This window comes from Heloderma suspectum, chromosome Z (genome assembly GCF_057233095.1).
Source record: "Heloderma suspectum isolate Gila_16-S chromosome Z, 16-S_ref, whole genome shotgun sequence".
Lineage (NCBI taxonomy): Eukaryota > Metazoa > Chordata > Lepidosauria > Squamata > Helodermatidae > Heloderma > Heloderma suspectum.
In genome coordinates, this window is record NC_139476.1 from 19277440 (window position 1) to 19348737 (window position 71298).

The following is a 71298-nucleotide window of genomic DNA, read 5'->3' on the forward strand; positions in this document are numbered from 1 at the left end:
TGAATGCAGAGTTCCAGGGAATAGCAAGGAGAGACAAGAAGGCCTTCTTAAATGAACAATGCAAAGAAATCGAGGAAAACAACAGAATGGGAAAGACTAGAGATCTCTTCAAGAAAATTGGAGATCTCAAAGGAATGTTTTGTGCAAAAACGGGCATGATAAAGGACAAAGAAGGCAGGGACCTAACAGAAGCAGATGAGATTAAGAAGAGGTGGCAAGAATACACAGAAGAACTATACAGGAAAGATCTGAATGTCCCTGATAGCCATGATAGTGCGGTCACTGAACTTGAGCCGGACATCCTCGAGAGTGAAGTCAAGTGGGCCTTAGGAAGCATTAGTAACAACAAAGCTAGCGGAGATGACAGTATTCCAGCCGAGCTATTTAAAATCCTAAAAGATGATGCTGTTAAAGTGCTGCATTCAATATGCCAACAAATCTGGAACACTCAACAGTGGCCACAAGACTGGAAAAGGTCAGTTTACCTTCCAATTCCAAAGAAGGGCAACGCCAAAGAGTGTTCAAACTACCGCACCATTGCGCTCATTTCACATGCCAGCAAGGTGATGCTCAAAATCCCACAAGCTAGGCTTCAGCAGTATGCGAACCGAGAACTACCGGAAGTACAAGCTGGGTTTCGAAGAGGCAGAGGAACTAGAGATCAAATCGCCAACATTCGCTGCATCATGGAGAAAGCAAGAGAATTCCAGAAAAACGTCTATTTTTGCTTCATTGACTATGCTAAAGCCTTTGATTGTGTGGATCACAACAAACTGTGGCAAATTCTTAAAGTGATGGGAGTACCAGACCACCTTACCTGTCTCCTGAGAAACCTGTACCAGGGTCAAGAAGCAACAGTAAGAACCAGACATGGAACAACCGAGTGGTTCAAAATTGGGAAAGGAGTACGACAAGGCTGCATATTGTCAACCTGCTTATTTAACTTATATGCAGAGTACATCATGAGAAATGCCGGGTTGGATGAATCAGAGGTCGGAATTAAGACTGCTGGGAGAATTATCAACAACCTCCGATATGCAGATGATACCATCCTAATGGCAGAAAGCGAAGAGGATCTAAAGAGCCTCTTGTTGAGGGTGAAAGAGGAGAGTGCAAAAGCTGGTTTGAAACTCAACATTAAAAAAACTAAGATCATGGCATCTGGCCCCATCACTTCCTGGCTTATAGAAGGGGAAGAAATGGAAGCAGTGACAGATTTCACTTTCTTGGGCTCCAAGATCACCGCAGACGGTGACTGTAGCCATGAAATTAAAAGACGCTTGCTCCTCGGGAGGAAAGCTATGGCCAACCTAGACAGCATAGTAAGAAGCAGAGACATCACCTTGCCGACAAAGGTCCGTCTAATCAAAGCGATGGTTTTCCCAGTAGTAATGTATGGCTGTGAGAGCTGGACTATAAGGAAGGCTGAGCGCCGAAGAATTGATGCTTTCGAACTGTGGTGCTGGAGAAGACTCTTACGAGTCCCCTGGACTGCAAGGAGGTCAAATCAGTCCATCCTAAAGGAAATCAACCCTGACTGCTCATTGGAAGGACAGATACTGAAGCTGAAGCTCCAATATTTTGGCCACCTAATGCGAAGAGAAAACTCCCTGGAAAAGACCCTGATGCTGGGAAAGACTGAAGGCAAAAGGAGAAGGGGACGGCAGAGGATGAGATGGCTAGATAGCATCACGGATGCAATGAATATGAACTTGAGCACGCTCCGGGAGAGAGCGCAGGACAGGAAGGCCTGGCGTGCTATGGTCCATGGGGTCACGAAGAGTCGGACACGACTGAACGACTGAACAGCAACAACAACAAACCGGGGAGAAGGGTTGTTGCACTTCAAAGAAGCCCACAGCAGAGATTAGGGATAGTGACCTCCTAATCACCACTTAGCATCACTGACGCAATGAATATGGACTTGAGCATGCTCCGGGAGAGAGCACAGGGCAGGAAGGCCTGGCGTGCTGTGGTCCAGGGGGTCACGAAGAGTCGGACATGACTGAACGACTGAACAACAACAGATCACCACTTAAGCCCCTCGCTTCTCTGATTACCCCCTTATGACCTTTGGTTTGAGTTCTGAGATATGTGGCTCAACAACACTACAAGCGCGAAGGATGTTGGAATGATTGTCGATCACAAGCTGAAGATGAGCCAGCAATGGGATGTGGCTGCAAAAAAGGCCCATGCTCTTTTGGGCTGCATTCATAGAAGCATCACTTCCAAATCCCGGGAAGTCCTAGTTCCCCTCTACTCAGCACTGGTTCAGCCTCATCTGGAGTCCTGTGTCCAGTTCTGGGCACCACACTTGAAGAAGGATGCAGACAAGCTGGAGAGGGTTCAGAGGAGGGCAACAAGGATGATCAGGCGACTGGAAACAAAGCCCTATGAGGAGAGGCTGAAAGGATTGGGCATGTTGAGCCTTGAGAAGAGAAGGCTGAGGGGAGATAGGAGAGCGCTCTTCAAGTCTTTGAAGGGTTGTCCCAGAGAGGAAGGCCAGGATCTCTTCTGGATCCTCCCAGAGTGCAGGACACGGAATCATGGGCTCAAGTGACAGGAAGCCCGATTTCGGCTGAACATCAGGAAAAACTTCCTGACTGTCAGAGCAATACGACCATGGAACCTGTTCCCTAGGGAGTCGGTGGGCTCTCCCACCCTGCAGGCCTTCAAGACAATGCTGGACAGCCACCCGTCAGGGATGCTCTGACTTGGGTTCCTGCACTGAGCAGGGGGTTGGACTGGATGGTCTTACAGGCCCCTCCCAACCCTACTATGCTAGGATTCTATGATTTGAGCACAAGAACTACTGGGACAACCCCCCCGAAGATTCGCAGGTTCTGCGGCTGGCATTGGGGCTGCCAGGGGCCCAGATTTTATGCCCTTCTGTGGAGGCAGTACAACGTGGCAGCTCTCTGCTTCGAGAGTTTCGGCTGAAAAAGTCAAATTCACCTGCACCTCGCACAGAAATGGCCGGGCCAAACTGTCTGAAATTTGGCGGGTGGAATCGCCTCCATGGAGGCTGCCAGGCCCCCGTATTTATTGTAGGAACTGAACACGTCATGGCTGTTTCTGTTTTCCTATTCAAGCCCCTGGGAGCGTGTAAAATCCGCATCATTCAGATGTCCCAAGCGGACTGGATCCAAATCGGTCCAAGGTGAAACGTTCATCTAACCCAACAGCTGCATCCATTCCCCATCAAGCCCCTGCAGCTGATCAATTATTCTAAAATGGTGCCCAGGCAGTGTCAGGAATGAGGGTGGCCCCTCCAGCGGACTGTCGCTGAATGCCCGCAGTCCCTAAGGGTTCGGGGCTCTTCCGCAGAATCCTAGAATTCCCAAATTGTCATGCTCTCTCCTGGGATACTCTACATTCTACGGATCGTGAGGCCGCTGCAAGGAGAGCCTCTGACTTTGCTCACGACGGAGCAGTGTTCTGTTCTTCTCTTCTACCTGGCGTGACGTTCTGTGGCTGTTGAGCGTCCACGGTCCTCCTCACCGGGTTGTTTGGTTCGGGAGTCTGGTCTGGTTTCATGCGAACCTTAGTGGGTCTGGTTTCATGCAAGCCTTAGTGGGCCCTTCAGCGATCCTCAGCATGCTGATACCTCCCTCACATTTCTCACTGTGGCTCCGTTTGCGTCGGCGCTCACCGCCTGAGGTCACTGTTCGACTGAGCGATGCGAACAACTGGGATGTGTGACTCTAGGATATGGATGACCGCCGTTACCCCGTTTGCAAGGTGGGGATGTAAAGTGTATGAGTATGTTACCTAGGGGTGCATGAACCCCACACCTTCCAGTCCCGGGGGGACAGGGTCCGCAGCAAGGCTATCTGGGTTGCTTGGGGCCCCGCGGATTGCCCTGGGACCTTCCCGCGTCCATCAGCTTTTGCGGGGGGGGTCTCCTCGATGGGGGCTGGCCACACCGGGACCCTTCTCCCCCACACCGGCTGTCGAGGAAGCCCTTGAGAGCTGGCACACAGAGGCCGGCCTCTGAGGCACCCAGCACTCTCACCTGGCCTCCTCGAGAGGAGGGCAGGGCAAGAGCCCTGGGACCTTTCTTCCCTGCCCCAGCACTGTTTCGAACGGAGGAGAGGTGCACCACGGGAAATCCGACGGACCTCGGGGTGAGTGAGCTCGGTCCGCTGAGGACTTTGGATTCTCCAGAACCTGGCCTGAGGTGAGCCTGCCCTGAGTTTCTTGGCCTTCCTTAATGCCACCATGGTAAAGCTGCGCAATCGGGCTGAGTATAGCGGAGCCTTTCAAAACTGGGGAGCTTTTCTTAAATACGAGGGGAAAAAACGATGCAATCCCATACATGCCTGCGCAGAGGTACGTCCAGTGGCATTCCAGGTGGTTTACTCCAAGGGAAGTGAGGACCGGATTGCAGCAGAAGTCATAGAATAGTAGGGTTGGAAGGGGCCTCCAAGGCCATCCAATCCAGCCCCATGCGAAGTCTCATTCTTCAAACTTATCGTTAATATGGCCCAGTTATTATGACTCGGGTAAGAGAAATATAACAGCTGGATCATTCTGATACTCCTTTGGCGTTATATGTTCTCTTTCTAGCGGCTGCCAGAAACATCATTCTTGTTTTTGCTGGGTTCAGCCCCCCGCTCAGGCCCTGGTTCTTCAGCTGGGGCGTTGGCCCGTGCGCATGAAAAACGGTCTCTGGGTGGCATTAATGGCATGTAGCGGGATGTGCTCCCAAGCAACGGATACCTAGAGCAGCCCTTCTTCTTCCAAGGATTGCCCTTCTTCTTCATGGCCCAGTGACCTGAGGCCCCCAAACACTTCCCCTGCGCGCAGCGTGAGGGGCGGGCAGTCACACCCATGGCTGACCCCCTCTCAGCAGTTCAGCTGCTTACGGCTTCGCCGGCCGAGACTAGGCCCCCCGGCCCCCGGCCAGCCCCCTGAGCCTTTCGCCAAAGTTGGGAAGGAGCTCCGGGAGACGCTTCCCTGCCCCTCACGGCGCCTGGATTTCTCCCCTACTCCTTCCGCGCGCCCTTGCGCAGCTGAGGCGAGAGCCCTCTGACCAGGACGCGGATGGACACGGGACGGTCCCAAGGAGAAGGCTCGGAGACGTCCAGCTCATGAACGCCTTCCTCGCCCACACTCGAATACAGAGCACAAGTGAATATGGTTCTCATAGAATCATAGAATAGTAAGGTTGGAAGGGGCCTACAAGGCCATCCAGTCCAGCCCCTTCTCAGTGCTCAGATTCTCCTGATTTACTATGCATATGAACAGCATCCAAGCGCCGCGCAACGAACCATGGGCAGAGACGGGCTGCGGCTCAGTGGCAGAGGTCCTGGGGCGCGTGCAGAGGGCCACACGGTTCAGTCCCCAGCGTCTCCAGGCAGGACTGGGGAAGAGCCCCCACCTGAAACCCTGGGTCGCCGCTGCCAGCCCGTGCCGAAAAGTATCAGGAGAAGGAGATGGCCCGGCCGGGAAGACGGGGGCCTCTGAGTTGGTCCACTGCCTCCTGTCCCACTCCCTTCACACAGCACCCGCAGGGGGGCTGTCATGCATCTGAGCCAACAGCACAGATGTGCAATTGTGCAGACAGACCATGCTGGCCATGCTGGGGCTGACGGGAGCCGTGGCCCAACGCATGCAGGGGCCGCCCGGCTGGGCAAGGCCTGTCCGCAGCCTTGCTTCATGCTGCTGCTGGGGCCAGGCGTCTGTGTGTGCGGAGAGGGAATGTTCTCATGCGCTCATGTCCCATCACAGAGGGGCTTCGTCTGCGCGTGTCGTTCCGCCCTAACTGCACCACGAAGACCCCCCCCCATGTATTCCCCAAGGTAAAATCTCCCTCTTTGGGACGGACGGACACGAGGTGGGCCAATCCCCTTTGGAGACCCCAACCGAAAAGAGGGGGGGCTCCCAGAGGAGGCCTTTCCTGCGCCGCCGGCCTGCCTCAGCCCCGTCAGTTTTACAGGGGTCCAGACGTCGTCGCCTGCATCCTCTAACCCTCCCGTGTCCTCCCACCGCCTCTTCTGAGGGAGATCCGTTACGGAACGCTGGAAGAGCAATGCAGGGCCTTCTGGGCCTCTTCTGCACGGGAATCAGCCTGCTTCGATGGCCTCCCACAATGCCCCTCGGGGTCTCCCTCAGACTTGCTCCTCCGGCGCGAGACCGGCTCTCTCCCCCCAGCTCTCCTCCGCCCTGGCTCTGGGGTGCCCGTCTCCAATGCGCTCCACGTGTGCACCCTGGATGGTTATTTCCCGGCTATTTCCCCTCCAGCCGAAGGGGACTAAAAGGAGGACGGAGCTGCGAGTTGGCGACATGCTCCTTTGTGTGGGCCAGTAACCGGATGGGCAGCCAAATTAGGCGCACAGCGACTCCACTAAAGAGCCTGGCCATCTTTGAACGGGGAGGGACAAGGTCAGCCCAACCAAGCAAGATGTCAGCTGGACGGCCAGATATAACCTGTGAAAAGGAACTAGCGGATGGTAAATCGTCACGTAGCCTATCACGGGTGACTTTAAAAAAAAAAAAAGCCCGTACGGATAATGGCGGCCCCCATAGGGAGCCGCCATTCCCATTCCTTATTTGGTCGCTGTAGTCTACGTAAAGATTTACGTAGACTACGGCGACCAAATAAGGAACGCGAATGGCGGCTCCCTATGGGGGCCGCCATTAGCGTACGCATTTTTTGTTTTTTTTTAAAGTCACCCGTGATAGGCTACGTGATAGGCTATCATGGGGGAGAGGTTACCAGCCAGACAGCACAGATCACACCTTGCACAAGGGGGCAGAATAGGACAATGGAGTTGGTCCATTGTCTCCCCAAGTGTTTCCTTGCCACGTTTCCTGGCTTGGTGGCCATGAAGGCCAGAACCACGGTGACAGTTTTGGCCAACATGGAAGAAATGGCAAAAGAGAAAATTATTCCAAAAGCTGCTTGTCGGAGAAGACAAGTGACGTTTGTGGGTTGGCCGATGAACAAGAAGGAGCAGAGGAAGCAGAGCAGGAAGGAGATGAGGAGGACATAGGTGAGGTCTCGGTTGTTTGCTTTGACGATCGGTGTGTCGTGATGTTTCATGAACGTTGCCAGCACTAGGACAGTGATCAGAGCGAGGAAAGCAGCAAGAGTTGCTAAAATGAATCCGAGTGTCTCTTGATACGAAAGGAAGTGCATAGTTCTGGGGATACACTGGTCTTGGTTCTCATTAGGGTGTTGATCTTCTGGGCACTGAGTACAGTGAACTGCATCTGCAATGACTAACAACAAGTGAAGTACCGGGAACATGACACAGATGCTGGTGCCAGATCAGCCCACAAGGGAGTCGATGGAATTCTCCTTTCGGAAGTTTATTGTACACCAAAGTGCAGAAACTCCCTTTCCTGGCCCTCTCTGTAAGCTTTGGCAACATATTTTATACGAACCAAGTCAGAAAAGGTGCAAAATGCCTTCTTTTCACATGACACTTCCTGATATCAGACGCATGCTCAATAGCGTGCAATGAAGGAAAACCCAAATTCTGTAAGAAGAAATGAAAATCTGGGAACTACAACTGAGCCACAATCTGTCACCTACAGCGCCTTCTGAATGCACCGATAAACCAACCAACCAAGCAACCAACCAACCAACATCTGTCATTTTCTTTATATTGAGGACTGAGGACATGAGTTGGGGTAGAAGATGGGAAGCAGGTTCTGGAAAACACTACAGAAAAAGGGGCTATCTGTCTGACACTGGGGTTACGAGCTCCAGTTGTTAAAAGGATGGCCAGCCCTCTGCCCGGATCAGTGTTCTGCCCAAACAACTTCAGGCCTGATGCCAAAACAACTGAGGATGGAAACAGGGTCTTTAACAACGTACCCCTGGAAAGGTGAGCCAATGGGAATAAGGAAGTGCCAGATACTGTTTTTGTGAGCATTTGTAGAAATAGAAACAGAAGATTTCTTCAGGAAATTGTGAATACTTTGCAAATGAGGAAACCACAGAAATATACGATCTGGGATGGAATTAACCGAAACAAATCCATTCCTGGGGAAAAGGCAGACTCCTTGTCTATGGTACGCTCTTCTCCCAGCTCCACTCTTGCCCCAGTACATCCGGCACATCTATATGGCTCCCAGACTTTGAGCTACCTGTCCAGTTAGAAATCCAACCTTCTGGGCAACGATCACATCTGTAGCAGCAAACCGGCTTCTCCTCTGGATCTTTTTGCCAGTGTCCTGGACGGCACCTCTGCACACACCTCGCAAAGGGGGGGCTCCTAAAAGGCAGAAGACAAATCATTCAGGATATCCAGATGACAGAAATTGCACCAAGCTAGACTCAGAATGACTCAAGTTCCCATTACATGACGGATATTTCACCAATTGAGGAGAGTCGAAGTGGCCTAGAACTATAGTAGTAATGGCGGCAGCGGCAGTTGATCGGAAGACTGGCCACCGCATCCGCCACCGCCAAGCCGCCACCGGAGCCGCTGCCAGAGCCGCCGCCGCCAGGAAGATCCGCGCAAGGTAAGTCGTGTCCTGGGGGGGGCGCGGGGGGGCAGTTCGCCACCAATTTCGCTGGGCCGAATGCCAGCAAGATTCGAGATTCATGACGAAACATTCGTACATCCCTATGCTTTAGATGCTTCTTCACTGGGCACTAGCCGTGAGAAGCTGGTTTCCCAGTGTTTGGGGGGCTTGCTTGGTTCCTTCTTGCTCCAACGCACCCTTTCTAGGCCACTATCTGTAAAAATATACATGTCCAGTGTAGGGATGGGGGAACACGTGATGTGGGAATTCACCAGCATAAGCCCGATATTTGCCTCTCCTTGATTTGTGCTCGCCTTTGATTTTGAATGAACGGGAAAGTTGTGCAAAAAAAAAAAGAGTAAATCTTGCATTTGCATACATCTCTAAAGTTGCACAAATTTCCTCCGTAGACTAAAGGGTGAAATGGTGCATTTTCAAAATTGTGCAATTGCAAACTTTTCTATTCCAAAAGCATGTGTTTTCGAAAGTGAGCACCAGTTCGAGAAGTTGCGAATGTTTTGGGAGAGCACGTTCTCCTGCTCACACTCCCATTTGGGGTGTTGAGCAGGGCACTTTTTCATGTTTTGTAAGTAGAAATTAAATTCTCCTATATCCCTTGGCGCTTTTTGGCTTGTGTCTGCTTGCTTCAACACATCCTACTATATCTGTGTGGGCACGAGAAGGAGCAGGGCTCTTATCAGCAAAGACAACAACGTCTGAGTTTCAGCTGCTGTCTGGCAAAAAGGAGCATGGGGGGGGGGGAATCCTGCTGTCTGATACCGCAAAGTTTGGGAGCGGGATCAGTTCTGCTTTAGAGACCAGCGCTGTGTGTTGTGGGGGTTTGCTTGTATCCTCCCTCCTCGTTCCCAAACACATTCTTAGTTGTTGTTGTTGTTCAGTCGTTCAGTCGTGTCCGACTCTTCGTGACCCCATGGACCATAGCACGCCAGGCCTTCCTGTCCTGCGCTCTCTCCTGGAGCGTGCTCAAGTTCATATTCATTGCATCAGTGATGCTATCTAGCCATCTCATCCTCTGCCGTCCCCTTCTCCTTTTGCACAGTCTTTCCCAGCATCAGGGTCTTTTCCAGGGAGTTTTCTCTTCGCATTAGCTGGCCAAAATATTGGAGCTTCAGCTTCATTATCTGTCCTTCCAATGAGCAGTCAGGGTTGATTTCCTTTAGGATGGACTGATTTGACCTCCTTGCAGTCCAGGGGACTCGTAAGAGTCTTCTCCAGCACCACAGTTCGAAAGCATCAATTCTTCGGCGCTCAGCCTTCCTTATAGTCCAGCTCTCACAGCCATACATTACTACTGGGAAAACCATCGCTTTGATTAGACGGACCTTTGTCGGCAAGGTGATGTCTCTGCTTCTTACTATGCTGTCTAGGTTGGCCATAGCTTTCCTCCCAAGGAGCAAGCGTCTTTTAATTTCATGGCTACAGTCACCGTCTGCGGTGATCTTGGAGCCCAAGAAAGTAAAATCTGTCACTGCTTCCATTGCTTCCCCTTCTATATGCCAGGAAGTGATGGGGCCAGATGCCATGATCTTAGTTTTTTTAATGTTGAGTTTCAAACCAGCTTTTGCACTCTCCTCTTTCACCCTCAACAAGGGGCTCTTGAGATCCTCTTCGCTTTCTGCCATTAGGGTGGTATCGTCTGCATATCGGAGGTTGTTGATAATTCTCCCAGCAATCATAATTCCGACCTCTGATTCATCCCACCCGCCGTTTCTCATGATGTACTCTGCATATAAGTTAAATAAGCAGGGCGACAATATGCAGACTTGTCGTACTCCTTTCCCAATTTTGAACCAATCGGTTGTTCCATGTCTGGTTCTTACTGTTGCTTCCTGACCCTCGTACAGGTTTCTCAGGAGACAGGTAAGGTGGTCTGGTACTCCCATCACTTTAAGAATTTGCCACAGTTTGTTGTGATCTACACAATCAAAGGCTTTAGCGTAGTCAATGAAGCAGAAATAGACGTTTTTCTGGAATTCTCTTGCTTTCTCCATGATGCAGTGAATGTTGGCGATTTGATCTCTAGTTCCTCTGCCTCTTCGAAACCCAGCTTGTACTTCCGGTAGTTCTCGGTTCGCATACTGCTGAAGCCTAGCTTGTAGGATTTTGAGCATCACCTTGCTGGCATGTGAAATGAGCGCAATGGTGCGGTAGTTTGAACACTCTTTGGCGTTGCCCTTCTTTGGAATTGGAACGTAAACTGACCTTTTCCAGTCTTGTGGCCACTGCTGAGTGTTCCAGATTTGTTGGCATATTGAATGCAGCACTTTAACAGCATCATCTTTTAGGATTTTAAATAGCTCGGCTGGAATACTGTCGTCTCCGCTAGCTTTGTTGTTACTAATGCTTCCTAAGGCCCACTTGACTTCACTCTCGAGGATGTCCGGCTCAAGTTCAGTGACCGCACTATCATGGCTATCAGGGACATTCAGATCTTTCCTGTATAGTTCTTCTGTGTATTCTTGCCACCTCTTCTTAATCTCATCTGCTTCTGTTAGGTCCCTGCCTTCTTTGTCCTTCATCATGCCCGTCTTTGCACAAAACGTTCCCTTGAGATCTCCAATTTTCTTGAAGAGATCTCTAGTCTTTCCCATTCTGTTGTTTTCCTCGATTTCTTTGCATTGTTCATTTAAGAAGGCCTTCTTGTCTCTCCTTGCTATTCTCTGGAACTCTGCATTCAGTTGGGTATATCGTCCCCTTTCTCCCTTGCTTTTCGCTTCCCTTCTTTCGTGAGCTACTTGTAAAGCCTCATCAGACAGCCACTTGGCTTTCTTGCATTTCTTTTTCTTTGGGATGGATTTCATTGCTGCCTCCTGAACAATGTTACGGACCTCCGTCCATAGTTCCTCAGGCACTCTGTCTATCAGGTCTAATCCCTGAAATCTATTCCTCACCTCCACTGTGTATTCATAAGGGATATGATTTAGGTCATACCTGAACGGTTTAGTGGTTTTCCCGACGTTCTTCAAATTAAGCCAAAATTTTGCAGAAAGCACCTCATGATCTGAGCCACAGTCAGCTCCAGGTCTTGTTTTTAGTGACTGTATGGAGCTTCTCCATCTTTGGCTGCAAAGGACATAATCAATCTGATTTCGATATTGACCATCTGGTGATGTCCATGTGTAGAGTCGCCTCTTGTGCTGTTGGAAAAGAGTGTTTGCTATGATCAGCATGTTCTCTTGGCAAAACTCTATTAGCTTTTGTCCTGCTTCATTTTGTACACCAAGGCCATGCCTGCATGTTATCCCGGTGATTTCTTGACTTCCTGCTTTAGCATTCCAATCCCCTATGATGAAGAGGACATCTTTTTTGGTGTTAGTTCTAGAAGGTGTTGTAGGTCTTCATAGAACCGATCAACCTCAGCTTCTTCAGCCTCAGTGGTGGGGGCATAGACTTGAATTACTGTGATGTTGAATGGTTTGCCTTGGATTCGTACTGAGATCATTCTATCATTTTTAAGATTGTACCCCAGTACTGCTTTTCCCACCCTTTTGTTGACTATGAGTGCTACTCCATTTCTTCTAAGGGATTCTTGCCCACAATTGTAGATACAATGGTCACCTGAATTACATTCGCCCATGCCTGTCCATTTCAGTTCGCTGATTCCCAAGATGTCGATGTTCAATCTTGCCATCTCCTGTTTGACCACCTCCAGCTTACCTTGATTCATTGATCTGACATTCCAGGTTCCTAAACAATATTGTTCTTTACGGCATCGGATTTTCTTTTCACCACCAGACACATCCACAGCTGAGTGTCCTTTCGGCTTTGGCCCAGCCGCTTCACTCTTTCTGGCGCTACTTGGAAATACCCTCTGCTCTTCCCCAGTAGCATGTTGGACACCTTCCAACCTGAGGGGCTCATCTTCCGGCGTCATCTCTTTTAGCCTTGTGATACGTTCCATGGGGTTTTCTTGGCAAGAATACTGGAGTGGGTTGCCATTTCCTTCTCCAGTGGACCACATTTTGTCAGAACTCTCTGCCATGACCTGTCCGTCTTGGGTGGCCCTGCACGGCATAGCTTATGGCTTCACTGAGTTACGCAAGCCCCTTCGCCACAACAAGGCAGTGATAAGTACAAAAAGTCTCTGCTACTGTCTACTCTCTTCCTAAACTCGCTCCAGGGAAATGGTGGCCAAGATGGGGAATCTTTTCCTTAGGAACTTCAGAATGAACTAATACAGCTTCTCCCAGACTCGCCATTTGCTTCCGGTACCTGATGGTAAAACCACTTCCAGTCCTGGTTGGTAAAAAATCAACCAGCTACTTCATGGAAGGGAACCAGTTCTGAAGGTGGATGTTACCTGCCACAGCTGGACATTCAGAATCCTCTTGCCTCCCGCACCACTCATGTTCCGATTCAGATAAAGACACGGCACGTAACGCGTGTGCCACAGAATAGACGGCATTGTAGATACTGTAGCTGCAACTGGTCATGCTCATATCAAACATGGGGCCTGGCAGGTCCTCCCGTTTCTCTTCCCCTGTACACCTCTTGTGTCCCCAATAGAAGGGTCTGTGGCCTACAGAAATTCACCTCCCGCCTCAGTCAGAAAAGGTACGAAATGCCTTTTTCATATAACACTCCCTTATATCAGACTCATGCTCAATAGTGTGCACTGAAGGAAAACCCAAATTGTGCAAGCAGAAATGGAAATCTGGGAACTGTACCACATATCTACATGCCTACATATCTACATACATTGTTAGTACAGAAGTACAATAGGTCTCTGCTACTGTCTACCCTCTTCCTAAACTCTCTTCCTGGTGCTCTCTCAGGGAAATGGAGGCCCTGAAAGAATATGTATGGGGAATCGTTTCCTTAGGAACTTTAGGATCAACTAATACAACTTCTCCCAGACTCGCCATTTGCTTCCAGTCCCTGATGGTAAAAAATCAACCAGGCACTTTATATGAGAGAACCAGTTCTGAAGGAGGATGTTACCTGCCATGGTTGGACGTTCAGAAGCCTCCTGCCATCCCCCATCCATGCATGTTGAGAATGAGATGAAGACACGGCATGTAACGCGTTTGCCACGGAATAGACCGCATTGTAGATACTGTAGCTGCGACCGGTCATGCTCGGGTCAAACATGGGGTCTGGCAGGTCCTCCCATTTCTCTTCCCCTGTACACCTCTTGTCTCCCCAATTGAAGGGTTGGCCTGGTTTCAGGAACCGACAGTCAAATAAATACTCCCACCATTTTTGGAGAAAGACGTCTCCTTGTGGTCGGAGTGGATCTAAAGCCGAGAATAAATGTTTGAACACTGGCACATTCCTTCTGTGGACCATGAAGTGCAAAGCACCATGGAAAGGTGTCAGAACAAGACGGCCGAAGCTGGATTCTCTTCCAGCAATTTCCAAATGTGGTGTGAAGATCCAAACCTTCCTAAATGAGGTCTTGGTGAAATATTCATCATCTGCAATTGCCACTGCAACATTTTCAAAGATCTTGGAGTCCCCGAAGACAATAAACACTTGCAACTCAGCCCAAATATCGAAATCCATCAGTTCTGATAGAGGAACAAAATATGCCACATGGATTGTACGGGTGAAGGCCACACCGATGTCATTCTGCTTGAGCAGTGGTGTCAGTGTCTGGATGAAATGTTCTCCATGGTCATACTCGGGGGCAAACAGCCCAATCCAGTTCCAATGGAAATGCAGGAGCAGCCTGACGATGCCCTCAACTTGAGGCATTTCATTGGGATCAATGCGGAAGAAGGAAGGAAAGACCGTTTTCTCCCTCTGGATAGGTTCAAAGATGCCAAACGTGAGCTGTAGGAAGGAATGTCCAGGAGGGTGGCCGAGTTAGTCCATAGCAGCAAAAACAACGAAGAGGTTTGTGGCATTTCGAGGACTAGGCCTTTCTAACTGTTTAAGATTGCATGGACTATTGCCTACGTCAGAGGCCTGAAGTGTTACCTTGGAGGAAGACGGTCATTTCAAAAATGGACTTCTCAAGGTAAGCTGGAGCTCTGCGATCCCTCTAAGACTCCCCCGGGTGTGGTTTTCATCCAAATGTCAGGGCTGCCAACACACTTCTTACCATTGCAATGAATGAGCCTTGGTGAATATAGCAAAAATAAAGATCCTTCACAAGCAACTTGGGGGTCTTTTGAGCACCTCCCAAATCCCTCAGAATTATCTCAGGAGGCACAACTCAAGTATATCAACACATGGCAGCTGTGTGGGTCAGTTGCACCCAGAGCAACAAAGCGACCTGGAAACCTTGTTCATGAAATGGTTCTGGACACACAAAATAAAACACGTGGAACAATGTTTGTGGGGCTGAATCAGACACCTTCAAAGTGCCCCCACTCCAAAACCCTTCTGCTAACAGCCTAAGGCACATGGCTGAAAATAGTTGAATTGTGTATGGAAATGTGTCCCCATACCTAAAACACTGACTGGTTTGAGATGGTGTGTGTGTGGGCGGTCTGTGTGTGCCGAGTTGGTCTTGGCAGCCAGAGCAACACAGAGGTTTGGAAACCTTGTTCATTTCCGAGTCTTTAAGGGGTCACCACACCCTTTGTGTCTCCCAATCCAAATCGTATTGTTCTAAAGAAATCCCAGTGCTGGCTGGGATTAGCCATGTCACAGTGACCTAAGATGAATGGCTTCCGCCAAGGGTACTATATGGCAGGTTGACCGAAGTTGGAAGGTCACCTCCTCCTGCCAGGAAACACAGCGGCGCCACACACCCACTGCATGGGCAAGAGACTGTTGTCAGAGACCGGGTTTTGCATCTCTGTGTTCCTGAGTTCTGCAGAACCCGCTTACCGGAGGGATCTTGAAGATGCCCATTAGAGACGCCATCTGCCGTGAGGATGTGGGTTCGAGACCCCCAATAACAGAGAGCAGTTTATCCCCTCTGTTGCATTTATAATTCGGGACAGCTTGGCCCCGTGTGGAGAGCAGGGACAGGATGTTCATGTAGATCCATCTCCCATTGTCGCTGTGGTCATAGATGCGGAAGCTGAGGGTCACATTGGGTAGGAGAGCTGGGTTCTCGTTGAGCTCCTGGATGGCAAATGCCAAGGCAAGGTACTGCAGGTTGTTAGTGCTTACTGGCCTGCAGTGAGAGGGACAATGAGTGTCGGTGGGCTCCCAATGGCACTTGTGAGAGCAGAAGGAGATAAAGTCGTCCTGGTTCCACCATCTCTGAATAAAGACCAAGGCTTCAGGCCAAAATCCAACAATTCACAATCTCTCTCTCTCTCTCTCTCTCTCTCTGTCTCTCTCTCTCTCTCACGCACACACACACACACACACACACGTCTTTGTCGCTGCCAGATCCTTCACACGGAACCAGACTATTGCCTAGCTCTGCCTGCCCCCTTACACCAAACGCCCTCGAGAGGCAAGTCAGTTGTTCTCCAGGTTGGCGAAGATGTGGATCTGGACTGGCAAAGTCTCCCCAGGTCCCCAGCCCAGCCTGACTCCGAAGAGGACTCTGCAAAGCAGGTTTGTGGCCCCTGAAAGAGAAGCAGGCAGACATCTGCCCCAGATTCATCTTGTTGAAACTCACAGTGGATGATTGACCACCTGCGATGGCCCTAGAATCAATACTTCCCCTGTGACGATAGGATAAACCACGCCAAGCGGTGGATTCCCACCAACAATGAAGTCTCCTGGCTGGTAATAGTCTTCTTGCACTTCATAAGGCCTGGCCAAGAGGCAGGCGGTCCTCAGCATCGCCTGCGTGGCCTGAGTCCGGTTCCAAAACAGCAGCAGCAGCAGCAGCTGAACCATCCTCGGTAGGAAGAGGCTTTTCCTCCCAGGCCAGCGTCCAAGCAGAACCTGAAGGAGAGCCGGCTAGACAGGCTCCAGCAGGGGAATGAGGTCTTGGCAAGCAATGAGAGGATGCTGAGTGGTCCGACTTCAACCCAGGCCCCCATGGAAGGGCTCAGGGCGTATTCATGTGAAGCAAGTGTTGGCCTGGAGTTCTCTGTTGTTGACGTGCTGGATGGAAATCCATGGGGGCTTCCTGCAGAATTACTGTCATTACCCTGGTAACACCAGGGGAGAGGAAGAAGCAGGGCCCCGCAGCGCTGGGCTCCCTTTGCACCTCGAACGGTGAAAAACATGTTTGCATCCCTCTTTGGCTCTCTGTGTGGCAGGTGGAGTTCACGTTAGTCATCAGGTTCTGCCCTTCTGTCTGGGTAAAGTTGAGCACCGGAATCCAAGATGGAGCCCAGGCACGTGCGAAGTTCTTTCCCCAGACAGATGGCTGGGGAATTGCGGTGGCAGAGTTGTATCCCGTGCATAAGTCTGCATGATTGCGTTGCCCACACTGCCACCATGCTGCTCCGCTCCTTGTTCTGCCCTGAGAGTTGTGTTTTCCTCGGTCGTGGGGGGTTCAGGGACGCAGTCTCCATAAAAACTATGATGGAGACCCTCTCTGGGCTCTTCCTCAGCCAGGCCATGGGCTCACAGTGTGTCTCGGGAGAATCATGGCCTCGTCCAGCTGATCTGGAAGAGTACAGGCAGGTAGCACAGAATTGCAGGGGTGGCGTCAGGAAGGCTGAAGCTGAGAATGAGCTGAGGTTAGCACGGGATGCTAAAAGCAACAACAAGGCTTTCTTCAGCTACGTGCATCGTAAAAGGCAGAGGAAAGAAATGGTGGTTCACCTATTAAATAAGGAAGGCAACACGATAACACATGACAAAGAAAAGGCAGAGGTGCTCAGTTCCGACTGTGGCTCAGTCTTCTCCCAAAAGAGGGTCTATGACCCCGCTGGCAAAGGCGAAGTAGGGGCTGAAGGGGCAGGATTGCAGCTTGAGATCGACAGGCATATGGTCAAGGAACACCGAATGACTTGGAATGAGTTCAAACCTCCAGGGCCAGATGAACTGCATCCTAGAGTCATAAAGGAACTGGCAGAAGAACTCTCAGAACCACTGTCTATTCTCTTTGAGAAACCATGGAGGACGGGGGAAGTGCCAGATGACTGGAGGAGGGCTAACGTTGTCCCCATCTTCAAAAAGGGTAAAAAGGAGGAACCTGGGAACTACAGAGCAGTCAGTCTGACATCAATCCCGGGGAAAATTCTGGAGCAGATGATGAAGGAATCCATCTGGAAGCACCTTGACAACAATGCCGTGATGACTCGAAGCAAGAATAGCTTCTGCTTAATTATGGGAAATGGGGGTGGTGGTGGTTGTTCAGTCGCTCAGTCGTGCCCGACTCTTCGTGACCCCGTGGACCACGGCACGCCAGGCCTTCCAGTCCTGCGCTCTCTCCCGGAGTGTGCTCAAGTCCCTATTCATTGCATCAGTGATGCTATCCAGCCATCTCATCCTCTGCCGTCCCCTTCTCTGTTCGCCGTCAGTCTTTCCCAGCATCGGGGTCTTTCCCAGAGAGTTTTCTCTTCTCAAAATATGGGTTAGCTCCATATTTACGGGGTGGCAGTGCCAAATGGATAAGTACGCTATCGTGACAAAACGGGATAATTAGGTGGAGGGGAGAGGCAAGAGTATAACAGATCCCCCCTCCCCCAAAAAAGCTTGGGTACTTTTATTATTATTATTTTGGCGGGGGAACAAATTAATCGTATCCATGTCTACTCAGAAGTGAATCCCATTGAGTTTCCTGTGACGTACTGCCAAGAAAGTGGGCATACGATTGTAGCTTAAGTCTCATTCTTCAACTAAACATATAATACATGTAATGTTGCTGTTGTTCAGTGGTTCAGCCATGTCCGACTCTTCGTGACCCCGTGGCCCACGGCACGCCAGGCCTTCCTGTCCTGCGCTGTCTCCCGGAGCGTGCTCAAGTCCCTACTCATTGCATCGGTGATGCTATCTAGCCATCTCATCCTCCGCCAATGCATGTAATACGCTGGGATTATTCTGACTTGTGTCTGATAAATAAAATAGCTCAATACTTCTCATATTCCCTTTGCATTAGATGCACTCTTCGTCTCAATGGCCAGAAACAAACTTCGTGCCTTTGCTTTTTTCGAGTCCTTCCCTCCTGCCCCAGCTTTTCCGTGTTGGCTTTGCCGTGCCGTTTGGCCGCTAAACGGCAATGGGAAAGCAGAAGCTGAAACGTGGCAGCAGTTGCATCTTCTCTCTCGTAAGACTCGCGCCTTTAAATGTTGTTTGCGTAAAGAGGCTGTGGCGACAGAAACCGGCCAGCGAGACACAGCATGGCAACGGAGTTCCGAGTCACCGTCAACTGTTTGGAAACGGGTGGCCGGAAATAACGGGCAGTTCGCAGTCCTCGTGCGGTGGGTTGCAGGGAGTAGTGGACACTTTTTCCAGGAGCGTCATGCCATGCAAAAGGGTTGGTCCTTTGGGCTCAGAGAAGCGCTTGGGGGCCACATTCCTGTAGCGGATGGGACCAAAGGAGAAACGTGTGTAGAAGCATAGAATCATAGAAGAGTAGGGTTGGAAGGGGCCTGCAAGGCCATCAAGTCCAACCCCCTGCTCAGTGCAGGAATCCAAGTCAGAGCATCCCTGTATGTATGTATGTGTATGTGTGTGTTGGGCGGGAGGGGGGACGGGAGACCCCACCCTCGCCCCCCAAACAGCCACCCAGCCTTTGTAGCTTCGTGTTCTTCCTGCAGTGAACTCAGGGGCATTTCAGCTTTTTAGAATGGGGAGAAAGGTGCCCATCCGGCCAGCCCCCAAACCATCCGTGGGCCAGGGGAAGGGGGCAGAGGCGATCGGGGGGACCCCGGATCGGGACCCCAGGTGGGCCGGATTGGGACCCAGGCCTGAGGCTCCCCACCCCTGTGCAGGGGCAGAGGGAGCGAGGGGAAATGGGGTGCCCACTCTGAAAGAAGAGACGTCCCCTGAGCGCGTGCAGCATTGCATTTGACGAGTCATTAAAGCACGGCGCCATTGCCGTGAGGGAAGCGAGCTGGAGCCTGCGCCTCCTGCCGTGACGGGAAGAGCGCTTTCCTTGGGAAGGAGCGCCGTGTGGTTGCAAGACAGTAGCAACGATGCCGTGGGCGCCTGCACCCACGTGGCGCCCGCCCTCCGCCTCCCGGCTTTGGAATCCCTTCACAACTCGGAAGAAAACGGGACTATGGTGAGCCCAAGCCAGGCTCACGCTGGCCCAGGCATTGGGGCTCTTTGTGCTGCCCTGGTCACCGGTCGCGCTCTGGATGGCCACTTTGGGACCCCAGAGCCGCTGGGCCCTGGGCCTTGGCCCTGCAGCCCCCCATGTACGTGCCTTCGAGGTGCGGACAGGAAACAGTGGGGTTCGGACTCAGTCTGAACATGGTTTGGCCGGAGGCAGATGGGAAGAGTGTAAATCGGAACGTGCTTCCCCCTCGTACTTCCCCATTCAGGATCACGGCCACGACCGCCGGCGCTCAGCTCTCTTGCCCGACAAAGGCAGCTCGACACAGCAAGCGGGGGGGGGGCGTCAGGTCCAGCTGCGGAAACCTCCACCCAGTGGACCCACGCTTCCCCCGCCCCACCTCCTCCACGGTGGCCTGCCGAAGCCGCTTGGGGGCGAGAGGTGGAGAGCTCGCTGGAGTTCCGGCGGCACTCCCGGCCTTCCGCTCGCCCCTGCTGCCGGCCCGCCTGCGGGGACGTGGGGGCCTCTTCCGGAGCCGGACCGATGGGGGCGGCCTCCTTCCGGAGATGGGGTTGGCTGCGTCTTTCCAGGGAGGGAGAGGAATCTCATTGAAAGCCAACTGCCTTTCAGGGGTCTTTCTGGTTTGGATGCCATGGGGACCCCCTTTCCTGCACAAGCAGAAGTGCCGTATCTAAAGCGACCCTCCAAAGCTCTTTAAAAGCACCGTGGCAGGCTCTGCAGGATGCATTCGTTCTGGGAGGGGGGAGAGGCACTCTGAACAGCCCCCCGTCCATCAACCTGGAGAGCAAAAGGGAGAAGAGGATGACAGCCTGCCTAGGGGTGCACGAAAGCCACTTATCTGGTCTCGCAGCTTGCTTCGCGGTGGGGGGGAGGTGCTTCGCTGCTCCCCCCAAAGTTCAGGCCGGGAGGGGGAGGCTTCCCTCCTCGCCCGGCCGAAATTCAGGCCGGGGAGGAGGCGCCTCGCCTCGCCCAGCCGCAAAATAAATGTTAAAAAAAAAACAACGCCCCCGTGATAGGCTACATGACGATTAACGTAGCCTATCACGGCTATATCTGCAAAGTCAGCCGTGATAGGCTACGTTAATCGTCACATAGCCTATCACGGGTGACTTTAAAAAAAAATTTTAAAAGCGCGTACGCAAATGGCGGCCCCCATAGGGAGCCGCCATTCGCGTTCCTTATTTGGTCGCTGTAGTCTACGTAAATCTTTACATAGACTACGGTGAAAATAAGGGCAACGCAAATAGCGTTGCCCTTATTTTCACCGTAGTCTACGTAATCTTTACGTAGACTACAGCGACCAAATAAGGAACGGGAATGGCGGCTCCCTATGGGGGCTGCCATTAGCCGTACGCGTTTTGTTTTGTTTTTAAAGTCGTCCGTGATAGGCTACGTGACGATTTATGTAGCCTATCGCGGCTGACTTTGCAAATCTAGTCGTGATAGGCTACGTTAATCGTCACGTAGCCTATCACGGGGGCGTTTTTGTTTTTTTTTTACTTTTATTGAAATGGCGGTGGCGGCAGCCGGTCAAAAGACTGGCTGCTGCCTTTGCCCCTGTCGAAGACCTGCCGAACCGCCTCCGGGAACAGCCGCCGGGAGGGACATTTGGGAAAGGTAAGTCCCATCTCGAGGGAGGAGGGGGGGCAGAGAATTTCTCCCCGAAACTACTTCGGGGGGCCGAACACGTTGGAACCCGGCCCCCCGAAGTTTCGGGGAGAAATTCTCCCCCATCCCTAAGCCTGCCTCTCTGAGATAAAAGCTCCACTGAAGTCAATGGAGGGGGAGGTTCCGGGGAAATGCATTGAAGGGGATGCAGGACCTTCGGGCTGCTACTCCAAGTACTCCTAGGCAAGCCTACTCAGACGCAAGCCCCACTGAATTCAACGGCCCTTCCTCCCAGGAAAGGAACGGGTCAGGCATGTTTATGGAGCCGCGCATCCAATGCAATCTGCAAGCCAGCCTGGCCCAACTCCCTTGTTTCAATGTGGATCGCGATTGGAACTGACGCTGGGTTTGGAGCACGTTGAGGACTGGAGCAGGAAAGGCCAAGGTTTGTCCAGAAAGGCAAGACCTCCCTATGCCCTGACCCCCCCCCCCCAAAAAAAGGAGGGAGCCTTGCGGTGTTCAGTGGGACCTCAGAGAAGCATTGGGGATAGTTAACAAATTTTCAGCTCCAGCCTTCGCCCAGTAGGCTTAGTCAACTCTACTTACTTACTCAAGTCTACTGACTTACCATGCGTCGACTTACTCAGAAGCAAGTCCTGCTGGTTTCAATGAGAGTTACCCTCAGGGAAGTGTGTCTAAGACTGAAGGCAAGAATGCTATCAGTGGGCGCTTCCCCTCCGGGCAGGCCATTTTTCCCTGCAGGCAACCTCACAGGAGACCTTCTGGAATACCCATGAGAGCAGCTAAAGTCCTTTTACGGGATTCCAGGGAGTTCCCCAACATGGAAGACATTTCGGCAAACCGGGATTTAAATGGGGGGGAAAGGACACCCACACCATTCACAACGTCACCGGTGAGCACGATCCTGCACACCCACACCCATGTTAAAGTGGTGAAGAAGCCACTGCCTTGGGAAATGAAATGCTAAAAGTCGAGGAAATGGCCGACCCGCCCAGACTCATCCGAGCCCATCTGGGTTTCTCCAGCACCCCTCGCTCTCAGAAGCCTCGAGGCAGTGTTCGGATTCCTCAGGAGACTCCAAATGTGCTTTGCAATGCCGGGATAGAAACTGAAAATGATGGGACGTGTATGTACGTGCCCCAGGGCTTCACAATGCTTAGAAGGATGTCAGGCTAGGGCGACGCTTCCCTAACGTCATTTCTGGAGGAGCCGCGTGACCCCAAAACGTCATTTCTGCAGGAGTTGTTTGTCCCAAAGACCAAGGGTGGACAATTAACGAAGTACTAAATGTTTGGTTTTTACAGTAAAGCATCTACGACGGGAAGACACAGAATGGGAAGGAAGCAGAGAAGCCATATAACATCCGGCACCCTAACATCGCCTCTCTTACAAGGAGCAAACAGAGGCTGATCTCTCCAAAAAGTTAACACCAGTATCCCACCACCCATCTGACTTGGAGTCCTGCATTGAGCAGGGGGTTGGACTCGACGGCCTTGTAGGCCCCTCCCAACCCTTCTAGTCTATGATTCTATGACTCTATGATTCTACCACCCCTGTCCTCCACCACTGTCACGGACTGGAGTCTGCTGGGTCACATTCAGCCCTGGCCCAGGCCCTCTGCTCCCTTGTGGCCCCCCGAGTGGTTCCCCCAAGTTGCAAGCCTCTCAGGGTGGACCGAAAGCCCTGTGACCTTTCTCACAGGGAGGTGTAGGGCCTCCCTCTCCGGCTGATGGCTACCACAGAATCATTGAATAGAATCATAGAATAGTAGGGTTGGAAGGGGCCTACAAGGCCATAGACTCCAACCGCCTGCTCAGTGCAAGGATCCAAGTCAGAGCATCCCTGTCCAGCCTCGTCTTGAAGGCCTCCAGTGTGGGAGAGCCCACCACCTCCCTAGGTCATGGGTGCCATTGTCGTATTGCTCTAACAAAGATAGTTTGTTGATAACTAACTAATCCTACGAACCTGGTAGGACCAGGTTGGTCTCCCCCCATGATGATGTTCTTCCCGGGAGGCTGGGGGTGCAGCCTCCCCGTGGCCCTCAGTTCTCCAGCCAATGGGTGAGTCCCAGGGAACCGTCGGTTGCAGCTGACCTCACCCCACTTTCATGATTCCAGGGTAAAGTGCCCTCACCCCGCCCCCGGCTTGCCCCGGTGGGGGGCAAGGGCAGGACGAGGCCGAAGGCCATCGGCCTTTGCTCGCGACGTCCCGTTGGGGCAGGGGTGAGCAGGCTGATTTTTAGGCCTCAACGCCCCCCTTTCCTCCTTCATTCCGGCTTTTCTAGCTCCCTCCCTGCCGCCCAACATGCAGCGTGGGCTGTATTAGTCGCCCTATCGGGGGCTGAGTAGGAATTTCGGTTCTTAGCCAGCTTGGCCGGGCTATGGGTTTTTTTGCCTACTTCACACTGCAAGTGGGATGGGGAGCAGCGTCGCTTAAAGAGCATCATCTGATTTCTCCTTTTGCCCAGTCACATACCCGTACCGGGTACTTATCACAATTCGCAGATTGTAATGAGTTAATAAATGTGGCCCTGTTTTATCCCAAACCTGTTTGTGTCGTCTCCTCGTTTCTCCCCCATTCGTCCACAATGCCATTTGGAGAAAGGCTCCATTATGATCTATCTGACCCAGCCGGATCTCCCTTTACCAAAGCACTGCGAGGAAACTGGGAAATACAGCTCCAACTCCGGGTATCAAACCCGCAGCAGAATGTATGTCTATAGTGCGATCAAACTGATCGGGTCCACGTATATTTTCTTTGTAATCATGGTATGTTTCGCATTGTACTCCTGCATATGATGTTCCTCCGCATGGGATTTTCTGTATAAACCATTCCGATCTTCAGACTTCCCCGGTGGCATGATTTCATTTGTCGAACCACTTAAAAGGGTGTTCACTGTTTTCCTGCTCCAGTTTTAAACTGTATCTTCAAACACATTGAACGTTTAGATAGCTTCTTAGATAGCAGGGATCTGTAATGGGACCAATGCTTTTCGATGTGTGGATACAGACAGTGTGGTGTAGGGGTCAGAGTGCTGGACTGGATCCTGGGAGATGTGCATCCCAGTCCCCACTCAGCCATGGACCTCACTGGGTGGCTTCGGGCCGCTCACTGACTCTGTGCCTAGCCTACCTCACACGGTTGTGGTGAGGATGAAATGGAGGAGGAGATAGATGCCCGTGGAAGCTGCCTTGGATTGCTTGCAAGAGGAAAAAGGGCAGGACAGAAATGCAATAATCACAGATGTAGTCGTAGTAATAGTCAGAGGATGCTGACCGTAATAATCCAAAATACCTGGGACTAGGACTAAGCAGCAAGATGACCAGGCTTGCTGATTATGCCAAACTATTTAGTATAATAAGTTGGTATCATTAAACGATTTGGTGCCGGGGAAACAAAGAGGGATTGCGAAGAGATCCAGAAGCGTCCCTCCGTAGTGGGAAAATGGACATCAACATGGCAAATGCAGCAAGTGTAACGTGATGCACATTGGGGTGGGGATGTGGGGGGCAAGCCCAGCTTCACTTGCATGCTCATGCCTGGCCAAGGCAGAGATCTTGGGCATGTGGTCGACAGTTTGATGACAAGGTCAGCCCAGAGTGCAGCTGCTACGGAAAAAGGCACATCCCACCTTTTCCAAGGCATAAATAGGAAAGGGATCGACTTGGCTATGGGGATGGGAAAATGCTGCAGGGCACCGCTGTTTCAACACACGCAAAGTGTCCCGTCCCCCCGCCCCGATCCATGGCTTTCTGGTTCAAGTCAGGCCAATACTGTATAAGGACAGGAATTCCACATCTTCTCGGGACCATTTCTGAACCAGAAAAAGCATGGCTCTCCCACTCACGGGTGCAGCCAAGGTCCAAAAACAGGAATCCTTGGCAGGGATCCTCTTGATTTGGTTCCATTTCTGCAGAGCACATCCCCCAAACTGCCATCCAGCCATAGAGTACATCTGCCTCCACAGACTGAACCGGAGAAGTCACAGATCTGCCACTTGTGGGCACAGCCATGGCATGAAAACGGGGGAAAATGGCTCCCCGCATTCCCCAGAACAAGACAGGTGCTGGCTAGAACTCTCTGCACACCCCAGTCCAGGTTGGCCACTGGCCACTCCCGGGCAGGAAGGAGTATTCAGGACTTGCTCTTCCAGCTGCGCCTTGCTGGAGTAACACGGTCTCCTTCAGCTCACACATTTATTGACTTCTTCTCGTTTCAGCATCTGTCTCTGTCCTGTGATCCTTACTGCTCTTCTGCCTAACTCCTGCCTTGTTCTCTGCCCCTTTCTTCTCATTTGCCCTCAGACCCTGACGGCTTTTTGGGCCTGGCTCCCCATTCGTGCCCTTCCAGACGATGCCCCATGCCCCAGTCCTGACATCTGGCAAACCCAACACAGGCCCTGCACCCCTTTCATTGGTAAAGGGATCAAGAGGGCAGTTCAAAGGGAGCAAAGGATTCTGGGGATTCTGGAAAGGAACATGTCATGGCAGGCAGCGTGTCAGCCCCAGTTGGCCCACAGATGGCTTGGACTGCATGTCCCATCATTCCCAGAGAATACATCTGAAGGGCGGCTGGTCGATATCACCAGGTGACCTTCCACAGTCTCATGTTCAAGGCGTAGTTCTAGTGCTCAGTGGGACCATCCAGGTGAGGAGGAGAAGACAAGGTGTGTACCGACTTGTCTCCCGACTCCCTCGGGAGGGTGCGGCACCGCTGAGAAGCAGATCCCTTGGCTTGAAATATTCATTTCCTGCCATTGCCCATCCAACATTTTTTAAGATCTTGGAGTCCCCAAAGAGAATCATCACTTGCGACTCATCCCAAGTATCAGAATCGATCAGTTCTGTAAAAAGAGGAGCGTACGTCATAGGGACCGTACCGGTGAAGGCCACACAGATGTCATTCTGCTTGAGCAGTGGTGTCAGTGTCTGGAGGAAATGTTCACCACGGTCATCCTCGGAAGCAAACACTGATTCAGTGTGGGGCTGAATCAGACACCTTCAAAGTGCCCCCACTCCAAAACCCTTCTGCTAACAGCCTAAGGCACCTGGCTGAAAATAATGCTATTGTGTAGGGAAATGTGTCCCCATACCTAAAACACTGACCGGTTTTAGATGGGATGTGTGTGGGCGGTCTGTGTGTGGCGAGTTGGTCTTGGCAGCCAGAGCAACAGAGGTTTGGAAACCTTGTTCATTTGCGAGTCTTTAAGGGGTGTCAGAGAATTTCTCCACGAATCTCCGGGAGGCTGAATGCCAACGCATTCGGCCCCCTGAAATTGGTGGAGAAACGGTTGTGCCTTATAGCGTTGCCCTTATTTTCGCCATAGTCTACGTAAATATTTACGTAGACTACCCGTGCCAAACTAAGGAATGCAAATGGCGGCGCCCATTTCTCCACCAATTTCGGGGGGCCGAATGCACTGGCATTCGGCCTCCTGGAGATTCGTGGAGAAATTCTCTGACATCCCTACTGCACACACTTCACAAAGGGGGGCCGCAATTCTCCCTTTCCCTGGCCATCTGTCTGGGGACAGAACTTCACACGGGCCTGGGCTCCATCTTGGATTCCAGTGATCAACTTCACGCAGACCGAAGGGCCGAACCTGATGACTAACATGAACTCCACCTGCCCCACAGAGAGCCTAAGAGGGATGCAAACATGTTTTTCACCGTTCGAGGTGCAAAGGGAGCCCAGCGCCATGGGGCCCTGCTTCTTCCTCTCCCCTGGTGTTACCAGGGTAATGGCAGTAATTCTGCAGGAAGCCCCCATGGATTTCCATCCAGCACGTCAACAACAGAGAACTCCAGGCCAACACTTGCTTCACATGAATACGCCCTGAGCCCTTCCATGGGGGCCTGGGTTGAAGTCGGACCACTCAGCATCCTCTCATTGCTTGCCAAGACCTCATTCCCCTGCTGGAGCCTGTCTAGCCGGCTCTCCTTCAGGTTCTGCTTGGACGCTGGCCTGGGAGGAAAAGCCTCTTCCTACCGAGGATGGTTCAGCTGCTGCTGCTGCTGCTGTTTTGGAACAGGACTCAGGCCACGCAGGCGATGCTGAGGACCGCCTGCCTCTTGGCCAGGCCTTATGAAGTGCAAGAAGACTATTACCAGCCAGGAGACTTCATTGCTGGTGGGAATCTACCGCTTAGCGTGCTTTATCCTATCGACACAGGGAAAGAATTGATTCTAAGGCCATCGCAGAAGGTCATTCGTCCAGTGTGAGTTTCTACAAGATGAATCTGCGGCAGACGTCTGCTTGCTTCTTTCAGGGGCCACAAACCTGCTTTGCAGAGTCCTCTGCGGAGTCAGGCTGGGCTGGGGACCTGGGGAGACTTTGCCAGTCCAGATCCACATCTTCGCAAACCTGGAGAACAACTGACTTGCCTCTTGAGGGCGTCTGGTGTAAGGGGGGCAGGCAGAGCTAGGCAATAATCTGGTTCCGTGTGAAGGATCTGGCAGTGACAAAGATGTGTGTGTGTGTGTGTGTGAGAGAGAGAGAGACAGACAGAGACAGAGACAGAGACAGAGAGATTGTGAATTCTTGGATTTTGGCCTGAAGCCTTGGTCTTTATTCAGAGATGGTGGAACCAGGAGTACTTTATCTCCTTCTGCTCTCACAAGTGCCATTGGGAGCCCACCGACACTCATTGTCCCTCTCACTGCAGGCCAGTAAGCACTAACAACCTGCAGTACCTTGCCTTGGCATTTGCCATCCAGGAGCTCAACGAGAACCCAGCTCTCCTACCCAACGCGACCCTCGGCTTCCGCATCTATGACCACAGCAACGTTGGAAGATGGATCTACGTGAACACCCTGTCCCTGCTCTCCACCCGGGGCCAAGCTGTCCCGAATTATAAATGCAACAGAGGGGATAAACTGCTCTCTGTTATTGCGGGTCTCGAACCCACATCCTCACGGCAGATGGCGTCTCTAATGGGCATCTTCAAGATCCCTCAGGTAAGCGGGTTCTGCAGAACTCAGGAACACAGAGATGCAAAACCCGGTCTCTGACAACAGTCTCTTGCCCATGCAGTGGGCGTGTGGCGCCGCTGTGTTTCCTGGCAGGAGGAGGTGACCTTCCAACTTCGGTCCACCTGCCATATAGTACTAGGGATGTACGAAAGGGACTTACCTTGTCCCGCACCTTTTTTCGCGGTGGGGGGGAGGCGCTTTGCTTCTCCCCCCGAAGTTCAAGCGAGGGGGGAGGCGTCCTGCCTCGCCTGGCCGAAATTCAGGCCGGGGGGGGAGGCGCCCCGCCTTGCCCGGCCAAAATTCAGGCCGGGGAGAAGCGCCTCATCTCCCCAGCCGTGAAAAAAAAGTAAAAAAAAAACCCGTGATAGGCTACTTAACCTATGGGTGACTTTGCGGGGGAGGAAAAGCGCATATGCAAATGGCGGCGGCCCATGGGCGCCGCCATTTGCGTTCCTTATTTTGGCATGTCTAGTCTACATAAAGATTTACGTAGACTACGGCGAAAATAAGGGAACGCCATTTGCGTACGTGCTTTTATTTTCCCCAGTCACCCGTGATAGGCTATGTGACGATTTACGTAGCCTATCATGGCTGACTTTGGAAATCTAGCCGTGATAGGCTACGTAAATCATCACGTAGCCTATCACGGGTCTGAGTGTGTTGTTGTTGTTTTACTTTTTTATTTTGTAATGGCGGCAGCAGCAGCCGGTCGGGAGACCAGCCGCCGCCCCCGCCCCCGCCGAACCGCCGCCGAACCGCCACCGGAACCCGCCGCCGAGAGGGACATTCGCTGAAGGTAGGTCCCATCCCGGGGGGGGCGGGGGGCCGGCGGAGAATTTCCCCAACACTTTCGGGGGGCCGAATGCCTCGGCGCTCGGCCTCCCGAAGATTCGTGGAGAAATTCTCCGCCATCCCTATATAGTAGACTTGGCGGTAGCCATTCATCTTAGGTCACTGTGACATGGCTAATCCCAGCCAGCACTGGGATTTCTTTAGAACAATACGATTTGGATTGGGAGATACAAAGAGTGTGGTGACCCCTTAAAGACTCGGAAATGAACAAGGTTTCCAACACTCTGTGTTGCTCTGGCTGCCAAGACAAACTCAGCACACACAGACTGCCCACACACACACCATCTGAAATCGGTCAGTGTTTTAGGTATGGGGACACATTTCCATACACAATACAACTATTTTCAGCCATGTGCCCTAGGCTGTTAGCAGAAGGGTTTTGGAGTGGGGGCACTTTGAAGGTGTCTGATTCAGCCCCACAAACATTGTGTCACATGTTGTATTCTGTGTCCCCCCCCAACCATTTCATGAGCTGGGTTTCCAGGTCGCTTTGTTGCTCTGGGTGCGACTGACCCACACAGCTGCCATGTGTTGATATACTTGAGTTGTGCCTCCTGAGATAATTCAGAGGAATTTGGGAGGTGCTCAAAAGACCCCAAGTTGCTTTTGAAGGATCTTTATTTTTGCTATACGCACCAAGGCCCATTCATTGCAATGGTAAGAAGTGATCTCTTCTTGATCATCCCAGAGTGCAGGACACGGAATAATGGGCTCAAGTTACAGGAAGCCAGATTCCGGCTGAACATCAGGAAAAACCTCCTGACTGTAAGAGCAATACGACAATGGAACACATTACCTGGGGAGGTGGTGGGCTCTCCCACACTGGAGGCCTTCAAGACGAGGCTGGACAGCCATTTGTCAGGGATACTCTGACTTGGATTCCTGCATTGAGCAGGGGGTTGGACTCGATGGCCTTGTAGGCCCCTTCCAACCCTACTATTCTATGATTCTATGATTCTATGATTCTATGATTCTATGATTCTATGATTCTATGATTCTATGATTCTATGATTCTATGATTCTATGAAGTGTGTTGGGCCTACCTCCACAGCAGCCCTGACATTTGGATGAAAACCACACCCGGGGGAGTCTTAGAGGGATCGCAGAGCTCCAGCTTACCTTGAGAGGTCCATTTTTGAAATGACCGTCTTCCTCCAAGGTAACACTTCAGGCCTCTGACGTAGGCAATAGTCCATGCAATCTTAAACAGTTAGAAAGGCCTAGTCCTCGAAATGCCACAAACCTCTTCGTTGTTTTTGCTGCTATGGACTAACTCGGCCACCCTCCTGGACATTCCTTCCTACAGCTCACGTTTGGCATCTTTGAACCTATCCAGAGGGAGAAAACGGTCTTCCCTTCCTTCTTCCGCATTGATCCCAATGAAGTGCCGCAATCTGAGGGCATCGTCAGGCTGCTCCTGCATTTCCATTGGAACTGGATTGGGCTGCTTGCTTCCGAGGATGACCGTGGTGAACGTTTCATCCAGACACTGACACCACTGCTCAAGCAGAATGACGTCTGTGTGGCCTTCGCCCGTATTATCCACGCATTGGGTATTCCTTTTCTATTAGAACTGATCCGTTCTGATGCTTGGGCTGAGTCGCAAGTGGTGATTCTCTTCGGGGACTCCAAGATCTTTCAAAACGTTGGATGGGCAATGGTAGAACATGAATATTTTACCAAGACCTCAATTAGGAAGGTTTGGATCTTGACACCACATTTGGAAATTCCTGGAAGATCAAACCGCTTGCTCCGTCTTAATCTGAGACCTTTCCATGGTGCTTTGCACTTAATGGTCCACAGAAGGAATGTGCCAGCTTTCAAACATTTCTTCTTGGATTTAGATCCCCTCCAACCACAAGGAGACGTCTTTCTCCATAAATGGTGGGCATATGAATTTATCTGTACATTCCAGAAACAAGGCCAAACCTCCTACTGGGGACACAATAACTGTACAGGGAAAGAGAAATGGGAGGACCTGCCAGGCCCCATGTTTGATATGAGCATGACCGGTCACAGCTACAGTATCTACAACGCCGTCTATTCCGTGGCACACGCGTTGCATGCCAGGTCTTCATCTGAATCTCAACATGCATGGATGGGGGATGGCAGGAGTCTTCTGAAGGTCCAGCCATGGCAGGTAACATCCTCCTTCAGAACTGGTTCTCTCATATAAAGTGCCTGGTTGATTTTTTACCATCCGGGACTGGAAGTGGTTTTACCATCAGGTACCGGCAGCAAATGGCCAGTCTGGGAGAAGCTGTATTAGTTCATACTAAAGTTCCTAAGGAAAAGATTCCCCATAGATATCCTTGCAGGGACACCATTTCCCTGGAGCGAGTTTAGGAAGAGAGTAGACAGTAGCAGAGACTTTTTGTACTTCTGTACCAAGAATGTGTGTAGGTATTTGGGAACAAGGAGGGAGGATTCAAGCAAGCCCCCACGACACACAGCGCTGGTCTCTAAAGCAGTACTGATCCCGCTCCCAAACTTTGCAGTATCAGACAGCAGGATTCCCCCCCACACACACACACACACACACACTCCTTTTTGCCAGACAGCAGCTGAAACTCAGATGTTGTTGTCTTTGCTGATAAGAGCCCTGCTCCTTCTCGTGCCCACACAGAGCTATTAGGATGTGTTGAAGCAAGCAGACACGAGCCAAAAAGCTCCAAGGGCTATAGAAGAATTTAATTTCTACTTACAAAACATGAAAAAATGCCCTGCTCACCAGCCCAAATGGGAGTGTGAGCAGGAGAACGTGCTCTCCCAAAACATTTGCAACTTCTCGAACTGGTGCTCGCTTTCGAAAATACATGCTTTTGGAAGAGAAAACAGTTTGCAATTGCGCAACGTTGAAAATGCACCATTTCACCCTTTAGTCTACGGAGGAAATTTGTGCAACTTTAGAAATGTATGCAAATGCGAGATTCATCCTTTTTTTTGCACAACTTTCCGATTCATGCCAAATCAAAGGCGAGCACAAACCAAGGAGAGGCAAATATCAGGCTTATGCTGGTGAATTCCCACATCACTTGTTTCCCCATCCCTACACTGGACATGTATATTTTACAGTTAGTGGCCTAGAAAGGGTGCGTTGGAGCAAGAAGGAACCAAGCAAGCCCCCGAAAACACTGGGTAAGCAGCTTCTCGCAGCTAGTGCCCAGTGAAGAAGCATCTTTAGCATTAAACCCCACAACAGAATACAGAACCAAGCAATCCCCAAGCTGAATGGCAGGCACAGTACGTTAGAAGACTTCAGACCCCCCTCACCGTCCCGAGAACCAGTCAGCCCATTTTCCAAGGACCTCTTACATTTCAGATTCTTGGCTCTTTGAAGACCGTCCGCTTTAACAACAGCGCTGGAGATGAAGTCTATTTCACCGATAATTCTGAGATGTCCTCTAGTTACGATATTGTGAACTGGATTTTCCTTCCAAATCACACTTTTGCCCCTGCGAAAGTCGGATGGCTGCATCCAGACGCTCCCCCAGGACAAGACTTCACCATTAACTCTGACGCAATCATCTGGCCTGCAGAGGTGGAGTTGAATCTTCTGGGGTCATGGGAGAAGTAAGGAATGTTGCAGTCTGTCCTTTGAGAACAGAAGTCTTTCTAGATGAGACCAACGTCTTTTTGAGTCCAGGGTGCAGGGTGCCGGTATCGCCCAATGGTCAAACACGATCTTTGGAGGCAGGAAGTTCCAGCTTTAGTCCCCAAATCTCCACATAGGCTGGAGAAAGGCCTCTGTCTAAAACCCTGGAGAGCTGCTGGAATTCATGCAGACTATGCCAGACTAGGTGGACCAAGTGTCTGACTCGCTAGAAAGCAGCTTCCAACTTAGATGGGTGTGTGTATGCATGTATGCATACATGCATACATCTCTCTCTCTCTCTCTCTCTCTCTCTCTCTCTCTCTCTCTCTCTGTGAATATATATAATCAGCCTTGAATACGAGAGTTCTAAGTCACTTCAACCCTCCTCAACTGGTGAAATATCCGTCATGTAATGGGAACTTGAGTCATTCTGAATCTAGCTTGGTGCAATTTCTGTCATCTGGATATCCTGAATTATTTGTCTTCTGCTTTTTAGGAGCCCCCCTTTGCGAGGTGTGTGCAAAGGTGCCGTCCAGGACACTGGCAAAAAGATCCAGAGGAGAAGCCGGTTTGCTGCTACAGATGTGATCGTTGCCCAGAAGGGACGATTTCTACCTGGACAGGTAGCTCAAAGTCTGGGAGCCATGTAGGATGTACTGGGGCAAGAGCCATGTAGGATATACAGGATGTACTGGGGCAAGAGTGGAGCTGGGAGAAGAGCGTAACCTAGACAAGGAGTCTGCCATTTCCCCAGGAATGGATTTTTTTCGGTTAATTCCATTCCAGGTTGCATATTTCTGTGGTTTCCTTGTTTGCAAAGTATTCAGAATTTCTTGAAGAAATCTTCTATTTCTATGTCTACTAATGCTCGCAAAAACAGTATCTGGAACTTCCTCATTGCCATTGGCTCACCTTTCCAGGGGTACGTTGTTTTGGCATCAGGCCTGAAGCTGTTTGGGCGGCACACTGATCCGGGCAGAGGGCTGGTCATCCTTTTAACAACTGGAGCTCGTAACCCCAGTGTCAGACAGATAGCCCCTTTTTCTGTAGTGTTTACCAGAACCTGCTTCCCATCTTCTACCCCAACTCATGTCCTCAGCCCTCAATCTAAAGAAAATGACAGATGTTGGTTGGTTTTGTTGGTTGGTTGGTTGGTTTATTGGTGCATTCAGAAGGCGCTGCAGGTGACAGATTGTGGCTCAGTTGTTCGTTCCCAAATTTTCATCTCTGCTTACAGAATTTGGGTTTTCCTTCATTGCACGCTATTAAGCATGCGTCTGATATCAGGGAGTGTCATATGAAAAGAAGGCGTTTTGCACCTTTTCTGACTCGGTTCTTATAAAATATGTTGCCAAAGCTTACAGAGAGGGCAAGGAAAGGGAGTTTCTGCACTTTAGGGTACAATAAACTTCCAAAAGGAGAATTGCATCGACTCCCTTGTGGGCTGATCTGGCACCAGCATCTGTGTCATGTTCACGGTGCTTCACTAATTGTTATTCATTGCAGATGCAGTTCACTGTACTCAGTGCCCAGAAGATCAACACCCTAATGAGAACCAAGACCAGTGTATCCCCAGAACTATGCACTTCCTTTCGTATCAAGAGACACTCGGATTCATTTTAGCAACTCTTGCTGCTTTCCTCGCTCTGATCACTGTCCTAGTGCTGGCAACGTTCATGAAACATCACGACACACCGATCGTCAAAGCAAACAACCGAGACCTCACCTATGTCCTCCTCATCTCCCTCCTGCTCTGCTTCCTCTGCTCCTTCTTGTTCATCGGTCAACCCACAAACATCACTTGTCTTTTCCGACAAGCAGCTTTCGGCATAATTTTCTCTTTGGCCGTTTCTTCCATGTTGGCCAAAACTGTCACCGTGGTTCTGGCCTTCATGGCCACCAAGCCAGGAAACGTGGCAAGGAAACTCTTGGGGAGACAATGGACCAACTCCATTGTCCTGTTCTGCCCCCTTGTGCAAGGTGTGATCTGTGCTGTCTGGCTGGCAACCTCTCCCCCGTTCCCAAACCTGGACTTCCATTCCCTGGCTGGAGAGATCATCGTGGAATGTCAGGAAGGCTCGGTCACCATGTTTATCAGTGTCTTGGCTTACATGGGTTTCCTGGCTCTCATCAGCTTCACAGTGGCTTTCCTAGCAAGGAAATTGCCAGACAGCTTTAATGAAGCCCAGTTGATCACCTTCAGCATGCTGGTGTTTTGCAGCGTGTGGGTCACCTTCGTGCCAACTTACCTGAGCACCAAGGGGAAGTCCATGGTGGCCGTGGAGATCTTCTCCATCTTGGCCTCTGCGGCTGGTCTCCTGGGTTGCATCTTTCTCCCCAAATGCTACATTATTCTCCTGAGGCCCCATCTCAATTCCAAGGATCATCTAATAAGGAGAAAGATTCTGTGATTTTTACTACTGCAGAGAAGTCACGGTGAATTCATTGTCCAGTCCCTCCGTCACATTTCCCCATGCTATGTATCCTTACAGGAGTCATTGTACTTTATTTTATTTAAAAAGACATCTTTCCAATCAAGTCCATTATTTCTGTATATGGGTTATTTACTGGTCATATATTTGTTTGTTTGTTTCAAGTGTGGTGTAGTGGTTAGAGCACAGGACTGGAACCTGGGAGATGTGGGTTCCAGTCCCCACTTGGTCATGAAGCTCCCTGGGTGGCTTTGGGCCACTCACTGACTCTGCGCCTAAGCTACCTCACACGGTTGTTGTGAAGATGAAATGGAGGAGGAGATAGATGCCCATGGAAGCTGCTCTGGGTTACCCGCAAGAGGAAAAAGTGCAGGATATAAATGTAAGAATAACAAATGTAATAGTAGTAGTAGTAGGAACAGTAGGAGGAATACTGACAGTAATAATCCAAATATCTGGGACTAGGACTAAGCAGCAAGGTGGCCAAGCTTGCTGATTATACCAAATTATTTAGTATAATAAGTTAATTTTTGTGAACCGCCCAGAGAGCTTCAGCTATTGGGCGGTATAGAAATGAAATGAATGAATGAATGAATGAATGAATGAATGAATAAATAAATAAATACGTTGGTATCATTAAACAATCTGGTATAGTTGAAACAAGGAGGGATTGCGAAGAGCTCCAGAAGGGTCACTCTATAGTGGGAAAATGGACATCAACATGGCAAATGCAGTTCTATGTAAGGAAGTGTAAAGTGATGCACATTGGGGTGGGATGTGGGGGGCAATCCCAACATCACTTGTATGCTCCTGACTGGCCAAGACAGAGAACTTGGGCTTCTGGTCGACAGTTCAATGACAATGTCAACCCAGTGTGCAGCAGAAAGAAGGCACATCCCACGTTTTCCAAGGCATAATTAGGAATGGGATCGACTTGGCTATGGGGATGGGAAAATGCTGCAGGGCATTGATGCTTCAACACACTCAACCCCCCCCCCCGCCCTTATCCATGACTTTCTGGTTCAAGTCAGGCCAATAGTGTATAAGGCCAGTAATTCCACATCTTCTCAGGCAATTTCTGCCGATTCAAACAAAAAGGAAAGTGCAAACTTCCCAGTTACACAAGATTCTTTGCGAAACTGGATCAGAAGTATGCCTTATCACGCACTCAGGAATTTCCTTTAATTCTTTTTTTTATCACAGAAGCTTCCACACTGCCATACTTTCTCCTGAGCAGTCCAGTCCTTACTTCCTACAAGTAAGCTATGCATTATCTGGGCCCTGTCTACGTGGCACCGCTTTCAGCCTTCACTCCGTCACAACTAGGGGTGCACGAAAGCCACTTACCTGGTCTCGCAGCTTGCTTCGCGGTGGGGGGGAGGCACTTCGCTGCTCCCCCCGAAGTTCAGGCCGGGGGGGGAGGCTTCCCTCCTCACCCAGCCAAAATTCAGGCCGGGGGGAGGCTTCCCGCCTCGCCCGGCTGAAATTTAGGCCGGGGAGGAGGTGCCTCGCCTCGCCCGGCCGCAAAATAAAAAGTTAACCCCCCCCCCGTGATAGGCTTCGTTAATCGTCACGTAGCCTATCACGGCTAGATCTGCAAAGTCAGCCGTGATAGGCTACGTTAATCATCGCGTAGCCTATCACGGGTGACTTTGAAGAAAAAAAGAAAAGCAAATACACAAATGGCGGCCCCCATAGTGAGCCGCCATTCGCGTTCCTTATTTGGTCGCTGTAGTCTACGTAAATCTTTACGTAGACTATGGCGAAAATAAGGGCAACGCTATTTGCGTTGCCCTTATTTTCGCCGTAGTCTATGTAAATCTTTACGTAGACTACAGGGACCAAATAAGGAACGCGAATGGCGGCTCCCTAAGGGGGCCGCCATTTGCGTATGCGCTTTTTTTTTTTTTTCAAAGTCACCCGTGATAGGCTACGTGACGATTAATGTAGCCTATCACGGCTGACTTTGCAGATCTAGCTGTGATAGGCTACGTTAATCGCTACGTAGCCTATCACAGGGGCGTTTTTGTTTTGTTTTTTTTCTTTTGAAGTTCACAGCCGGGGAGATGGGGCGCTTCTCCCCGGCCCGAATTTCGGCCGGGCAAGGCGGGAAGCCTCCCCCCCGGCCTGAATTTCGGCTGGGCGAGGAGGGAAGCCTCCCCCCCCCGGCCTGAACTTCGGGGGGAGCAGCGACGCGCCTCCCCCCCACCGCGAAGCAAGCTGCGAGACCAGGTAAGTGACTTTCGTGCACCCCTACGCAAAATGCGACGTCGGTTTGGGGAAGGGACAGATGGCTCGCAACCGCGGGGAACCCGCAGCAGATTGGAAACATCACAGCAAAGCGCTTCCATGGAAATCCGCATTTCCCAGGAGAAAACCACCGATGGCTGTGAAGTGGCGGCTGCGCTGTCTGTCCCGAGGCACCTCGATTTGCAGCTGCCCCGGAGTAAAATCCTTGTGTAGATGGGGCCTTGGAGAGCTTCGGCTATTGGGCAGGACAGAAATAAATACATACATGCATACAAACATACTTACATGTCTACTGTGCTGCTTCTAAGTAGGCCTGCTGTGGTGGATGCTTTGTGGATGCCCCTCCCTTTGTGGATGCCCCCTCCTAGGTAGGCTTTCACGCATAGCCAACCTGGTGGAGCATCTGAGCTCTGCCCCGAACTTTGCCCCCTTCACTCTGCGATGGACCCTAGCATCTCTCAAATCATGCTCCGCACCCTCCTCTTCCCCCGAAACCTGGGCTTTTATGGAGGAGGAAAGTGGCAGGAGGGGGCGTTCAGGCTGAGCCATCTGCGAGTCAAGGTCTCGGGGAGAAGGCCTTGCCGCAGCTGAGCTCACTAGGGAGGGAGCCTCCCCCTGTTCTGACTGTTCCCATGCTGAATCCAAGCTACTAAACATCTCCAGCTCCACATGCTCAGATTCATTCCTGACAGTTATTAATCCCAGATTTTAGAGGAAAGAAGATCACTTTGAATTTTGATCACTATCCAGATCACTTTGAATTTTGTTTCTGTCTTCCCAAGTATTAGCTGTCCCGCCCAATTTTGTGTCATCTGCACATGTGATCAGCATTCCCTGCACCTCCTTCTCCCAGTCATTCATACAAATGTGGAAGAGCACTGGGCCCAGGACTGAGCCCTGTGGTACCCCACTCGTTCCCTCTCCCCAGTTTGAGAAGGTCCCATTGAGAAGCACTCTTGGAGTCCAATTCTGTAGCCAACTGTGGATCCACCGCATCGTTGTTTCATCTAGCCCACATTGAGCTAGTTTGCTCATCAGGATATCATGGGGCACTTTGTCGAAAGCTTTGCTGACGTCGAGGTACAGCATCCCCACGGTCCACAAGGGAGGTGACTTGATCAAAAAGTGAGATCAGATTCATTTGGCAGGACTTGTTCTTGACAAATCCATGTTGGCCTCGAGTCATCACGGCATTGTTTTCAAGGTGCTTCCAGATGGATTGCTTGATCATCTGCTCCAGAATGTTCCCAGGGATTGATGTCAGACTGACTGCTCTGTAGTTCCCAGGTTCCTCCTTTTTACCCTTTTTGAAGATGGGGACAACGTTAGCCCTCCTCCAGTTTGCTGTTTTTACTCATGAGAGGACTTTGTGCACAGAAATGGAGACGTGTTTACGGGAAATTGAATACTTAGCTTTTCCTGTCTCTCCTTGCTATTCTCTGGAACTCTGCATTCAGTTGGATATATCTTCCCCTTTCTCCCTTGCTTTTCACTTCCCTTCTTTCCTCAGCTACTTGTAAAGCCTCCTCAGACAGCCACTTGGCTTTCTTGCATTTCTTTTTCTTTGGGATGGATTGAGTTGCTGCCTCCTGAACAATGTTACGGACCTCCATCCATAGTTCCTCAGGCACTCTGTCTATCAGGTCTAATCCCTGAAATCTATTCCTCACCTCCACTGTCTATTCATAAGGGATATGATTGAGGTCATACCTGAACGGTTTAGTGGTTTTCCCGACGTTCTTCAATTTCAGCTGAAATTTTGCAAGAAGCAGCTCATGATCTGAGCCAGTCAGCTCCAGGTCTTGTTTTGACTGACTGTATAGAGCTTCTCCATCTTTGGCTGCAAAGGACATAATCAATCTGATTTCGATATTGACCATCTGGTGATGTCCATGTGTAGAGTCGCCTCTTGTGCTGTTGGAAAAGAGTGTTTGCTATGATCAGCGTGTTCTCTTGGCAAAACTCTATTAGCCTTTGTCCTGCTTCATTTTGTACACCAAGGCCATGCTTGCCTGTTATCCCGGTGATTTCTTGACTTCCTACTTTAGCATTCCAATCCCCTATGATGAAGAGGACATCTTTTTTTGGTGTTAGTTCTAGAAGGTGTTGTAGGTCTTCATAGAACCGATCAACCTCAGCTTCTTCAGCATCGGTGGTTGGAGCATAGACTTGAATTACTGTGATGTTGAATGGTTTGCCTTGGATTCGTACTGAGATCATTCTATCGTTTCTGAGATTGTACCCCAGTACTGCTTTTCCCACCCATTTTGTCAGAACTCTCTGCCATGACCTGTCTGTCTTGGGTGGCCCTGCACGGCATAGCTTATGGCTTCACTGAGTTACGCAAGCCCCTTCGCCACAACAAGGCAGTGATCCATAATTTTCAAAAGTTTGCTGTTTTTACTCATGAGAGGACATTGTGCACAGAAATGGAGATGTGTTTACGGGAAATTGAATACTGAGCTTTTCTTTCTTTCTTTCTTTCTTTCTTTCTTTCTTTCTTTCTTTCCTTCTTACCTTCCTAGGGAGGTTGTGGGCTCTCCCACACTAGAGGTGTTCAAGATGAGGCTGGACAGCCATCTGTCAGGGATGCTCTGACTTGGATTCCTGCACTGAGCAGGGGGTTGGACTCGATGGCCTTGTAGGCCCCTTCCAACCCTACTATTCTATGATTCTCTTCTCTTCTCTTCCCTTCTCTTCTCTTCTCTTCTCTTCTCTTCCTTCCTTCCTTCCTTCCTTTCCTTCTTACCTTCCTAGGGAGGTAGTGGGCTCTCCCACACTGGAGGCGTTCAAGACGAGGCTGGACAGCCATCTGTCAGGGATGCTCTGACTTGGATTCCTGCACTGAGCAGGGGGTTGGACTCGATGGCCTTGTAGGCCCCTTCCAACCCTACTATTCTATGATTCTCTTCTCTTCTCTTCCTTCCTCCCTTCCTTCCTTCCTTCCTTCCTTCCTTCCTTCCTTCCTTCCTTTCCTTCTTACCTTCCAGTGTGGGAGACGTTCAAGACGAGGCTGGACAGCCATCTGTCAGGGATGCTCTGACTTGGATTCCTGCACTGAGCAGGGGGTTGGACTCGATGGCCTTGTAGGCCCCTTCCAACCCTACTATTCTATGATTCTATGATTCTATGATTCTCTTTCTTTCTTTCTTTGTTTCTTTCTCTTCTCTTCTCTTCTCCCTTACTGAGTTTTTTCTTTTCTCTTTTCTTTTCTTGGAGACGAGAACTAGTATGTCTTTGTTGAAAGTCATGTTGATTTCGATATGTTTGCAGTCCTTTCCGAAAGCTTATTCCTTCAAATACACAGAGTGCTGCCTGTTTATAATTTCGGCCTTTCGGTATCTGAGCCCTTATTTCTATGGCTACGGAAATGACACGATTGCATCCAGCAGACTCCCCTCCCCACATGCAAAATGACTGAATCAGACAGCCGTGGGGATGCTTTCACTGTTTCCCAAGCTGAATCCCCAGCACGTCTCCTATTTTCCCTGGCATTTGGCCATGGATGATGGGAACTGAACTCCCAAATCTGGGAATTCAAGGTTGGGAAGCAGATCTGGAATGGGCAGACATCAGGTTGCCCACTCCAGGCTTCCGGGATGTACTTTTTTTTTAATTTCATTTTTTTACTGGCACCCTGAAATCCCCCCGCTGGAGCCTGAAGCCAGAAAGACACAGACACTTAGAATTAAAGCATACCGAGTGCAAGGTTTTGTTCTGAGTCCAAGAACTGAAGAACAGGCCTTGGACGCAAAACCCGATTCTTGTCAAATCGTCTTCCGTTCAGCTGTATATTTTAGGGTGGGAGGGAGGGATTTGTTGCTGCTGTTATTATACAGTTGGGAGCCAGAATTGCGTGCTGACCCAGAGATCTACCAGCTGATCGAGACCTACGTTCCCCACCCCTGCCTGAGATGGATTCTGCTTGGGCCACTGGGTGGGTCAGTGGGGTGGGGATTTCTTCATCATTACCAGGCGGCCCCACTCCCAGATACTGGAAGACCAAAACGATGAACAGTCATCATGGAACGAAATTGTCGGTTTCTGCCTCTGCTCCGTGCAGAAGACCCCTCCAAACGAAGCAACCCAAGAACCCTCAGGTCTCCGACTGCCATTCTAGGTTGAAGCCAGTCTTGACAAGCCCCTCAGACTCCTGAACCAAATCGGGGAATTTGAGCATCAGCTGTTGCCTCTCCTCGGAAGGAGCCCTCTGGTCCGAAAGCAAAGCGGGTGAACCGTGGGCCCCTCGCCCCGAACCCTCTTGTGTCAACTTACAATGGAACAGCAGAGAACTTTGATGTGCCAAAACTATGGAAGTCAAGTCTTCTGACTTTGTATAGTAATAATTGCCGAGGGGCAAATTCCCCCCGACAGTAAGGTCTCCCGGCCTGTAATAGTCTCTTCCCTGGATATACAGCGAGGCCGAGCGGCACTTGTTCCTTAGCATCCTCCGGGTGGCCTGAGGCAGGATCCAGAACAGCAGCAGCCAAATCATCAGTGGCAGACCCGGCATTCCCCCCGTAGGTCAGAGCCAGGAAGAACCTGCAGGAGAGCTGCCTATACAGGCCCCAGCAGGGGAATTATTAATTCTCAGCCAGGAATGACCAGGTGCCCAGTGACCAGACACCACCCCAGCCCCACATGGAAGGGCTCGCGGTGTCTTTGTAGTCATCCTGTTTTCTTCAGGCTGCCTTTGTTATTGACCTTCTGGATGGAGGTCCATGGGGGATTCCTCAGAGATTACTGTCATCTGATCTGGGGGTTGGACTTGATGGCCCTGTAGGCCTCTTCCAACCCTACTATTGTATGATTCTACTATTCCATGATTCTATCCGATAATCCCAGGCTACAGGAAGGATGGCAGGCTCCGAGCGCTGGGCTCCCTTTGCACTTTGGAGGGGGAAAGCAGGCTTGCGCCACTCTCTGCTTCTCCATGGGCCAGTTGGATTTGACGTTAGTCGTCTGGTCCTGCCCGTGGACCCGCGCACATTCCAAGATGGAGTCTTGGCTTGTGCCAAAGCTGATGGCTGGGAAAGGGAGGCGCTTGCACCTGATTATAGCAGTGGAGGGCTGGGTAGTAACACACTGCTGGATGACAGGCCTGGTCTGTCCTGGTCTGTCGGCCATTACAGCACCTTGTAGGGGCAGAGCACCTCTTCGGATGGCCCACCCACAAAGACCTATGCAACTTGAGGGGGTCCGGAATGGTTTTGGCTGGTCTGGCAGGCGCCCCTGCTGAAACCCTACTCTTGCTGTAGCATCTAAGCATCCTTTCTGGCCCTGTGGAGCTTGGATGGCTCCTTGGATTTCAAGGGAGCTTTGGGCAATGAGGCAGGCTGGATAACAGCTGGCGCCCAAGTGGTGCAGGGATCAGAACAAATGCGACTGAGCGGAGGTGAGAACACATCATCACACCTGCCATGTGGTGGTGGTGGTGGTGGCAGTGAAAGAGGACGATTTCTTGGCCATCGTGGCACCAGGATGGCGATGGAGTTGACTTTAGTTGCCAGGGTTTGCCCTTGGGCCTGCGTGAAGCTGAGCACCTAAATCCATGGTTCACAGCTCAGGAATCATGGCATCATGGACCTTCCCTGGCCACCCCCAGACAGATGTTCTGGATGAATGCTAGAACGGCAGCCTGAATTTGATCCTGCGGACAGTTTACCTAGAAGATCCCTCAGACTGAGGACAACATGTTGCCTTAACCCTGGCTCAGGTGACTCACCTCTGCATCATCACTGACACCTGGCATTCAGTTTCTTGGTGATCTCTCATGCTACAGATAACTTTGCCGATACCTGTCCTTCCCAATCCTCCAGATGTTTTCAACGGGAGCTCCTACCATTCCTAACCAGTATGGCCAGTGGCTATGGTGTCTGGGAAAGATGGGAGTTGCAGTCTGACACATCTGGAGAGCACCAGGTAGAGGGAAGCTGGCTGATTCCGATTACGCCAGGGATGCAAAACATCTCCAGGCATCACTGCGTTGTGGCCTCAGAAAGTCCTGGACCTTGTCTAGGAAGAGATGCGAGACTGGTGATGGTCTGGTATGATCGAGCCCTTCAGAAGCAAATGCAGATGGACAATTGTGATCATGCCAAGGCCTGGCCTGTTGGTCTGGGCATTCAATGGGAAGGCGTGATGGGGGCCCCAGTGGCCTTTCAGCACACCTGTGTGGCCCACATTGTCCCCCTGAACACATACCTCCAGCATGCCTCCACTTGCCCTCTCTTCAATTTACTCTGATACCAACCTCCAGTCACTTAGGAATGGAGGTCAAAGGAGCTGAGCTAATGGGACAGGGAGGCAGATGGGCAGGGAAGGGCCACAGTCCACCGCTGGAGCACACACTTTGTACACAGAAGGCCGTGGGTGCAATCCCCAGTTGGGGTTGGGAAAGACTTTGGTCTGAAGCCCTGGAGAGCCATTGCCAGTTTTGGTGGACCAGTGGCAGGCAACGTGGCCCCCGCAGGAACTGGTGTGCCCTCTGGCACCATAGTGTCCGTAAGCGGATGTGCTCGTCCGTGGGTTGCCCATTTTGTGCTGGTGCCCGGAACTTTCTCACACTGCCAAAAAAACGTTGCTAATGCTGGCAAAGACAATACTGGGTTTGACAGATCAGCGGTCTAACCCGGTGCAAGGCGGCTTCCTTCCACGTTTCTCTCTCTCTCCCTCTCAGAAGGAGCAACTGCCTAAGTTCCAGTTCCATCTCGTCGAGGGACTTTGATCTGCGGAACGATTGCGCATTTTCGAAACCTTTAAAGGCCTGCGTGCAATGTGCTTCCCACCTTCCAGTCATGCTTTGGGCTTCTCGTCCTTCAGATACTGAGTTAGCCCGACGTGCTACAAAATCCCAGAATCTTGCCATCACTTCCTCTGACATGGCTGCCTCTATGTCTGCCCGTAACGGTATCCGTTATCTGTCTTCCTTTTCGAACAGCAACTGTTCACATGACTGAGGCATGTAATTCTTCACAGGTTCATTTTTATTTTCTTACCCTGCTCTTCAGCCCCAAAATGCTCCCAGGTTGCCAAGTTTGAAAATAAGACAGCCCCTGCCCTTAGGCTTACAAGCGAAAAGACATGACATGAAAGGAAAAGTGCTACGGAGGGAGAAGAAAAACAGAACAAAACTCAGTCACCTGTTCTTCGGTTCAAACAGGGGTGGAAGAGCCAGTGAGCGTTGAGCTTGTCAACATTCCCCAGTTTCCACTTCAGGGCTCAGGTCATCTCATTCCTATCCCCAAAAGGGGAGGGCTTCCCCCACCCCATCGTCCTAGCAGAAAAGTGTGCATTCAGGGGCCCGATTTCTAAAGCGCACCCCCCAAATGCACAATTTCCCCCATAAGCTAAGGTGTGAAATGCATATTTCCATGTGTGTTTCAAAGAGCACATTAATACTTGTGAGCAAGTTAACCATTCCCCCCCCCCAAAAAAATGTGTTTGCAAGTCGAGGAACATGCCAGGATTTCCTGACAGCCGCGTTCCCCTTTGCCTTCGAGGTTGGGAACGTCTGTGGCACATCTGAGCAGAGAAGGAATCCAGGAGAAACCCTCTGTCACCCCTATTGTGGAAGTCCTCAGAGGTGCTCCTTCCGGCAGGGAACGGCAAAACAAGCTCCCTGCAGCTGTTCCTCTGGCTGATGGATGGGGCCGCGCATCCTTCTGCTCTCCCTCGTGCGTTGCAAGCTCCTCGCCAGCTTTTTCTGCACTGTGCCAGAGCTACGACCTTGCACAAAAATCCACCAGGGTTTGCCCGGGCGACCCCTGGACGCCGGAGCAGAATGCATCACAGGCACAAACTCTCCTCACCTCCTTTCTCCTTCCGATCTCTGGTGACCACATCTAGCACAACAAAGGGACTCGGCTCTCATCTGAGCAGAGGGGAAGGAGGGCATTTTCTAAAGCCCTGGTATCATTATCGGGGTGTACGAATTGTGTACCTTCCGTGCCGCTTGACTTCCGCAGTTGGCGGCCACTTTGACAGTACCAGTTTGAGGTACTGTCGTTTGCAAGCCCCCGGGATTCTCCTCTCTTCTTTCCGTTCCGAGATGCCGAACATTACGAAGATAAATCCGTGCTGACAGCTATTATTCTGTATAATAATATAATAATTATATAATATAATAATAATGATATGAAGAATGATGACGTTATTCTGCATAACTTCCATAAGGAAGGCTATTTTTCGTGGATATTTACGTATTTTTCCCCCCTGCCCTGAGATGTGCAGGAACTGCGTTCAGCCAAAACGCTTCCTCCTCCCTCCTCAGGGCTTCCCAAAACAAGGCTGCCCTGGGTGTGCCTGAGTGATGCACGCTTGGTTTAAAGCAGCGCTGTTGAAAGAAAGAAAGAAAGAAAGAAAGAAAGAAAGAAAGAAAGAAAGAAAGAGAGAAAGAAAGAGAGAGAGAGAGAGAGAGAGAGGAGAGAGAGAAAGAGAGAGAGAGAGAAAGGGAGAGAGAGAAAGAAAGAGAGAGAGAGAAAGAGAGAGAGTGAGAGAGAGAAAGGGAGAGAGAGAGAGAGAGAGAGAGAGAAAGAGAGAGAGAGAAAGAGAGAGAGAGAGAGAGAGAGAAAGAAAGAGAGAGAGAGAGAAAGAGAGAGAGAGAGAAAGAAAGAGAGAGAGAGAGAGAGAGAGAAAGAAAGAGAGAGAGAGAGAGAGAGAGAGAGAGAGAGAGAAAGAAAGAAAGAAAGAAAGAAAGAAAGAAAGAAAGAAAGAAAGAAAGAAAGAAAGAAAGAACCTTTTAAAATGACCATGCCGGTCTGCAGCCCTGCACGAGTGTTATTCCCCCTGCTAGGCTTTCTATGTCCACATCCAGCCTTGTTGGTGACATGGTGAGGCTAAAATGGAGAGGAGAACCACCTCTGTGCATGTCTACTCAGAAGTAAGTCTTACTGAGTTCGATGCGACTTACTCCTACACATGTCAGCACCCCGCTTGCCCCCAGCTTAGCCTGGTATTTCCACATCCAGCTCATGATGTGGAAATACAAACTGATGCGGCTGCAAAAGAGGCCAATGCTGTTTTGGGCTGCATTCATAGAAACATCGCTTCCACATCCCGGGAAGTCCTAGTCCCCTCTACTCAGCACTGGTTGGGCCTCATCTGGAGTACTGTGGCCAGATCTGGGCAGCACACTTGAAGGATGCAGACTAGGGATGGCGGAGAATTTCTCCCCGAAACTTCAGGGGGCCGAGCGCCAACGTGTTCGGCCCCCCGAACAAGTTTCGGGGAGAAATTCTCCGCACCCCCCGCACCCCGCACCCCCCCCCCCCGGGACGGGACTTACCTTTGCCGAATGTCCCTCCCGGCGGCAGGTCCGGCCGGCAGTTCGGCGGGTGTTCGTGCAGCAAGGCCATCGAGTCCAACCCCCGGCTCAGTGCAGGAACCCAAGTCAGAGCATCCCTATAGACTTATAGAATAGTAGGGCTGGAAGGGGCCTGCAAGGCCATAGAGTCCAACCCCCTGCAATACCTGCAATGTTTGGGAGAGTGCTGTATAGGTATAATCTGCAATTGGATTTATATTTGGATATTAGGTTTCTTCTTATTGAAGTTTAATATAATCATTTTCTGTCTGTCTGTCTGTCTGTCTGTCTGTCTTTCTTTCGTTCCCCCCTTCTTTTGCTATCCTCCCTTCTCCCCCCCCCTCCAGAATTGTTGTTGTTGTTCAGTCGTTCAGTCGTGTCCGACTCTTCGTGACCCCATGGTCCAGAGCACGCCAGGCCTTCCTGTCCTGCGCTCTCTCCCGGAGCGTGCTCAAGTTCATATTCATTGCATCCGTGATGCTATCTAGCTATCTCATCCTCTGCCGTCCCCTTCTCCTTTTGCCTTCAGTCTTTCCCAGCATCAGGGTCTTTTCCAGGGAGTTTTCTCTTCGCATTAGCTGGCCAAAATATTGGAGCTTCAGCTTCAGTATCTGTCCTTCCAATGAGCAGTCAGGGTTGATTTCCTTTAGGATGGACTGATTTGACCTCCTTGCAGTCCAGGGGACTCGTAAGAGTCTTCTCCAGCACCACAGTTCGAAAGCATCAATTCTTCGGCGCTCAGCCTTCCTTATAGTCCAGCTCTCACAGCCATACATTACTACTGGGAAAACCATCGCTTTGATTAGACGGACCTTTGTCGGCAAGGTGATGTCTCTGCTTCTTACTATGCTGTCTAGGTTGGCCATAGCTTTCCTCCCCAGGAGCAAGCGTCTTTTAATTTCATGGCTACAGTCACCGTCTGCGGAGATCTTGGAGCCCAAGAAAGTAAAATCTGTCACTGCTTCCATTTCTTCCCCTTCTATATGCCAGGAAGTGATAGGGCCAGATGCCATGATCTTAGTTTTTTTAATGTTGAGTTTCAAACCAGCTTTTGCACTCTCCTCTTTCACCCTCAACAAGGGGCTCTTGAGATCCTCTTCGCTTTCTGCCATTAGGGTGGTATCATCTGCATATCGGAGGTTGTTGATAATTCTCCCGGCAATCTTAATTCCGACCTCTGATTCATCCAACCCGGCGTTTCTCATGATGTACTCTGCATATAAGTTAAATAAGCAGGGTGACAATATGCAGCCTTGTCGTACTCCTTTCCCAATTTTGAACCACTCGGTTGTTCCATGTCTGGTTCTTACTGTTGCTTCTTGACCCTGGTACAGGTTTCTCAGGAGACAGGTAAGGTGGTCTGGTACTCCCATCACTTTAAGAATTTGCCACAGTTTGTTGTGATCCACACAATCAAAGGCTTTAGCGTAGTCAATGAAGCAGAAATAGACGTTTTTCTGGAATTCTCTTGCTTTCTCCATGATGCAGTGAATGTTGGCGATTTGATCTCTAGTTCCTCTGCCTCTTCGAAACCCAGCTTGTACTTCCAGTAGTTCTCGGTTCGCATACTGCTGAAGCCTAGCTTGTAGGATTTTGAGCATCACCTTGCTGGCATGTGAAATGAGCGCAATGGTGCGGTAGTTTGAACACTCTTTGGCGTTGCCCTTCTTTAGAATTGGAACATAAACTGACCTTTTCCAGTCTCGTGGCCACTGTTGAGTGTTCCAGATTTGTTGGCATATTGAATGCAGCACTTTAACAGCATCATCTTTTAGGATTTTAAATAGCTCGGCCGGAATACTGTCATCTCCGCTAGCTTTGTTGTTACTAATGCTTCCTAAGGCCCACTTGACTTCACTCTCTAGGATGTCCGGCTCAAGTTCAGTGACTGCACTATCATGGCTATCAGGGACATTCAGATCTTTCCTGTATAGTTCTTCTGTGTATTCTTGCCACCTCTTCTTAATCTCATCTGCTTCTGTTAGGTCCCTGCCTTCTTTGTCCTTTATCATGCCTGTCTTTGCACAAAACGTTCTCTTGAGATCACCAATTTTCTTGAAGAGATCTCTAGTCTTTCCCATTCTATTGTTTTCCTCGATTTCTTTGCATTGTTCATTTAAGAAGGCCTTCTTGTCTCTCCTTGCTATTCTCTGGAACTCTGCATTCAGTTGGGTATATCTTCCCCTTTCTCCCTTGCTTTTCGCTTCCCTTCTTTCCTCAGCTACTTGTAAAGCCTCATCAGACAGCCACTTGGCTTTCTTGCATTTCTTTTTCTTTGGGATGGATTTCGTTGCTGCCTCCTGAACAATGTTACGGACCTCCGTCCATAGTTCCTCAGGCACTCTGTCTATCAGGTCTAATCCCTGAAATCTATTCCTCACCTCCACTGTATATTCATCAGGGATATGATTGAGGTCATACCTGAACGGTTTAGTGGTTTTCCCGACGTTCTTCAATTTAAGCCAAAATTTTGCAAGAAGCACCTCATGATCTGAGCCACAGTCAGCTCCAGGTCTTGTTTTTAGTGACTGTATGGAGCTTCTCCATCTTTGGCTGCAAAGGACATAATCAATCTGATTTCGATATTGACCATCTGGTGATGTCCATGTGTAGAGTCGCCTCTTGTGCTGTTGGAAAAGAGTGTTTGCTATGATCAGCGTGTTCTTTTGGCAAAACTCTATTAGCCTTTGTCCTGCTTCATTTTGTACACCAAGGCCATGCCTGCCTGTTATCCCGGTGATTTCTTGACTTCCTACTTTAGCATTCCAATCCCCTATGATGAAGAGGACATCTTTTTTTGGTGTTAGTTCTAGAAGGTGTTGTAGGTCTTCATAGAACCGATCAACCTCAGCTTCTTCGGCCTCAGTGGTTGGGGCATAGACTTGAATTACTGTGATGTTGAATGGTTTGCCTTGGATTCGTACTGAGATCATTCTATCATTTTTAAGATTGTACCCCAGTACTGCTTTTCCCACCCTTTTGTTGACTATGAGTGCTACTCCATTTCTTCTAAGGGATTCTTGCCCACAATAGTAGATATGATGGTCACCTGAATTAAATTCGCCCATGCCTGTCCATTTCAGTTCGCTGATTCCCAAGATGTCGATGTTCAATCTTGCCATCTCCTGTTTGACCACCTCCAGCTTACCTTGATTCATTGATCTGACATTCCAGGTTCCTAAACAATATTGTTCTTTACAGCATCGGATTTTCTTTTCACCACCAGACACATCCACAGCTGAGTGTCCTTTCGGCTTTGGCCCAGCCGCTTCACTCTTTCTGGCGCTACTTGGAAATTCCCTCTGCTCTTCCCCAGTAGCATATTGGACACCTTCCGACCTGAGGGGCTCATCTTCCGGAGTCATATCTTTAGCCTTGTGATACGTTCCATGGGGTTTTCTTGGCAAGAATACTGGAGTGGGTTGCCATTTCCTTCTCCAGTGGACCACATTTTGTCAGAACTCTCCGCCATGACCTGTCCGTCTTGGGTGGCCCTGCACGGCATAGCTTATGGCTTCACTGAGTTACGCAAGCCCCTTCGCCACAACAAGGCAGTGATCCATGAAGGGGACCTCCAGAATTATGTTGTTGTTATTATTTCATTTATAAAAATGAAATAAAAATAGATTCCAAAAAAAGGGGGGGGGGAAGAGAAGGACACCAGAGAAGGAAGGTCCGGCAGAACACACAGGGAGGCACTCCCCCTGGCCAGGCCCTGGTGTAGATCGCCCACCCAGGGCCCCAAAGCGGGGCTGGACTGGATGGCCTTGTAGGCCCCTTCCAACCCTACTATCCTATGGGGCGGTCTCTGTCCCCTAACCAGGCCCGGAGCCCGGCTGACAACCCGTCTCGCCCCGAAATCCCCCGAGCTGAGGAGCTGCGACACACCCCTGCGCCTGGCCCAAGGAGGTTAGGCTGGGAGCCAGTGGGAAACGAGCCAGCACCGTGGGGTTCAGGGAGGGCATCTTTCGAACCCAGGACCTGCCGCTGCCTCTTTTAGGCAAGCTCGAGCCGCACCTCGCCCTGGAGAGGCATGCGCCATGGCCCTGTTGTAAATCCAACATCCTTAATCCTTCAAAGCACATGGCCCCCACTTTTATCACAGACTTTCAAAGACTGTAATAGGGTTAGGATTTAAAACACAGGATTTAGGATTTAAAATATAATAGGGTTAGGATTTCAAAGCACATGGCCCTCCGCTATTATCACAGACTTTGAAAGAATGTAATAGGGTTAGGATTTAAAATACAGGATGTAGGATTTAAACTATAATAGGGTTAGGATTTCGAAGCACATGGCCCCCACAATTATCACAGACTTTGAAATAATATAATAGGGTTAGGATTTAAAATACAGGATATAGGATTTAAAAGCACATGGCCCCCACTATTATCACAGACTTTGAAATAATATAATAGGGTTAGGATTTAAAATACAGGATTTAGGATTTAAAATATAATAGGGATAGGATTTCAAAGCACATGGCCCTCAACTATTATCACAGACTTTGAGAGAATGTAATAGGGTTAGGATTTAAAATACAGGATTTAGGATTTAAACTATAATAGGGTTAGGATTTCAAAGCACATGGCCCCCTCTATTATCACAGACTTTGAGTGAATGTAATAGGGTTAGGATTTAAAATATAGGATTTAGGATTTAAAAGCACATGGCCCCCACTATTATCACAGACTTTGAAAGAATGTAATAGGGTTAGGATTTAAAATACAGGATTTCGGATTTAAACTCTAATAGGGTTAGGATTTAAAAGCACATGGCCCCCACTATTATCACAGACTTTGAAAGAATATAATAGGGTTAGGATTTAAAATACAGGATTTCGGATTTAAACTATAATAGGGTTAGGATTTCAAAGCACATGGCCCCCACTATTATCACATACTTTGAAAGAATATAGTAGGGTTAGGATTTAAAATACAGGATTTCGGATTTAAACTATAATAGGGTTAGGATTTCAAAGCACATGGCCCCCACTATTATCACAGACTTTGAAAGAATATAATAGGGTTAGGATTTAAAATACAGGATTTCGGATTTAAACTATAATAGGGTTAGGATTTCAAAGCACATGGCCCCCACTATTATCACAGACTTTGAAAGAATATAGTAGGGTTAGGATTTAAAATACAGGATTTCGGATTTAAACTATAATAGGGTTAGGATTTCAAAGCACATGGCCCCCACTATTATCACAGACTTTGAAAGAATATAATAGGGTTAGGATTTAAAATACAGGATTTCGGATTTAAACTATAATAGGGTTAGGATTTCAAAGCACATTTTGTTGTACAGTCGTTCAGTCGTGTCCGACTCTTCGTGACCCCATGGACCATAGCACGCCAGGCAGGACTGGGGAAGAGTCCCCACCTGAAACCCTGGGTCGCCGCTGCCAGCCCGTGCCGAAAAGTATCAGGAGAAGGAGATGGTCCGGCCGGGAAGACGGGGGCCTCTGAGTTGGTCCACTGCCTCCTGTCCCACTCCCTTCACACAGCACCCGCAGGGGGGCTGTCATGCATCTGAGCCAACAGCACAGATGTGCAATTGCGCAGACAGGCCATGCTGGCCATGCTGGGGCTGACGGGAGCCGTGGCCCAACGCATGCAGGGGCCGCCCGGCTGGGCAAGGCCTGTCCGCAGCCTTGCTTCATGCTGCTGCTGGGGCCAGGCGTCTGTGTGTGCGGAGAGGGAATGTTCTCATGCGCTCATGTCCCATCACAGAGGGGCTTCGTCTGCGCGTGTCGTTCCGCCCTAACTGCACCACGAAGACACCCCCCCCCATGTATTCCCCAAGGTAAAATCTCCCTCTTTGGGACGGACGGACACGAGGTGGGCCAATCCCCTTTGGAGACCCCAACCGAAAAGAGGGGGGGCTCCCAGAGGAGGCCTTTCCTGCGCCGCCGGCCTGCCTCAGCCCCGTCAGTTTTACAGGGGTCCAGACGTCGTCGCCTGCATCCTCTAACCCTCCCGTGTCCTCCCACCGCCTCTTCTGAGGGAGATCCGTTAAGGAAGGCCGGAAGAGCAATGCAGGGCCTTCTGGGCCTCTTCTGCACGGGAATCAGCCTGCTTCGATGGCCTCCCACAATGCCCCTCGGGGTCTCCCTCAGACTTGCTCCTCCGGCGCGAGACCGGCTCTCTCCCCCCAGCTCTCCTCCGCCCTGGCTCTGGGGCGCCCGTCTCCAATGCACTCCACGTGTGGATGCGTGGCTTGACCAACGCCCTGGATGGTTATTTCCCGGCTATTTCCCCTCCAGCCGAAGGGGACTAAAAGGAGGACGGAGCTGCGAGTTGGCGACATGCTCCTTTGTGTGGGCCGGTAACCGGATGGGCAGCCAAATTAGGCGCACGGCGACTCCACTAAAGAGCCTGGCCATCTTTGAACGGGGAGGGACAAGGTCAGCCCAACCAAGCAAGATGTCAGCTGGACGGCCAGATATAACCTGTGAAAAGGAACTAGCGGATGGACCGTTTGGCTACTCCTGGGAACTTCCACACAAAGACGGGTTTAAGCCTATCCGCACAGCTCGCTCCTCAAGGAAATCGACCTTGAGGGCTCACTGGAGGGACAGATGCTGAAGCTGAAGCTCAAATATTTGGGCCACCTAATGCGGAGAGGAAACTCCCTGGGAAAGACCCTGATGCTGGGAAAGACCGGAGGCAAAAGGAGAAGGGGGCGGCAGAGGGTGAGATGGCGGGATAGCATCACCGGTGCAACGAGTATGGACTTGCGCGCGCTCCGGGAGAGAGCGCAGGACGGGAAGGCCTGGCGTGCCGTGGTCCACGGGGTCCCGGAGAGTCGGACACGGCCGAACGACCGAACGACCACACAGCTCACACATGACAGCAGCTCCAAGGGTCCCCAAGCACGGCTCTGCCACACCCGGGTCCTCCCTCTCCCCCGTCATCAGTCTGGACTGATGCACTTTGGCCCAAGCTCCGGCTCCATCGTGGATTTCGGTCCCCAGCCCACACAGGCCCCAGGCCGGAGCCTGACAACGCAAGCCCAGCCTCAGAGCCTGCCCCACAGAGAAGCCCCTTTTCTCCTCCCACCGCCGTGCAAAGGGAGCTCAGCGCCGTGGGGCTGCGGTTGTTTTGCCGCCCTGGGATTGTGGAAATGACCGCGATTGCTGTCGAATCCCCCGTGGATTCCCGCCCACCGAGCCAACAGCAAAGAAATCCAGGAGAAAACATGCTTCGTCTAAATATGGCCTGAGCCCCTTCTGTGTGGGGGGGCTGGGGGCTGATCAGCTGGGGCTCATCATGTCTTGCTAAGACCTAATTCCCCTGCTGGGGCCCGTATTTTCAGCTCGTCCTTCTTCGGGTCCTGTTGGTTGCTGGCCGAGCAGGAAAGCATGTCTGTGCCGCTGATGGGTTGGCTTCCTCTGCTGCGGCTTTGGATCCTGCCTTTGGCCACGCAGAGGATGCCGAGGGCTGCTTGTCTCTTGCCCAGGCCCAACGAACCGCCAGCCTATTCCAGCCCGGGAGACCTCACCGTCAGGGGCAGTTTACCGGCTGGCGTGAATTATTATGCAGAGACACGAGACTTTCGTGCTTTAGCCCCGCCAGACATCCGCACGTCTGGTCTGTAAGTTTCCACAGGAGGGGTCTGGGAGAGGCATTTGCTGGCTTTGCTGGCAGGCTAGAGGGCTCCTTCCGGGCTGACCCTAACTTGGCTCCTACCCGCAGGGAGAACCAGGGGCTTGGGGGTTCTTCCCCGGAAGAAGAGGAAGCGGCAATATACAGAGTCAGGCCCTTGGTCCGTCTAGCCCGGTATTTTCAGCACTGGCGGGCAGCCGCAGCTCTCCAGGGTTTCAGGCAGGAGGTTTTCCTTCCTGTTTTGGAGAAGCCCGGCATCGAACCTGGGACTTCCTGCAGGGAAAGGACGCAGACCTTCCGTCCTTTCCAGGCAGTCATGGAAAGGGCGAAATTCCTCTCTCACACATTCCTCTGTCACACTGAGCTATGTTTGGTCCCGGTCTGAGCTGGAGCATAATTCCGCCTTCCCTCTCTGGCATGATAGGTGGTGCTGATCCAAGCTGCAGGTGACACAGAATTGGGCGGGATAGCCAATACCTCGGAAGGCAGAAACAAAGTTCAAAGTGATCTGGATAGGCTGGGGCACTGGGCAGAAAACGGCAGAATGAAATCTAACAGGGATAAATGCCAAGTTCTGCACAAAGAAACCAAATGCACAGTTATGAGACGGGGGATGCTTAGCTCAACAGCACTACAAGCGAGAAGGATCTCGGAATGGTTGCAGCTCACATGCTGAGTATGAGCCAACACTGTGATGTGGCTGCGAAAAAGGCAAATGCTCTTTGGTGCTGCCTTAATAGAAGCATCGCTTCCAATTCCCGGGAAGGGTTAGTCCCCCTCTACTCAGCACTGGTTATGAGCCAACACTGTGATGTGGCTACGAAAAAGGCAAATGCTCTTTGGTGCTGCCTTAATAGAAGCATCGCTTCCAATTCCTGGGAAGTATTAGTTCCCCTCCACTCAGCACTGGTTCGGCCTTATCTGGAGTCCTGTGTCCAGTTCTGGGCGCCACACTTGAAGAAGGATGCAGACAAACTGGAGAGGGTTCAGAGGAGGGCAACGAAGAGAATCAGGGGACTGGAAACAAAGCCCTGCGAGGAGAGACTGAAAGAACTGGGCTTGTTTAGTCTCGAGAAGAGAAGACTGGGGGGAGATAGGACAGCGCTCTTCCAGGACTTGAAAGGCTGTCCCAGAGAGGAAGGCCAGGATCTCTTCTCCATCATCCCAGAATGCAGGACACGGAATCATGGGCTCCAGTGACAGGAAGCCAGATTCCGGCTGAACATCAGGAAAAAGTCTCGACTGTTAGAGCGATACGACAATGGAACCCGTTCCCTAGGGAGGCGGTGGGCTCTCCTACACTGGAGGCCTTCAAGACGAGGCTGGACAGCCGCCTGCCAGGGATGCTCTGACTTGGATTCCTGCGCCGAGCAGGGGGTTGGACTGGATGGCCTCGCAGGCCCCTTCCAAACCTGCTATCCTATGATTCTATGGAAGTGACACAGAAACCCTGGGAACTGACGTTTCCAGAGACTGGGGAGCCAAGCTGTGCTGCTGCATCTCCTGCTGCAAGGCGGAATATGTGGAAAGGGGTGTGTGTGTGCGGATGAGGCGGAGAACGGGAACGTGGAGGCTGGGATTCAGGCATTCGACCTGGACGTCGGGAGGACACTTCATACACCCCCACTGAGGTCTCTGGATTGCGTTCTCCTTGTGACTGGAACGAAGGATTTCCAGGTTTGGGGGCCAAGAGCTGGCTTTGCAGAGCCCTGCTCTGAATCGAGCCGGGGGGGGGGCCTGGGGAGAGTTGGCCATCATATATCCACCTCCTTGCTACCTGGGAGGACAGGTGACCTGCTCCAGAGGCTGTTTGGGGCAAGGGGGGTAGGCAGAGCGATGCAATGATTGGGATTCGTGTTAAGGATTTCATAATGGTCTCGACTTGCCCACCCTTCCACCCCAACATGACTTCATCTAAGGCAAGTCTCCTTCCCACCTTCGATCATATATCATCACCTTGTATCGTTACATCACATAATCACTCCCCTCCCAACATAACTCCCATCATTGCAGGATGATGTTCAAGAACTACCAACAAGTCTTGGCCTTGGCATTCGCCATCCTGGAGCTCAACAAGGACACCATTCTCCTGCCCAACGACACCCTCGGCTTTCGCATCTACGACCACAGCGACGTCGCCAGATGGATCCACTTGAGCAGCCTGTCTCTGCTCTCCGTGTCTCTCAGCCTGTCTCCGTGACCTTCACGGAAATGTTCAAGCCAACAGACCCAGTCCTTATACAACAAGCACTCTCTGGATCCATTCCTAGTTCTTGGTTTGAGCCCCAGGTGATGATTGTCTTTGGGGACCCCACTGTTTTACACATATTAAGAGTCTTCTTGGCTATTCGGGAAGAAAAGACCAAGAGCCCATTTAGGAAGGTTTGGATCCTGACATCCCATGGTGAAAGTTCTGCTAAAGGACAAGATTTAAACCAGGCCAAACTCTTCCATGGCGCTTTGCACTTCAGGGTCCACAGAAGGGAAGTGCCGGGATTCAAGCATTTTCTCTGGGGCTTAGATCCACTCCAGCCACAAGGAGACGTCTTTCTCGATAAATGGTGGGAATTTGCGTTTTACTGCCAGTTTCTGAAATCAGGCAAAACCTCTCTGAGGGGATATAGGAACTGCACTGGGAAGGAGAAGGTCCAGGACCTGCTGGGCTACAGGTTTGAAACGACCATGTCCAGTCGCAGCTACAGCATCTACAATGCCATCTATTCTGTGGCACACATGTTACGTGCTGTGTCCTCATCCGGATCCAAGCATGCATTGACCGGGGGAGGCGAGAGGTTCTTGAATATTCAGCCATGCCAGGTAATGTCTTCGTTCAGAGCTGGCAATCTTATAACAGGTTCCTTGGTGGTTCCTCGGTGGTCTGTTCCTGGAAGCAAAGGATGAGCCTGGGAGAAGGGCTGTGGGTCCAGTCTAAAGATCCCAGTAGAGATATTCCCCATAGATCTTCTTCCATGCCCATCATTTCCCTTCAAGAGCTCTAATAAGTGAATAAAACACTGTGGAGACAGATTGTCCTTCTGTGATCATCATGTACTGAAAACTGCAGATATGGAGGAAAAAGAATCACCCCCAAAACATAGCATCATAGAAGAGTAGGGTTGGGAGGGGCCTACAAGGCCATCGAGTCCAACTCCCTGCTCAGTGCAAGAATCCAAGTCAGAGCATCCCTGGCAGATGGCTGTCCAGCCTCATCTTGAAGGCCTGCAGTGTGGGAGAGCCCACCACCGCCCTAGGTCATGGGTTCCATTGTCGCGTTGCTCTAACAGTCAGGAAGTTTCTCCTGAGGTTCAGCCGGAATCGGGCTTCCTGCAGCTTGAGCCCATTATTCTGTGTCCTGCACTCTGGGATGATCAAGGAGAGATCCTGGCCTTCCTCTCTGGGACAACCTTTCAAGGGCTTGAAGAGAAGAACTTGTATGCTTCTCCCCACCCCCCAAAGGGTCACACCACTGGGCAAGCCTATTCAAGCACTTAAGCGCCCAATGAAGCCATCTTAATGCATCTTCAGTGTTAAACTAAGCAGCGGAGCGCAGAAAAAAGAAATCTAACTCGACGGCAGTCACAAAATGTCAGAAGGCACCAGAACTCATTCACAATTACCCTCTTTTCTAATTCTCTCGTCCATTTCAGATCCTTGCCTCTTTGAGGAGCGTCCGGTTTAACAACAGCGCTGGAGAGGAAGTCTCTTTCCATAAAAAGGGAGAGAGATACGACATTATGAACTTGATTTTCTTCCCAAATACATCCGTTGCTTGCGTGAAAGTTGGACAGGTGGATCCGGAAGCTCCCCCTGGGCGAGACTTCACCCTTCACTCGGATGCAGTCGTCTGGGCTACAGAGGTGCGGTTGAAGTGAATGTCATGGGGGAACGGAAGAATGTTGTAGTTCTGTCGCTTGAGAACACAAGGTGTCCTTCTAGATGAGACCGAAGGCCTACGGAGTCCAGGGAGGGGTCCTTGTCCAGTGAGGAAGACCCATCTTTGCATGCAAATGTCCCAGGTTCAGTCCTTGGCAGCTCCAGGTATGGCTGGAAAAAGACCCCTGCCTGAAACCCTGGAGAGGCTCTTCTATTCAGCGCAGACAATACTGAGCTAGCCCCCATTTATATGGCCCTGCTTCGACCCCCCCACCCCGTCGCACCTGTGAGGGAATGCAGCTTCGAACGAGCAAGCCCTGCTATACACTCGCAACGTGCTATGCTACTTGGATCCCTGCACTGAGCAGGGGGTTGGACTCGATGGCCTTGTAGGCCCCTTCCAGCCCTACTATTCTGTGATTCTATATGATTCTATGCCTAGCCATCACTCCGAAACCATGCTGGTCCTCCCCTAAGACTCCCCCCATCCCCGGCCCTTGGGCACCGAGTCCAAAAGCAACCATTGCTAAGACACGAAGCTGCCAAAATACGCAAAAGTGTGATTAGATGAAAACGCCCCTCCGGGCCTCTGTAGCTGCGCCGCCGCGAAGGGACGGGGGGGGGCAAAGGGTGACGCAGGCACTACGCACGCCTACAACATGCCCACTGCAAAATGCAAAGCCAGTCTGGGGAAGGGACAGACGGCGTACAAGCACGGGGAAGCCCGTGGCAAGCGAAAAACACTGCAGCAAAACGGCTCCTTGGAATGCCGCATTTCCCGGGCGACAACCACGGATGGCTGCAACGTTACGACTGTGTCATCTACCACAAGGCACCTCAGCTCACACCCACCCCAGAGTAAAAGCCAGGTGCAGATGGGGCCCTAGTTAGACCAAGGATCTGGCGCAGTAGGAGGCTGCTTCCAAAGTTTTTGTTTCTGTATGAGCACATACGTATATTATTTATACCAGCTTTGGTTTCAGTGCTTCTAAGTTGCCTGCAGACATGCAGAAAATATTCACATTATGAATCGTGTAATGGGAAACTCGGCTGAGGAACTCCAAGTCCTTTTTCGTGCAGTCTCCATAGCATGTAAAACCTCAACTTTTTCTCCCTTCCCTTTTAGAAGCCGCCCCTCGCCAGGTGCGTGGAGCGGTGCTCTCCAGGGCACCAGAGAAAAGTTCCAGAGGGGAAGCCGGTTTGCTGCTACAGATGCGATCGTTGTGCAGAAGGGACCATTTCTACCTGGACAGGTAGCTCAGGCCTTCAGAGCACTGAACAAGTGCAGAGGAAACCGGGGTTAGCATGGAGTGGGAAGATCATGGACAAGAAGAAGAGTTGGCCATTTAACCTAGGGACATTTTCTCCATCCAAACCATCGGGGATTGCATAACTAGGTGGTTCACTAGTTCGCAGACTGTTCAACATTTCCTGAAGAACATGTCTGTTTAAATAAGAAAAGAATGATCATACTCTTAGATATTTGCCTTGGCCCACCATTCCATGCATAATTTTTAAAGCATCATGTTTCCAAGCTCGATTGTTTTGGCATTCGACACGATTCCGATCATTGATCAGTTGTAGCAAATCGAGCGTGATACTCCAATGTCAAAGAAATTGCTGTTCAGTCTCTCGGGATTTCTGTCGCCTATTCCCCAGCCTCTGCACCAACACATCTCCTCTGAAGTGCATAATCTGAAGAAAATGAGTTTTATTTCTTTATTTGCCCATTCAGGAGGCACTGCAGGGAACAGACTGTGGTTCTGTCCTTACACTTACCAGCTTACTTACTTACACTTACTTACATGGGTCTGCTACAGTGGGCTATCATGTGCACATGAAAAATGGCATTTTGTGCCTTTCCTGACTCCGGTCTTACGCCATATGTTGCTGAAGCTTACAGGGAAAATACTAAAAGGGACATTGTACCCTCGGGTGTAGAGTAAGCTTGGGAACTGGTATTTCCATCTCCTTCTTTGTGGGTTGCACTGTCTCCACATAAAAGAAGTCCTATGTTATGTTTGAGATACTTTTGCTCATTCCAGATGCAGACCGCTGTGCCCCATGCCCAGAAGATCAGCATCCAAACTGGAACCAAGACCACTGTTTCCCCAAGAAGACCCACTTCCTTTGCTATCAAGAGACACTGGGGGTCATTTTAGCTTCTCTGGCTCTCCTCCTCTCTCTGATTACAGCTCTGGTGTTGGCGACCTTCGTTTTGCACCGTGACACGCCAATCGTCAAAGCCAACAACAGGGACCTCACCTATGTCCTCCTCCTTTCTCTCCTGCTCTGCTTCATCTCCTCCTTTCTGTTCATCGGTCGCCCCACCAAGGTCACCTGTCTTCTGCGTCAAGCCGCTTTGGGCATCATCTTCTCGGTTGCCATTTCTTCTGTGTTGGCAAAAACGGTCACAGTGGTTCTGGCCTTCATGGCCACCCAGCAAGGAAACATGGCCAGAAAACTCTTAGGGAGACAACTGACTAACTCCATTGTCCTGGCCTGTCCCCTCATCCAAGCTGTGATCTGTGCTGTCTGGCTGGTGACCTCTCCCCTGTTCCCAATCTTGGACTTCCATTCCCTGGCCGGAGAAATCGTAGTAGAATGTAATGAAGGCTCGGTCATCACGTTTTACACTGTCCTGGGTTACATGGGTTTTCTGGCGATCATCAGCTTCACGGTGGCTTTCCTAGCGAGGAAGTTGCCCGACAGCTTCAACGAAGCCAAGTTTATCACCTTCAGCATGCTGGTGTTTTGCAGCGTTTGGGTCTCCTTTGTGCCCACCTACCTGAGCACCAAGGGGAAGTCCATGGTGGCCATGGAGGTCTTCTCTATCCTGGCCTCTGGGGCTGGTCTCCTGGGTTGCATCTTTCTCCCCAAATGCTATGTTATAGTGCTGAGGCCCAGTCTCAATTGTAAAGATCATCTAACTAGGAGAAAGAATTAAGGTGTCTATCACTTTGAATCACGCCCTGGTATTCTAGTTTCCTGTCAAGCACATCTACAAGAAGGCCAATAACATTAGTAAAAACAAAGTGTTGTCTTATTTCTTAAACAACGGGCTCCTTTCCACACTGGGGCCTCTGTCCTAGTGCTGTGGCTTCTGCGCTTTCCCAGTCACCTGGAAGCAGGCTTAAAAGGTTGTCTGTATGGCATTCTATTCCCCATAGATATCCTTCAACCGTATACTGATTTAATACTCATGCCATCGCACTATCAGGAATGAGTTGCATTGCGGCTGCAACGGAAAGCTGCAGTACGGTTCAGGGTTCCTGCCAGCCCATTACGCCTGCTTCTGAGATACTGCAAGCGGTGTGGATCTCAATTCCGCTAGGAGAACATTCTTCTCTCCCCATGCCATTCTTGGTTCTCCTCACTGGATTGGTTTTGGGGAGGGGAGGGGGGTTTTTAGTTGCCCACTGCTGAGGCATTTGCAACTTGGCTTCCTTCAGAGAGAAATAACCGTGGGATAGAAACGTAATAATACATAAAAATAAATGAAATAAATCGGTTCCATGTTTTGGTACTTCTCCAGACCTGTTTCCTTCAAGAACGCATCTACTTCTCTCTTGTTTCTCAGGAGCCCCGTTGTGGCCCGGTTTTTGTTGGCGCTTGCCAGGTGAGCTCACTGTTAGGGGGGGGGGGATACCAGCAGCAAGGACATATTGTGCTGAATTATGACAAGTGTCGGCAACACCCATATTTGCAGAGTGGGGATGCAAAACGTATGAGGGTGCTGTCATGGAAAAGTGGAAAATTGGGTTGAGAGAAGGGACAACAGTGCAACAGATTTCTTCACAAATAGGGACCTTGTTATTGAATATTAGAGCGCTCAGGGTGACCGGGCCCTACCCTCTGCCTGTCTGTGGCCCCCACAGAACCATAAGCAGGCCTGTCTTTCCTTGGGGGCAGAAGATTTTGCTGCCTGAGCCTGAAAACAGGTGGTCCTGCTGACAAAGCCGCGGTCAGGAACAAGAGACCAGTGAGAGAAAAGGTGGCAACGTTTGTTACTCCCTGCAGCGAGCAGCTCCACGCGTCCGGCGTTTCCCCGTGTCCCCGGATGAGGCCAAGAGCAGCATCAGCTGCCTAAGACAGTGAGAAACGGTCTCTGCCCCCCCCCCCAACATGTCATTCACCAATCCAGAACGAAATTTTCCAGGTAGCAACAAGGGAAAAGAGCCGTTGAAAAAGCAGAAAACGGGGGTGTCAGAGGATTAAAGAAAGCCTGTCTGCGAAAAAGTCAAGCCCCACATTTGCTCCTCCCTGAAGGCTTGCTTTTTGTTGTTGTTGTTCAGTCGCCTAATCGGGATGAAATCCCAAAGAAATGGAGACTGAAAATGCAGACCCAGGAGATGAGGGCGCAAAATGGAATAAAGGTGAAAAATCCTCCCCCAGGGCACAGGCGAGACCCCTCTTCGAGTGCAAAGTGCGCCATAGGACGGTCCCAAGGCAGAATGGAGCGGAGAGGCCATGTTGAAGATCTCTGTCAAGGTAACCGTGTTTAGCTTTGAACTGTCCTAGAATTGCATAGAGCCTGTAGACCATCAGCTATATGATTTCTGAGGCGCATCACCATTAAGCCAAAAACCATTGTTTTTGGATTTGTCAAGAACAAGTCCTGCCAGACCAATCTGATCTCATTTTTGGATCAAGTCACCTCCCTTGTGGACCATGGGAATGCTGGAGACATCATATCCCTCGACTTCAGCAAAGCTTTCGACAAAGTGCCCCATGATGTCCTGATGAGCAAACGAGCTCAAAGTGGGCTAGATGAAACAACGATCCGGTGGATCCACAGTTGGCTACAGAATCAGCCTCAAAGAGTGCTTCTCAATGGGACCTTCTCAAACTGGGGAGAGGTAACGAGTGGGGTACCGCAGGGCTCAGTCCTGGGCCCAGTGCTCTTCCACATTTTTATGAATGACTTGGAGGAGGAGGTGCAGGGAATGCTGATCCAATGTGCAGATGACACCAAATTGGGCGGGATAGCTAATACTTGGGAAGACAGAAACAAAATTCAAAGTGATCTGGATAGACAGGAGCGCTGGGCAGAAAGCAACAGAATGACATTGAATAGGGATCAATGCCAAGTTCTGCCCCTAGGAAAAAGAAACCAAATGCACAGTTACACCATGGGGGATATGTGGCTCAACCACACGACAAGCGAGAAGGATCTTGGCATTGTTGTCGATCACAAGCTGAATATGAGCCAACAATGTGATGTGGCTGCAAAAAAGGCCAATGCTCTTTTGGGCTGCATTAATAGACGCATCGCTTCCAAATCCAGGGAAGTACTAGTTCCCCTCTACTCAGCACTGGTTCGGCCTCATCTGGAGTCCTGTGTCCAGTTCTGGGCACCACACTTGAGAAGGATGCAGACAAACTGGAGAGGGTTCAGAGGAGGGCCACAAAGATGATCAGGGGACTGGAAACAAAGCCCTATGAAGAGAGACTGAAAGAACTGGGCATGTTTCACCTCGAGAAGAGAAGACTGAGGGGAGATATGATAGCGCTCTTCAAGTACTTGAAAGGTTGTCCCAGAGAGGAAGGCCAGGATCTCTTCCCGCTCATCCCAGAGTGCAGGACACGGAATAATGGGCTCAAGTGACAGGAAGCCAGATTCCGGCTGAACATCAGGAAAAACGTCCTGGCTGTAAGAGCAATACGACAATGGAACCAATTACCTGGGGAGGTGGTGGGCTCTCCCCCACTGGAGGCCTTCAAGACGAGGCTGGACAGCCATTTGCCAGGGATGCTCTGACTTGGATTCCTGCCTTGAGCAGGGGGTTGGACTCGATGGCCTTGTAGGCCCCTTCCAACCCTACTATTCTATGATTCTATGATAAGCTTTTGCCATGGGATTCCCTGCAATGAAGAAATCTCACCGATTCGGGTGTCTAGTGTTGGACTGCCTGAGTGCGTGTGCTGAAGAGGCCGAGAAACCAGATGGCATGTTCCTGGCCAAGCCAAAATCGCGCTACTACCACGCTCCTGGAAGCTTCAATAAACTGTGTAAGCTGGGAGACCCAACCTGATTGAGAAGAAAAGAGGATATTGGAGTAACTGTCTTAAAGAACAGTGAGGTCTGTGTAGCTGGCTGGCTGACGCTGTCAGTGATGTCACAACTTTAAATTAAGACTGTTTTCCTGTTTGAGACCCCAGCGAAGAAAGCTGACCCGAGTTATTTGTTGCCCGTGCCAAAGCAAGGATTTGGCTGCCCTGTACCTCATTGTGTCCTGTTTTGAGCTTGGGATTTACAAATACAAACAAGCTGGGAAGCTTGCCTTTAAAGTCCGGCAAATGCCCCCACCGCCTCCCCGAAGAAGATCAATGGCTGCCTGAAGAATGCAAGTATAAGGCGATGCCCATCACCCCCCAGCATCCTGAGTTTCGGCACTTTGCTTTCGTGTACCACGTACCCCCGGTGTACGGTCAGACCTGCAACTGGAGAAAATTAAAGAAGGGGATTAGACCCTGCTGCAGCTAGCCAGGTGATAGCTGCCCGGCGTACGATCAGATCCCAAAGAAAACCAAACACTTTGATCAGCGCTGGCGGAGGGTATGAAAATTAACCAGTTCGCCTGCGCCTGAGTCAAAAGCGTGAACTCCACCTCGCGAGCATCGCCGTTACTAAATAGAAAGTTGCGTGACCTGAGAGGTGCCAATGGAAAATCGGGCCGGTATAGATGATCTCTTTCTCCTCCGTCATCTGGGCTGTGAAGTACACCAGATGCTCCGTTGTTTCAATGTGGCCGATAACAGTAACGCTGTAGATGTTCAGATCAATAATCTGCATAATATAGTGGCTGACATAACAGTGGGACAGAACAATTGGCTAGATTGGTTAACCTCTTGGCTCCCAAATTTTAGCTGGCTTAAGGCATTGTTCATCCTAATTCTACCAGTGTTGTTCATAGGGATACTGTTATGCCTTTGCATTCCTTGTCTCATGCGCTGTTTAACCAATCTGTTTTATGTCTCGGCTAATAAAACCGCCGCCCTCTACGCTCTAATAGCCCGACAGGAGGTTAAGTGATATGTCGGTTACAAAAGGTTTTGTAGTGTGCTTCGCAGACTAGTAAGAGCATTCGCTTATCAGAAATGCTATAATTGTAATGAAATTATGCATTGAAGGGGGGAAACGTAGTAGCAATGTAGAGGGTCAGACTAAGTAGCCTCATGGCTCACGTTCTTGCTGAGCTCTTTCTCCTTCGAATACATTTTGCAAGCTGAAGAGACGCAGGAATTTCTTATCGTGTCAACAAGGCTAAGGTCAGAGTTGTTTATCATGTTCCCTGCTTATCATGTCCTATAACCCATTTCCTGGGCTATAAACAATTGTGCTAGAAAAGGGAATGCTGAATACTGCGAAACCACATGGAACGGGGCGGGGGAGATTTCGCCTATGTGTCACAATATCTATAAAAACAATTTGCTAATGTACTTCGGGGCTTTTGGCACTTTGGAAGTTATTCCAGCCATAAAGCCCGCGCGTTCATAAAGAAAAACTCTTTTTCCTGCACTCCGTGGTCTCTCCGACTCTGATTTCTGCAACACTAGAAAATGCGGATTTCCATGGAAGCGCTCTGCTGTGATGTTTTTAATCTGCTGCAGGTTCCCCGCGGTTGCGAACTGTCTGTCCCTTCCCCAAACCGACGTCGCATTTGCGGGGGGAGTGTGGTGGGCATGCGTAGTGCTTGCGTTGGCCTGCAACTCCCCTTTACTCCCCCCGTCCCTTTGCGGCTGCGCAGTTCCAGGGGACGGAGAGGCATTCTCATTTATTTAATCACACTTTTGCGCATTTTGGCAGCTTCGTAGCTTCGCAGTGGTTGCTTTTGTTCTCAGTGCCCAAGGGCTGGTGGGGGGTCTTGGGGGAGGACCAGCTTCGCTCCAGCCCCCATTTCGGAGTGATGGGTAGGCACGTACCGCTCACGCCTTGTGAGTGGGAACCATCGCGAGAGGTTCAGGCTGGGGAACTGGCAAACAGATGGCGTGGAAATGAAGGAGCACAGAACGCCCACTTTTTAGCTAACAAGGGATGGACAGACACAACACGACCCCCAAAATACAAAACAGCCACAGAAGTGTTGCACCAGACTGCATGGCTGCGCATTAAATATAATAGCTAACCAAGGGCACAGCAGAGTCTGTTAGGGAAGCCCGCAGTCAATCGCGAGTGTAACCCAGCAGAAGCTAGTTCGGAGCTGAAATGCTGCGCAGTTGTGATGGAGTGAAGGCTGAAAGCGGTGGCACGTAGACAGGGCCCAGGTAATGCATAGCTTACTTGTAGGAAATAAGGACTGGACTGCTCAGGAGAAAGTATGGCAGTGTGGAAGATTCTGTGATAAAAAAAAAAAGAATTAAAGGAAATTCCTGAGTGCATGATAAGGCATACTTCTGATCCAGTTTCGCAAAGAATCTTGTGTAACTGGGAAGTTTGCACTTTCCTTTTTGTTTGAATCGGCAGAAATTGCCTGAGAAGATGTGGAATTACTGTCCTTATACGCTATTGGCCTGACTTGAACCAGAAAGTCATGGATCGGGGCGGGGGGGGTTGAGTGTATTGAAGCATCAATGCCCTGCAGCATTTTCCCATCCCCATAGCCAAGTCAATCCCATTCCTAATTATGCCTTGAAAAACGTGGGATGTGCCTTTTTTCATAGCAGCTGCACGCTGGGTTGACATTGTCATCATACTGTCGACCAGAAGCCCAAGATCTCTGTCTTGGCCAGTCAAAAGAATACAAGTGAAGTTGGGATTGCCCCCCCCATCCCCACCCCAATGTGCATCACTTTACACTTCCTTACATAGAACTGCATTTGCCATGTTGATGTCCATTTTCCCACTATGGAGTGACCCTTTTGGTGCTCTTCGCAATCCCTCTTTGTTTCAACTATACCACATTGTTTAATGATACCAACTTATTTATTTATTTATTTATTTATTTATTTCTATGCCGCACAATAGCCGAAGCTCTCTGCGCGGTTCACAATAATTAACTTATACTAAATCATTTGGTATAATCAGCAAGCTTGACCACCTTGCCGATTAGTCCTAGTCCCAGATATTTGGATTATTACTGTCTGTATTCCTACTACGACTACTACTATTACATTTGTTATTCTTACATTTATATCTTGCACTTTTTCCTCTTGCAGGTAACCCAAGGCAGCTTCCATGGGCATCTATCTCCTCCTCCATTTCAGCTTCACAACAACCGTATGAGGTAGGTTAGGTGCAGAGTCAGTGAGTGGCCCAAAGCCACCCAGGGAGCTTCATGGCCGAGTGGGGACTGGAACCCACATCTCCCAGGTTCCAGTCCGGTGCTCTAACCACTACACCACACTTGAAACAAACAAACAAATATATGACCAGTAAATAAACCATGTACAGAAATAATGGACTTGATTGGATAGGTGTATTTTTAAATAAACCTGTAAGGATACATAGCATGGGGAAATGTGACGGAGGGACTGGACAATGAATTCACAGAGAATTCTCTACAGTAGTAAAAATCACAGAATCTTTCTCCTTATTAGATGATCCTTGGAATTGAGATTGGACCTCAGGAGAATAATGTAGTATTTGGGGAGAAAGATGCAACTCAGGAGACCAGACGCAGAGGCCAAGATGGAGACGATCTCCACGGCCACCATGGACTTCCCCTTGGTGCTAGGGATGGTGGAGAATTTCTCCCCGAAACTTCGGAGGGCCGAGCGCCAACGTGTTCAGGCCCCCGAACAAGTTTCGGGGAGAAATCCTCCGAACACCCCCGCCCCCCGCACCTGCCCCGGGACGGGACTTACCTTCGCCGAATGTCCCTCCCGGCGGCGGGTCCGGCTGGCGGTTCGGCGGGTGTTCGTGCGGGGCGGGAATGGCTGCCGCCGCCGCCATTCCAATGAAAGAAAAAAAAAAACCAAACGCCCCCGTGATAGGCTACGTGACGATTCACGTAGCCTATCACGGCTAGATTTGCAAAGTCAGCCATGATAGGCTACGTAAATCGTCACGTAGCCTATCACGGGTGACTTTAAAAAAAAAAAAAAAGCCCGTACGGATAATGACGGCCCCCATAGGGAGCCGCCATTCCCATTCCTTATTTGGTAGCTGTAGTCTACGTAAAGATTTACGTAGACTACGGCGACCAAATAAGGAACGCGAATGGCGGCTCCCTATGGGGGCCGCCATTAGCGTACGCGTTTTTTGTTTTTTTTTAAAGTCACCCGTGATAGGCTACGTGACGATTAACGTAGCCTATCACAGCTGACTTTGCAGATCTAGCCATGATAGGCTACGTGAATCGTGACGTAGCCTATCACGGGGGCGTTTTTTGTTTTTTTTTTAACTTTCGAGTTCGCGGCCAGGCGAGGCGGGAAGCCTTCTCCCCAGCCTGAATTTCGGCCGGGGCGAGGCGGGAATCCTCCCCCCCCCGGCCTGAACTTCACGGGGGGAGCAGCGAAGCACCTCCCCCCCACCGCGAACAAGCTTCGGCGAAAGGTAAGGGACTTTCGTCCACCCCTACTTGGTGCTCAGGTAAGTTGGCACGAAGGTGACCCACACGCTGCAAAACACCAGCATGCTGAAGGTGATCAACTGGGCTTCATTAAAGCTGTCCGGCAATTTCCTTGCTAGAAAAGCCACTGTGAAGCTGATGATAGCCAGGAAACCCATGTCAGCCAAGACACTGATAAACATGGTGACCGAGCCTTCCTGACATTCCACGATGATCTCGTGGAATCATCAGCCAGGGAATGGAAGTCCAGGTTTAGGAACGGGGGAGAGGTTACCAGACAGACAGCACAGATCACACCTTGCACAAGGGGGCAGAATAGGACAATAGAGTTGGTCCATTGTCTCCCCAAGAGTTTTCTTGCCACGTTTCCTGGCTTGGTGGCCATGAAGGCCAGAACCACGGTGACAGTTTTGGCCAACATGGAAGAAATGGCAAAAGAGAAAATTATTCCAAAAGCTGCTTGTCGGAGAAGACAAGTGACGTTTGTGGGTTGGCCGATGAACAAGAAGGAGCAGAGGAAGCAGAGCAGGAGGGAGATGAGGAGGACATAGGTGAGGTCTCGGTTGTTTGCTTTGACGATCGGTGTGTCGTGATGTTTCATGAACGTTGCCAGCGCTAGGAAAGTGATCAGAGCGAGGAAAGCAGCAAGAGTTGCTAAAATGAATCCGAGTGTCTCTTGATAAGAAAGGAAGTGCATAGTTCTGGGGATACACTGGTCTTGGTTCTCATTAGGGTGTTGATCTTCTGGGCACTGAGTACAGCGAGCAGCATCTGCAATGAATAACAACGAATGAAGTATCTTGAACATGACAGAGATGCTGGCGCCAGATCAGCCCACAAGGGAGTCGATGGAATTCTCCTTTCGGAAGTTTATTTTACCCCAAAGTGCAGAAACTCCCTTTCCTGGCCCTCTCTGTAAGCTTTGGCAACATATTTTATACGAACCGAGTCAGAAAAGTGCAAAATGCCTTCTTTTCACATGACACTTCCTGATATCAGACGCATGCTCAATAGCGTGCAATGAAGGAAAACCCAAATTCTGTAAGAAGAAATGAAAATCTGGGAACTACAACTGAGCCACAATCTGTCACCTGCAGCGCCTTCTGAATGCACCGATAAACCAACCAACCAAGCAACCAACCATCCAACATCTGTCATTTTCTTTATATTGAGGACTGAGGACATGGTTGGGGTAGAAGATGGGAAGCAGGTTCTGGAAAACACTACAGAAAAAGGGGCTATCTGTCTGACACCGGGGTTACGAGCTCCAGTTGTTAAAAGGATGGCCAGCCCTCTGCCCGGATCAGTGTTCTGCCCAAACAACTTCAGGCCTGATGCCAAAACAACTGAGGATGGAAACAGGGTCTTTAACAACGTACCCCTGGAAAGGTGAGCCAATGGGAATGAGGAAGTGCCAGATACTGTTTTTGTGAGCATTTGTAGAAATAGAAACAGAAGATTTCTTCAGGAAATTGTGAATACTTTGCAAACGAGGAAACCACAGAAATATACGATCTGGGATGGAATTAACCGAAACAAATCCATTCCTGGGGAAAAGGCAGACTCCTTGTCTATGGTACGCTCTTCTCCCAGCTCCACTCTTGCCCCAGTACATCCGGCACATCTATATGGCTCCCAGACTTTGAGCTACCTGTCCAGTTAGAAATCCAACCTTCTGGGCAACGATCACATCTGTAGCAGCAAACCGGCTTCTCCTCTGGATCTTTTTGCCAGTGTCCTGGACGGCACCTCTGCACACACCTCGCAAAGGGGGGCTCCTAAAAGGTAGAAGACAAATAATTCAGGATATCCAGATGACAGAAATTGCACCAAGCTAGACTGAGAATGACTCAAGTTCCCATTACATGACGGATATTTCACCAATTGAGGAGGGTTGAAGTGACTTAGAACTGTCGTATTCAAGGCTGATTATATATATTCACAGAGAGAGAGAGAGAGAGAGAGAGAGAGAGATGTATGCATGTATGCATGCATGCATACACACACCCATCTAAGTTGGAAGCTGCTTTCTAGCGAGTCAGACACTTGGTCCACCTAGTCTGGCATAGTCTGCATGAATTCCAGCAGCTCTCCAGGGTTTTAGACAGAGGCCTTTCTCCAGCCTATGTGGAGATTTGGGGACTAAAGCTGGAACTTCCTGCCTCCAAAGATTGTGTTTGGCCATTGGGCGATACCGGCACCCTGCACCCTGGACTCAAAAAGACGTTGGTCTCATCTAGAAAGACTTTTGTTCTCAAAGGACAGACTGCAACATCCCTTACTTCTCCCATGACCCCAGAAGATTCAACTCCACCTCTGCAGGCCAGATGATTGCGTCAGAGTTAATGGTGAAGTCTTGTCCTGGGGGAGCGTCTGGATGCAGCCATCCCACTTTCGCAGGGGCAAACGTGTCATTTGGAAGGAAAATCCAGTTTACAATATCGTAATTAGAGGACACCTCAGAATTATCAGTGAAATAGGCTTCATCTCCAGCGCTGTTGTTAAAGCGGACGGCCTTCAAAGAGCCAAGAATCTGAAATGTAAGAGGTGCTTAGAAAATGGGGTGACTGGTTTGTGGGACTGTGAGGGGGGTCTGAAGTCTTCTAACGTACTGTGCCTGCCATTCAGCTTGGGGATTGCTTGGTTCTGTATAGGGTTGTTTGGTTTAATGCTTAAGTAGGGATGTACGAAAGTCACTTACCTTTCATCG

At 50.4% G+C, this 71298-nt stretch overlaps 1 protein-coding gene across 1 annotated transcript; it reads left to right on the plus strand.

Annotated features, from left to right (window-relative positions):
• Positions 1 to 27177: 27177 nt before the first annotated feature.
• LOC146333851 (extracellular calcium-sensing receptor-like) lies at positions 27178 to 32584 on the plus strand. Its single transcript, XM_084825747.1, has 6 exons — positions 27178 to 27401; positions 27849 to 28078; positions 28217 to 28287; positions 30314 to 30706; positions 30923 to 31147; positions 32330 to 32584. Exons 1-6 carry the CDS (start codon positions 27178 to 27180, stop codon positions 32582 to 32584), a joined length of 1398 nt encoding a protein of 465 aa, XP_084681873.1.
• The last annotated feature ends 38714 nt before the right edge of the window (positions 32585 to 71298 follow it).

What these genes read in the sequence shown, in the direction of transcription:
- LOC146333851 (XM_084825747.1), top strand. Translation starts at nt 27,178, where the DNA reads ATGGTTCAGCTGCTGCTGCTGCTGCTGTTTTGGAACAGGACTCAGGCC. An exon ending in TTCGGTCCACCTGCCATATA is followed by an intron (nt 28,288 to 30,313) that starts GTACTAGGGATG and finishes TCCTTCCTACAG; the next exon opens with CTCACGTTTGGCATCTTTGA. An exon ending in CCAAGACCTCAATTAGGAAG is followed by an intron (nt 30,707 to 30,922) that starts GTTTGGATCTTG and finishes TGTACATTCCAG; the next exon opens with AAACAAGGCCAAACCTCCTA.